This window comes from Humulus lupulus, chromosome 5 (assembly GCF_963169125.1).
Source record: "Humulus lupulus chromosome 5, drHumLupu1.1, whole genome shotgun sequence".
In the NCBI taxonomy this organism is placed as follows: domain Eukaryota; kingdom Viridiplantae; phylum Streptophyta; class Magnoliopsida; order Rosales; family Cannabaceae; genus Humulus; species Humulus lupulus.
The window spans coordinates 35269163-35341251 of NC_084797.1; the positions used below are offsets into that span (position 1 = coordinate 35269163).

At 40.1% G+C, this 72089-nt stretch overlaps 1 protein-coding gene across 1 annotated transcript; it reads left to right on the forward strand.

Moving 5' to 3' along the window:
• Positions 1-8947: 8947 nt before the first annotated feature.
• On the forward strand, positions 8948-30183 carry LOC133834744 (uncharacterized). The gene is made up of 6 exons (XM_062264453.1): positions 8948-8963; positions 9880-9951; positions 10064-10256; positions 10645-10740; positions 12394-12659; positions 29965-30183. The coding sequence occupies exons 2-6, from the start codon at positions 9932-9934 to the stop codon at positions 29996-29998; spliced, it is 609 nt and encodes a 202-aa protein (XP_062120437.1). The 5' UTR covers positions 8948-8963; positions 9880-9931; the 3' UTR covers positions 29999-30183.
• Positions 30184-72089: the final 41906 nt, after the last annotated feature.

Genomic DNA, 72089 nt, shown 5'->3' on the forward strand with positions numbered 1-72089 from the left:
TAAGTTCATCGACCTTAGGGTCGGTCCAGTGTTAATGCCTTAGAGCCATTCAACACTGATATCGATTAGATCTAATCTTCATTCGGCCCTGCGTTCAGGACACTCATGCCATTTCTGACTCTTAGGCCAGTGTCTCTGACTAGTCAGTACATATACAAGTAAACAATATTCGCTAGCATTTAATATGCAATCCATGTCCACATTTATCAATCAACATGCCTCAATAACAATCACGCATGTCATATATACACAGGGTGCAGTCTTCTTACCTTAGGTTCGAGCGAGAAATATAATAAGGACGACCCCTGAGAACGATCGATCTTCTAGTTCCTTAGCGGTTACCTAATCATAACCAATGATAACCTCCATTAATGAGAATCCACATAAATAGGGTCTTAACCTAAGCACTACTCTCAGGACCTCGAAACATGCCCACACAGTGAGTAGATTCGATCCCGGACCTTAAGGATTGAAACCCCAAGTCAAAAACCCTTAAAAACACTCAAAACGGGACTTAGAAGGAACAGGGTAGCGCTACATCGCTCAACCCCTAGCACCCCAGCGCTATCCTCAGAACCACCAACATGCCAAAAAGCCTCCTGAGGAGCGCTGTAGCGCCCTAGGGTGGGCGCTATAGCGCTACCTCTAGACCAAAACCTCCCTGAACCGACCTTCTTCAACTCCTTCGATTCCAACCTGATTCCCAAGCTTCCAAAGCCCATTATTAATGCCAAATGAACCCAAAAACCATCCTAACACATCCCAAACATCACAAGCATAGGAACCCTAGCCAAAACTCCCAACAAAACCAAGAATTCACCCTAAAAATCTCAGGTGCAAAACAAAGCCAAAACAAGGCAAACCAGAGAAATCTATGGTTAGAAACTTACCCAAAGCTCAGCTTATGATGCTCTTCAATGATAGAACACACTCCCAAACTCCCAAGGCTTGCTTCCCAAGCTTGAATCCTCAAAATTGGTTCAAAAATCACAAGGAAAGGTGAAGAAAAGAAGGTACGGGAGAACTCTTAAACATGCTCTGTTTTTCACTATCTTCTTTCAGCCAACACCAAGTATATCTATCCTAGGGGTGAAATGTCCATTTTACCCCTAGGTCAATTAATAGTTTCCAAAGGCTCCCAAGGGCATATCTGGTACTTTCCTCCTATCTCGTTAATCATAATTAACGCTCTCCGATTCCCGCTATTCTCGATAATCTCAAACACCAATAATTCACATCCTGTTACCCTTTAATACCCGGTAACGCTCTAATCATTAAAATCACCCCAAGACTCAACCCAAGCCTCGGCACTTAAACCTGTTGTGACTAAACCGCTAATCAGTATTCTAAGATCGTCTCATGCCGCATAGCTCGAACAAACCCACATCTTAATGTGGACTCAACACATATCATTGACATGCATACAATTATACAATTATACGCTCAACGAGCCAAATTACCATCACACCCCTATAATTAAAATGTGGACCCACATGCATGCATTAAACATCATATTATAATATAATTCACATATACATGCATAATATTATTTAATGGCATAATTAAACAAGTATGGCCCTCTCGGCCTACTAATCCCGCCATTAAACATCATCGGAGAATTCGGGACATTACAATTATTATTTTGTATTTTCAAATTTCTTGTTTGGCTTTAGATCTGCTTTCGTGGTCTTTGCTTTAGTTTTAATGAAGGGGTTGGTTTTGTAGCTTTTTTGGGCTTTGAATTGGAGTTCGAAGCATGGTTTTTTACTGAAGAGAGAGGAAATTTTGTTTAGAGAGATGAAGAGGTCCAGAGACAACGTTTACATGGGCTCTCAACTCAAACAGCCTATGGTGTCTTCGTGTGGTGAACCGTAAGTTCAATATCCTTTACTCCTATCCTACTGTTGTTTTTGTTTTGGGTAAGATTTTTGTTCAAGTGTGAAAGTGTATGGTTTATGAGGCATCATTTTGAGTTTTTATTTATTTAATTTTTTACCTTGATGCTACTACTGATTGAACATGATTTGATTATTATTTTATCACATTGCAAAATATATCATTTTTGTATTCAAGCAGGGGACAAAATTTATCATCAAGAAGAAAGAAACAGAGGACAAACTACTTGTAATTATTGTGTTCCACCAACACAAAAATGGAACACAAAACATGTTTCTGATACTCACTTACTGTCTCTCTATTTTTTTTTCCCTAATCGATGGGTCCCTGGTTTTATTTGGTAATTGTTGAATTTGGATATTTATGAATATTATATCAAAAAATTCTGGGAGCATGTGATCAACTTGTATATTTATGAATATTATATCCAAAAATTATGGGAGCATACTTGTATATTTATGAATATTTATGATAGAAATATTGGTTTGACAATCTAATATGATATAAATATATCATTTTTGTATTCAAGCAGAAGACAAAACTTTTGATTTTGAATTTTCAGCAGGAAGAAAGAAACAGGGGACAAAGTACTTGTAATTATTGTGTTCCACCAACATAAAACGTGTTTCTGATATCAGGTTTTGAGGGGGCTAGTGGTGCTGGTAAGGCTAGAGATTCAGTATATGTTTGCAATTGGAATGTGCAGACTCATATATCCTAAGAAATGTTTTTGAATAATGCATGTTTTTGAATATAACATGCACACATAACACAAATTCATATAGTAATGAATATATGATCGTTATATATATATATATATATATATATATATACTTGGAATGGTAAAGTAAAACCTAAACCGATAATGGTATAAGATAAAGATAAGATATTGTATTCAACAGTCGATTATGAATAGAAAGAAAAAGTGCCCCACTGAAGCATTTGACTGAAAGATTCTTAATTGAAAGAAGAAGTCTCAATGTATTCCTTAACATTCCTGAAAAGAGAAAAATAATTCAAGAGATGGGTGTTTAGTCTTCTTAATTGTTGAACATAAATAGTGAACCTCTGAGATAATGAATTTTTATTTTACCTTCTCTACAGGTTTAATAGCAGATTGTAGTTACTATTGTGTTATTTTAGGATTCATAAATAGATGAGATAATTTTTATCATGACTGTAAATGCTAATGGTTGTGTCCTATGATAATAGTTGTATATTTCTCAACGGTTGCATTGCTTGACTAAATTACAAATACTGTTAAAGTGTTAATAACCAATTGTTAAAGCGTACCAAAATCTATTAAATCATACTAAATTCTGTTAAATACAAAATAGTGTTTGATAGTCATTTATATAATAGGTAAGATATGTATATCACAAGACAATTATCACTTTCCTTAGCCTTATTATAGAGAAACAAGAAAGAACACTTACCAATTAAATATATTTAGACTATATACTAAGAAGCACTTGAAACCCCCTTCTCTTCTTTTTTTTCTTGTGCGTGTTATATATGGATATGGGGAGAGATCAAGTTTTGTAAATAGAAGTATCCCTATTAATTTCGTGGGCTAAGATAATAATAATAATAATAATAATAATAATTTTGAAGAATACTTTCTAATCTAAATGATATTCTTTTTAATTCTTCCTAAAATATAATAAATATATATATATCAAACAAATATGCACATCACACCTATGATACACTTATATCATTGAGCATAACTTGAGTATTTTACTTCAAAATAACTTAGAATATATTAGTGATAATAATACAATTATAAGAAAAATACTCAAATATTTAGCTTTTACAATATAAAAAGCATTATATATAATAATGCACAATTGAAATAACATAATATCATGCAATCATGTAATTATTGGCTCTCGTGACTATTTTAAAAATTTAGGATGTGAGAAATTATGTATTAAATATTATCATAATAATTATATTTTATAATAATTGAATTTATATATTATAAACTATCATTATTATTAAATAATATTTATATAAATTCAAATATAATAAAATATCTGTTGACTGCCTTTTTCGCTGTCAACTTAATAACAGAACTAAAAAAAATAAAAAAGATAAACATCAAGGTTTTTACGTGGTTCATGTTATAAAACAACCCTAGTCCACGAGTCTTTATTATTAGAGTTCTTGAAGCTTGCTATCTCAAGCTTCAATTGATGTTTTCTCAAGTTGCGTATACATTGCTCTGAGTACAAAAATTGTCAACCATTTTAGAATGGCACCCTAGCCCTATTTATAGAGGTTAAGGGTCATTAATACCATTAATTACCGTAGAAATATTAGAATTATTTTTATTCATTTATTTGTTAGGATCCAATATTATTGTAAAGTTTATTTTTTATTTATTCTTTCCTTGTATAGTTATTCTCAGCTTTATTGTCCTAGATTATAGGATATTTTGTTCACAAGAGAATAAGGAAACGAGCTTCTTTCCTTTTGTATATAACAATAGGTTTGTAATTATTTTAAAATACAATTAATAAGAATTATTCAGAAATTCTTACATGGTATTAAAGCCAAGTTCTAAACCCTAAATTTTATCTACCTTTCCTCACAAAAATAATCCAGGCGCCATGTCTGACCTCAAAAAAAATCTCTCAGTCGATTTCTCACCCTCTAATGGTTCGTCCAATTCAAATCCTCCTTCTCAGTCGACTGTCACAAACCTTCCTCCCACCAATTCTCCTCAAGTCCTTGATGGCTCTCCTCTCCCAATCACCTGCCATAAACTTAGCAGCCATAATTATCTTCAATGGTCACAGTTGTAGCGCACCAAATTTTTTTTTTTATTTATTTAAATATTGTGTCTTACTTTATTTAATTGTTAAGTGTTGAGAATTTTTTTATTTGTTTAAATTAATTGTTAGAATTGTTTGGTAGATTTTTTTGTGAATTTAATTGTTAATTGTTTATTTATTTTAATATGTGAATAATTGAGTTTTGGTTGAATGTACCAAGGTGCATGGTAAATAGTGATGCACTTGAGCAATTGTGTGTATGCATGTGCATGGTTGCATGGCGAGCATGCAATATTTTTCCATGCAATTTGTATTTTCCTTTTATTTTATTTTATGGTTTAAAAAAATATATATTATAAATAGGAATTAAGAAAATAATAAATAGGGTAAGCTTTTGTGTTTACACAAAAGAAAATTGAGAAACAAGTGTAGAAAAAAAGAGTTGCATTTTTCTCATTTCCCATAACCCTAGACCCAGCCTTAGTAAAACGAGCATAACTTAGGCTGTGGATATTATATTTAGACATAATTGGTGTTATGGTTTCATGCCCTAATTAAAACTAAATTTCTTTGTAATCTCATTTTATTATCAATAAAAGAATAGAAATCATTTTTTGACTTGGTCAATCACTTTGCTCACATGTTTTATTTTCATGATTATTTGTTTAATATAAACTTCTATTAAATCCTGAGCATATAGCTAATTATATTTATAGTGATGCAATCACAATGGAATATAAATATGATTATATGTTCAAAATAAGTTAGTCCTAAGATTAGTCAGTGCACGAGATTTACACTGACTTGCCAATCTATGATATAATCTACTTACACATTGTAGTGTTATGTTCTTTCCAGAACATTAGCAAAGTAGATAACATCGGATGTATTTGTTACATCGGACATGACCGATATTGACAGTTGATAAGACAAGTAAACATACTATTATTATATATTCTATTCATATCATATAGTTGACCATAGGTCAATTCAATCTTAATTCTGAGTGGTTAGTATTCTAATTGGTTGTATTATTTGACTTGTTCGTTACCAGCTTACCCTACAGACTAGCTCATACTTACATCTTGGGAACTCGGTAGTATAATCGAGTGGGAGTATTAATCATAGATATGAATATCTATAGCTTCTGATGAAGAAGTGAAACGATGGTTTCCTTTTAGTTTGGTTCAAGGTGTTAAATGATAGAGATCTCATTTCAGTAATTAAATTAGTTTACTGAAATATCATTTACAAGGAACTAAGTGTTTTAAGGATAAAATACAATGAAGGGTAAAACGGTATTTTAGTCCCGTATCATTGTAGACCGTCTATAGAGGATTGAGTGACAATTATGGTTGTAACAATGGATAAGCAATAGCGTATCTATATTTGTTATAGAGCGTTCTATGAATTCAAGAGTGCAATTCCAAGTTTTTAGTGGAGTCACGAGGAATTAATAGGTTAGTAAATTTATTTGTTAGATTTATGATAACTTATTGGAGCTTGATTTCATAGGCCCATGGTCCCACTGTACATTGGATAAAATCATCTAGATAGTCTCAATTAATTCATTTAATTATCAATTAGAATTATCAAAGTTGACCAGGTCAATTTTGGATAGTTTCACAGAGTTATGTAATTTTGAGAAGAAAAGAGAAATTAGGGCAGATTTATTAATTAAGATAATTTGGTATCTAAATTAATAAATAAGTTTAAATCAAGGTTCAAATTATAAATAATTAATTTGATAAAGGATTTAAATAATTAAATCAATAGAAAATAATACAAGCATTGATTTTAAGTCAAATGAGCTTATAATCAAATGAGAAATTTCACGGGCCTAAATTCCATGATAATTTCGACCTAGGGCTGTTAATTGACTATTATTTTATTGATTTTTTAATTAAATTAAATGACATAATTGAGTCTATAAAATGAATGTTAAGAGAGAGTTGAAATCAGAAGTTCAGAAGTCAAAAACACAAGTTTTTGATAGTTTTTAGATTCTCTCTAAACACAATTCTTTTTCTAAGCCTCTTAGTTCTTTTCTCTTCTTCTCTTTGTATCTATCTCATGTGTTGAGAATTGTTCACTCTAGTCTAGGTGGTTCCAAGGATACTTTGGAAGGCTGTGAAGAAAATTGAAGAACAATTCAGTTTCTTGGTAATACTCTGCGACAGAAAGGATTCAAGGGTTAAAGAAATTGAAGGAATGATTCATTCATTCCGCTGCGTATACTGTAAGTATTCTTATTATTATTTCTCTTTGAATTCAATTTTAGAAACATGTTCTAGGTTATCTCATATTAATTTGTTTAATATTAGATCTACATGAAAATAAATAAAGATCATGTATAAGTTTTCCCAGCAATTAGTACCTTTAGAAAGCTAATGAAATTTCCTAGAAATTTTGGGAAATAATTTTTTCCCTAAAACGCAACAAAAAGGGGTCAAAATCAAGTCCCAAGTCATGGGACCCTAGAGTTACGAGAATAACACAAATTCCCTTATTGGTCATGGACAGCCAGAGAGAGAGAGAGAGAGAGAGAAAGACAAGGGTAAGGAATATCTGATTTCCTAATTACTCTATTTATTTTCTAGATAAGTCAAGGGTTTTATTGTATTGATTTGGGAGAGGGAAATTAGGAAAGAATAAGAGAGAGATTGGGTAATTGATTCTAGGTTTTTATTTGGCTAAAAAAGAAGGGAACCAAGTGAGCTCTTGTCTCACTTGTGATTGGGGCTATCATGCAAAGAGAGAGAGAAAGAGAGAGGGAGAAGCGTGAGACTAGAGAGAGAAAGGGAAGAAGAAAGGAAGAAGGGAGAAGAGAAAGAAGGAGAATAAGAAGAAAGAGATTTTGGGTATAGGTATTTTTTTTAGTACCTTGAATCCTCTAAGTTATTCTCTCATCTCCTTAAATTCTAAGAACATTTTTCCTTTCTTTTTTTTTTTGTGGGTTTTGAAATTCATAGGGTATCCAAGAGGGTTGGTCATAGTTTTTGTGTTATTGATTCTACAATCAAGAGAGGTATTGGAATCGCTAACCATTGTCCTTGATCTATCATTGTTTTGATGTGCTGATCATTTTTGTGGTTTTGTAACATTGTTGATTGATTTATTTGTTGGAGTTGTTTACTATTGTGATGAGAGTTCTTAGATATTCTTTTTTATCTTTGCGTTATTTATTTATTTCTATGATAACATGTTTGGGGTGCATTTTATGTGAGGTGAAAGAAAAAGAAATTAGAAAGGTTGATGCATGAGGGTTTCGGCCAAGCATGTGTGGTGATTTTATTATTATTTTCTATGTTGCTATATTTATATCATGTATTTGTTGGATAAATTGGATAAAGGCACGTTGGAACATTGTGGCTTTAAAAAAAGAGGTGATAAGTGTGGATAGTTTGCTTTGTTATTGGTACTATTTCTCTTATTGAATTGAACAAAGAAGTATGATGAGGCGATTTCTAACTTTTGGTTGTTGGACTCTATGTGTATTTCGGCAATATCATGCCTTAGGCCTAGGTTTATTTGCTTTATTTTTGCATAAAAGAAATCTTGAAATAATGTTATAATAAGAGCATGTTAGAGTTTCTTGTATTTTTTTTTACTTGCCCATAAATATAAGCATGCACTACAAGAATTGTATTATTTAATTACATTAGATAATAACATGTTGTAAAAAATGTTACTAAATTAAATTAAAAAAATGGAATTTACTTATTTGGTACCCTATGTTTTTACAAAGTATTATTTTGATACCCTCTGTTTTCAATAATGCTCATATGGTATCCTGTATTTTAAAATCATACATATTTGGTACCCTAAACTCAGATTTGATAGATAAAATTTTGTCAATATAATCAAACTGTCATCAGTTATATGTAATTAAATTTAAATTTGTAACTTACATAATTAACAGCAGTTTGATTAAATTGGTAAAATTTTATTAATTAAATTTGAGTTTAGGGTACCAAATATGTACGATTTTAAAATACAGGGTATCATATAAGCATTATTGAAAACAGAAGGTACCAAAATGATACTTTGCAAAAATACAGGGTACCAAACTTAAAAAAATAAACATTTTATTAATTATTTAGTAAAAGGCTTGATATTAAAAGAAAAGAGTAAAAATATATAGATTATCTCTTCCATTTCTCTCTATCCTCAATTTTTGACTCTCTCTCTCATTTCTCCTCATCCCTGATTGTCCCTTCCATTTCTCCAATCACCCTCATAGATTTCTAGCAACCATTCCCGCGATCTCAAGCTCTCATCTACAAGGTACTTCTGCATCTTCATTTTTCAATCTTCATCCATCTTTTCCTCTGATTATAAACATAATCCTCACTCTAGGTTTTTACTTCAATTTTGTTTTTGGTTTTTTCATCATTGATTTAATTATGCATCAATTATTTTCTCTTTGTTTAGATCTGGTGTGTTTTTGGACAAGAAGAAATATTTATATATAGGCTAAACTCATATATATATATAGAGAGAGAGAGAGAAAAAAATAATGAATGTTAGGCCAGATATATCTGTAAGTTTTTTAGTTTTACTCTTGTGATGGTCTTGCTTGTTGTTTTGCAGTATATATTACTAAGCTTTAAATAATGCATTAAAGGTGGTTGATAGAATGTTTCAGTGAGATATATGAGTAATTGCTTATAAATGAGTAAATGAGATTCTTGGCCCTAAATCCTTTCTTAACTTGGCTATGTATGCTTCTTAATTTGGCCCTGAATTGTGAGATATGTGCACTTGTTTTGTTAAAAATGATGTTTAAATACATGGTCTGTTTACGATTTCCCTATGTCATGTTTGGTCTGTAGTGTGGTTTCTGAAAACAATGGAACCATATGTCGTTATAATTTATGAAATTCATATATATTAGCATCATGAAAGAGGACTTTATGAAGTACTTCATAATAAATATTATGCACTAATATTCCAACTGTTAATGTACAGGTCTTTTTACCTGGTATCTTGTAATGAATACTTGGTTGATTTACATTTGTGATGTAATATCTGTCACTTTTTTTGCTGCTTATTTAAAATTCCCTAGAAAGGTTTAAAGGGTCGTTGTTATTAATTAACTTGAAACTTTCCATCAGATCTTTATATGCAATTCATCTTAACTTTTGGGGATTATTTTTGTATCAAATTAAGTGTGTTTCCAACTGTTTCATCGATTTATCAGATACGAGAATGAACTCATTATTGCTGCTAAGAAAGGAGAACTTGCTCTTGTGATGTCGGAGTATGGTTTCAAGTAAGTTCTTAGGTATTATAATGTACTGTTTCCTTTTGTGAAGTCTTGATCTTGGGTGTTGTCTCTTGATCTTCAAGAATCAGAGTATAGCTAAATCTGTTCTCTTTGGCAGAAAAGTTCTCTCACTAGATGAGTATGCATCGTATTTCAAGGACATTGATCCTGTATCTCTGTACAAGATCTGGACAAAAGAATATCAGAATGACCACTTGATCGAATCAGCACCAAGATACAATGTTTTATATGACAGGGTTAAGGCAGCATTTGTTGTCAGTGATCCTGTAGATTGGGGCCTGGACATTCAGGTCATTTCATTTTATTCATGAGAATCAATGTGGAATTACAGTGATTTCATTAAAAAAATTATATTTCTAAAACCTGTCGAACTGAACTATAAATAATGATGTTGTCATATACGTAAACATAATTATTAAGTAAAGAGATAAAAACATATCCTTATTTTCACAAAAAAAATTTGACTGCTACTCCTGACCTAAGGCTGCATTCACGTTTGTCACGAAAACTATGGCATTCTTGTTGACTCTAATTGAACAACATTAATCAACGAGGAGGAAACAACTCCTTTAGTTCCAACCTTTAGATTCATTATTAAGCATTATTATCTTTGACGTTTCAAAAATTAAGTATGATCCTTTGCATTTCTTTAAAACTCTACTGGATGTATTGATATAGGTGCTCTGTGATATTTTAACATCTGAAGGGCTTCCTGGAGGAGATAATGGGCATCAGCCTCCTTTATATTTTGCCGCAGCTGATCTTGAATATCAGGTTGGTTATTAATGTAGTTTTAATTGGTCCATGTAAGGAAGAATCCAAATGGTTTATGATTGTGAGAGCTTTCTTCATCTATTGAATTTTCCGTTGTACATGATTTTAATATTTATAAAATAAAATACAGGCTGCATTTCCTTCTGAGCGGCTTGGAATGGGTGCTTTCAGAATTTCCCTAGAAAGTGTCTTTAACAAGTCTTGCTTAGCATACCCATTTCAGAAGTATAGAAATACTTAGTGACTTTACATGACTGAACCATAGATATCGGATGTAATCAAGCCAGTCACACTCGCATTCATTTTGACAAAACCAATCACATTCATTTTGACAAAATCAAGTTGTTGAAATACCACTTATAATCCATTCATCTGAAAACTAAAGTAATAGACAAGGTTTTAAAACTGAACTAAAAAAATTCTAACTGGGATGCTTAAATTGTACCGCATTCTGCCACATGGTACATGAGACAAAAATAATTTACCTTGTGGTGTAACCTATTTTTCAACACTCACGTAGCTTTGCCGTGCAGAATTCACCATGATACCTTGGAATATGTATCTTTTGGGAAACCAAATCCATTTGTATTCAAGAATGCTGAAGCCATGTTGAGACAGCTTCAGTCATCTAATCATGATGTTCATCTCTTATATAATGGGGACTCTGGATCACCACCCTTCAAAACCCTTTACATGATCAAAAGAAACCTTGAACTTCTAAGTTTTGTTATGAAAGATTTTGAATTTAACTTATTTGCATATTAATATCTCAATCTAACCATGAAAGAAAGACGTCAAAAAATTCCTAAATTGAAAATTTTTCTTTGGAATTTTATAATTGATTTGTCTACGGTCCTAAATTGATTTTATAATTGATATATCTATGGTTATATTGTATATCATTATGCTAGACACTTAGAAAATACCTTAAATTATGTGCTTTTGCCAAGAGACTTTAATAGCTATTGTAAAATATAGTATATTTTGAAACTAAAGAATTTGTCGTAAAAAAACACTCCATTAGAATTTGTATTTTGCAAAAAAAAAATTATATTTTGAACTCTCTTTACATTTACAAAATATTATTATCACTTGAACTTTTTAAAATAATTTCTCTGTCACACACACTTGTATTTGAAATTAATAAAAAAAATATTTAATATTTAATGATATAAAAGAAAAATATATAAGTTGATGTATAATATATTGTAAGGATTATTGTCAAAAAAGAAACAATAATAATAATAATAATATAAAAAGTTGTTATTTGAGAACTTATGGCAAAGGAGTTACTAAAACAAAGTTGGCAATTGCATATGAGAAAGATGATCATATAATTCAAATGAAAAATGATTATAAAGAGTTGAAGGAAAGAGTGGCATTTGGCATTTATGGAGTGATTCGCGAATCCCAAGGTAAATTTATTCATTCTTATTTACATTTACTTTGCATGCACCTTATTTGTTGTATCTAACATTTTGTTTGTGATGGTTATAGTCTCAATTTGGTTTGAGCGGAGAGCAATCCAATGCACATAGTCCTACTTTAGTAACATTATCATTTGTTTATAAATTTTTAAGTTAATTAATTTCTTCTAAACTCTCATAATATTTTGGTCACTTGGAATTTTTTTTGGTTGGATGATGATTATAGAGTGGGAGTGTTGGAACTCAAGGCCAAAGATGCAAGCTTTTGGATGGGAATTGTTCTAGGAATATTGTTGCTTATGGGTATTTTATTTTAAATGATTCAAAAGATTTAGTTATTGATGACCCTATTGGACCATTTGTCATGAAGGTTGGTGTTGATTTTGCAAGAGAGCCTGATGCATTTTTGTGGAGGCCAACTTCAGGGATAACTTGTATTGAAGAAAGTGTTGGAAGTGTTATTGCTTGGCCAGCCGACAAAGTCATAATGAGGTAAAGATTGATCTTACATTCTATAATGAGTCGTGCCATATTGTTTTTGGAACTGTTCTGGGAATATCTGAGATTTAATTGTAGGTTTCAAAATTTAGAATTTATCGAAAAATAGCTGTTATGCTACCAATTTTTTTTAAATAGCAACCCCTTGTTATGCTTGTTGGTTAAGAAGATAACATGTGAGTTTTGTTTTCTTATTGCATTTTTTTTCTCTATGTTATCTAGGTGATGAAGATAGCGACATGAGATTTGGATGCTTGCAATTAATATAGAGATAGTATTGGACAAATGTTATAATTTTTCTTTTATTAGACTATTAGACATACTCTTTCTAAGCATGGACTTTTATTATGGTATTTTGCACTTCAAAATTTTTATTTGGGACACATGTATTGGATATTTTGGTTGATACAAAAAAAAAATACATTGGACTTTACCAAATTCTAATTACATTATTGGGACAAATAATAGATTACTTCTCAATAAAATGTAATTAAAGATAATTAGATTACATCTTGAAAATGTAATTAAAGACAATAAAATTACATTTTGAAAATATAATTAAAGATAATTAGATTACATCTTGAAAATGTAATTAAAGATAATAAGATTACATCTTGAAAATGTAATTAAAGATAATTAAATTACATCTTGAAAATGTAATTAAATGAAAAAAATATACTTAACATTATCATAACATCTAGATAATGTTACTATTGACAATATATAACACCAAAACAATGTTATAATAGTCTATTTAATAACATGAAAAAAAAAATGCAATCAAATGGCAAGGCTTTTAATAACATGTGCAGACTTAACACTTGCTAAAGTGTTATAAACTGCATTTGATAACACTTTTTGAGAGTTATCATAAATGTTTTCTTGTAGTGATGGTTGTTGGAGGTATAATATTGCATGAGAGTAGCATGATTTAATTGTGATGATAGGGATTTTCATAGAATAACAATATGATAATAGTTACATGCTAGGGTTTGTGATTTAATTGTATAGATTTAAACATGTATAGTTATTGTGTAAATTTTGTGAAACATGATGAAAAAGATAGATTCTTGATTTGTTAAACTTGCTGATTTTGATGTTTAAAAGATTTAGAATATGATGAAAATAATGATTTTGCATGCTTAAATGATTTTGCAAGTGCTATGATGTTTTTATGAAATTATGGGGAATTTTAACATGCATTAAAAATGGTGTTTTTACTCAAATAAATACCTTCAGATTTTTTTTTTATATTTTAGAGAAATTATGAGATTTTAATTTCAAGATGGTGATTTTTTAAGAGTTTATTTTGTTGTTGGAATTTTTGGTAAAAATATTGGAAAGTCTTTTAATTGAAAGAAAGTTTGTGTGTTTGTGAAATAATATAACACATAAACTATGTAAATATTAAAAATGGTATTTTTAATCTAACCATGAGTGTTCATTTTAGTAGATATGATTTTCTTCATTTTAATTAAGAAAAATGTTGAGGTAAATTCACTTGTGATTTTTAAATAAATTAAATGGTGGCTGAAAGTTTAGTTTAATAAATTAAAATTAATTATTTGATTATCACATATGAATTTATACTACATAAATTTAGTCTTAAAATAATACAAACAAAATATATTTTTCTCACACCTAAAAATTATATTTTCTCACATCAATTTTTGTAATTTTATTAGTTTAGATAAAATTGTGATTTTCTAAGGAAACATGATAATTATAAGTATTTTAAATAATGTCAAGCCTTAATTATTTCTATGTAATTTAAAATAATAAATGGATTTATTATTATTTTTTTATGAAAAGGAATATATATTGAGAATAAACCAAACAAATACAAACACACCAGACAAAACTCAATTACAAAGCCTTACAACTGAAGATTTATTATTTTATTATTTTTTTTAATGGCTAAATAAATTATATTTATGAAATAAAAATAATGTTCTAGAGGCTTAATCAACTTAGTGATTTTAAAGAGATAAATAATGGTAAAGAAAGTATGTTGCTAAATTCTTGTTTGAAAATGATAGAAATAAGCGCGTAGGAATTATTGTTTTTAACAAATTTCTCACGTATGCATGTCGCATGCAAATGCACTTTTACGTTAAAAAATATGTCTAATATTCAACCATATGTTTTTTACTTAAAAACCATGCATGTAAAATATGTATAATTTACATTATTTTTTTGGTGATTTTATGTGTAAATATGCATGTTTGGAAAATATGTGTAGTTTTCACCATGTGTGAGTGGGCACAAGAAAGCCTTATGTGATGCTAAAGAATGCTATTTGATTATGGTTATAGGATCATTGTGAAGTTTGTCAATTTTTGCTTTGTTTGGACATGAGATAAGGAAGTTAGATAGAACTCTATTTGTTTATGTTATCCAGATTTCCGGGTAGCGTTTAGATGGGTAGCCTTCGGGAAGCAGAATTATCAAAGTCTTCCCCGGAGGGTGACCAGGGCTCGCGGATGGACAGAAAGGCTTCGCTTCTCTCGTTTAGTGTCAAGCACACTCCTTCAAGCAACCGCGACCCGGAAGCTCGTCAGTTCTCCCGGACTCCCGAAGGGATATCCCTCGGGGAAGGTCCTTCCAGGAGAAGCTCTACAGGTTACCTTCGCGGATACGATTCCGTGCTTCGCACGGAATAAGACCAAGTGGTCGAGTCACGGAGGAGGCATAGTTGGAATGATACTCACCTGACACAGGATCCCGCCTGACACGCTTGACAGGTCAAGACCGCACACATCCCAGCACGCCTAAAGGTGCCTTTTCGCCTACTGTTCCGCTGACCGCCTGGAAAAGACGGCTGCCTTTTGGCAACTCCCATACTTTCATGTAATTATACCCACATAGAGCCTTGTAGCCATGCTACTAGAGTAATTGTATCCCCTATTTATGGCTGGTGTAATTAAGACTCAGGGAGACAGAGTAAAACCCTAATTAAAAACCCTAGCTATAAAGACCCCCTCATTTTACGATAGAGGGGACGGCCAACAAATTACATAGCAAGAACTCTGCTTAAATCTCTCTAGCTGGATCTTCTCCAAGAGAACCCGAGAGAAACACTGTGAGGTTCTTGTACACCAGCTGTTTAACTGTAATTCTCTACAAGTATAATAACATCGACTCGTGGACTAGGGCTCGTTAACGCCTGAACCACGTAAAAACCTGTTTGTTTATTTACATTTCTGCACTTCTACAGTTCTTATCTTTTTACTATTCTGTTCGTATTCATTTCCGAAAAACTCGGTAAACATTTTGGTGCTTTCATTGAGAGCTGTAGGGAGTTGTTAGTCAGCTCTTTTTCTGTGTACGTTTTTTGTATTCGCTCCGTACTGAAAAGATGGTGACTACGAGAAAATCCGCGGTTGACAAAAATGCTAGGGTCAACCCCGATACTATGATGGAAGATGCGGTACAAAATGAACCCTCGGACTACCAAGGTGAAGACCCGACATCCCGCCAGGATCGGGTCAGTACTGAAGATACGACATACTTAGAAAGCAAAGAAGAGTATGTCCGAGACGGTTACTACAAAGACGGCTACTACTACGAGAAGGATCCAGAACTGGTCCAAGTAGCCGAAGAACTGGTGGTCACTAAGGCCAAGCTTGCTGAGCAGGAGCGCGTCTCCGAAAAAATGCAACGCATGATGGAGCGCCTCCAAAGCAAGTTCGGAGATCTAGGCGACTCGGACGAGGACGCCTCTGTTTTAGGTGGTGCTGATGCCACCATGCCGGATCCAGCCGCTGCTGGACCATCCAAAGCCGCCCCTAACAAGGGCAAAGAAAAAGTTGGGGAGCCTGTGCGCACTAACGCCCCCGCACCTCCTAAAGGCATGAATCACCAGGCCGACTGCCCCCCCCCCCCCCCCGCGCGCAGAAGGTCTCTGGCGCTCCTAAGCCCAGACGTCCTTCAGCCCCAAGGGGGCACTCTGTGCCTAAAGGGCCCGGTGCTAAGGCACCCAGGCCTAGGGGAAGGAACAACCGCCCCAGTGATTCCGTTAACCAGGACGGTCGGGCTGCGGACACGCACTCCGAAGATAGCTGGTCCACAGTGGACCTAAGAAGAAGGTTGGAGGCCAAGTATGAAAAGGCCAAAGGAGAAAAGGCCCGGCCTCGCGGAGATGACCTACGAAATCATCTCAACGACAAGCTCCGGGGACGTGACCTCCCGGAGAGCGATACAAAGAGGCTCGAGGAACAGATCGCTGCCTTGACCAAGCTGGTCCGGAAGCAAAGTGGGGCCCTGTCAGACTCTGAGGAGGAAGACCCGGAACCATGTATTCGGAGGATCGCGGAAACACCCCTCCCGGAGAACTTCAAAATGCCTCATATAGAATTATATGAGGGGAGGACAGACCCGCGCACCCATCTAGCTAAATACAACAAGATGATGCAAGTGGCGCGCGTCAGTGAGGATGCCAAATGCATGTGCTTCTCACTCACCCTTACCAAGTCCGCAGAGGACTGGTGGAAAAGATTAGCTTCAGATCAATCCACAGTTGGAAGGAGCTACAGTCCGCATTCAGGAGGCAGTTCATTGCTGCCCGGGACCACGACATGGAGGTTGGTTCCTTAACCAACATCAAGCAGCTACCCAATGAGAACCTCAAAGCTTTCATTCAAAGAATGATGGAAGCTGCTGCTAAGACCAAGGTCAGCGATGATATGAAGCTGATCGCCCTTCAATCGGGGCTTACCGTCGGCTCCCTGCTGTGGGGGGAAATGCAAAGGAGACGGGCAGAAACTCTGTCCGAATTCATGTCAAAAGCTCAGGGAATCATTAACCATGAGGATGCCTACCAACAGGCCTTTGGAGTTCCCCCGGCTCTGACGCCTTCCGTGACTGCGCCGAGCTTTGCTTCGCAAGCTCCCGCACCAGCCCTCACGCTTCCAGGAGCCCAGTTCACTCCAAGCGTGTATGGGCCTTCCGCGTCTGCTCAGACGCCGAGTCAAACCCATTTCTCTGGGTACGGAGCTGTACAGACCGGATGTAGTATCGCTCCTGGCCCGTCGCAGCCGCAAGCAGAAGGCCCAGAACGAAATCTGAGCCAATCACGGAATAAACGAGGCGGAAGAAACTCCAACCGGGGAGACCAATCAAAGAAACCCCGGAAGGACTATGAGCCCAAGTTCACGGAGTACACCAGTTTGATAAACTCACGAGAGAATGTCTATCGGGCGACCTGTAATATGGTCAACTACAGGAAGCCCCCGAAAGTGTCTCACGGAGGGAGGCGTCCGCGAGACTCCAATAAGAGGTGTGAGTTCCACGGAGACGTGGGGCACACCACAAACGAATGCCTTCAGCTGAAGGATGAGATCGAGTCCCTGGCAAGAGCGGGACACCTTGGTCAATGGGTGAGGATACCCGTAATCTATCCCGGACAAGGAGTAGTTCACGGAGCTGCGTACTCTCCAGGACAGAGGGGGACCGCTAGCGCTCCTGAAGCCGGTCGCCCCCAAACTCCTGGGTCTCAGTTCCCAGCGCTTCCTGCTCCGACCTCTCCGGCACCCATTGCCTTGTTGGCTCCAAGACCCGGCAACCCATATCCGCCCGGCCTTGCTCCGCCACCCGTTGACAGACACGTAGCCACCATTTCCGGAGGACCGCACCTTGCCGGAAGCACCCGCAACTCCCAGAAAAGGTACTTGAGGGAGTTAGAACACACCGGAGAGATGTGCGCCTTGGTTCAGTCACCTGCTCAGCGTCCCCGAATGATGGATCTTCCCATCACCTTCACGGAAGATGACGCCCGACATGTGCACTTCCCCCACAACGATCCCCTCGTTGTGGAAGCTCAGATCGCCAATAAGAAGGTGTCACGGATCCTAGTCGATAATGGAAGCTCCGTAAACATCCTCTTCAAAGCTGCCTTCCACGCGATCGGATTAACTGAGACAGACCTGACCCCATGCCCCATCCAGCTTCAGGGGTTCAATGGGGATGCACTCATGCCATTAGGCAAAATTCAACTTCCAGTCACCCTCAGAGGAGAAAGCGACGCTTGTGCCTTCAAGCACTGCACATTCGTGGTGGTCGACTGCCCCACGGCGTATAATGCCATCCTAGGCCGACCGATCCTAATCGATTGTGGGGCCATAACCTCGATACGCCACTTATGCTTGAAGTTTCCATGCGACGACGGGCGTATTGGCACCCTCCGGGGAGACCAACGAAGTGCACGAAGCTGTTATAACGTCTCCGTCCGATCCGTCTACACGGTCCAGGAGACGGTTGCTGCCGCTCCTTTGGCGGAGGATTCACCAGAAACTGGGGGTGCCCAAGGAGCATGCGTTGACGAACTCGACCCTAGAGTGGGGGTTGAGAGAACGATAGAGCCGATGGAGGAAGTCGAAGAGGTGATCCTCAACTCGGAAGATCCCACCAAAGTCATTCAGGTGGGGAAAAACCTTCCATCGGCCATTCGAGAAAAGATCGTGGCCACTGTGAAGAATAATCAGGATATCCTGGCATGGTGCCACGCTGATATGACGGGGATTAATCCTAATGTTGCGTGCCACGCACTCAACATAGACCCATCTGCAACTCCGGTTCGCCAAAAGAGGAGGCCGTTAGACCCAGTGAGGGCCGAAGCAGTCAAAACTGAAGTGGACAAGCTGATGTCCATAGGCTTTCTCCAGGAGTCACACTATCCCGTGTGGTTGGCTAACCCGGTTCTGGTCCCGAAACCCAATGGGTCCTGGAGAATGTGTATTGACTTCACGGACCTAAACAAAGCCTGCCCAAAAGACTGTTTCCCTCTTCCGCGAATCGATCAGATGGTAGACGCTACTTCCGGGTATGAACTCTTATCCTTCATGGATGCATACTCTGGATACAACCAGATCAAGATGCATGTCGCGGACCAGGAACACACCAGCTTCCTCACGGACAAGGGTGTCTACTGTTACGTGGTCATGCCTTTCGGTTTGAAGAATGCTGGGGCGACATACCAGCGTCTAGTAAACAAGATGTTCAAGGACCAGCTGGGGAGGAACATGGAGGTGTACGTAGATGACATGTTCGTAAAATCCAAGACCTCCGGGGACCACAGTGACGACCTTGAGGAGGCTTTCGCCGTGATCCGAAAGTATGGAATGAAACTGAATCCGAAGAAATGTACTTTCGGGGTCTCGTCTGGGAAGTTCCTCGGTTTCATTGTCAGCTCCCGCGGAGTGGAGGCCAACCCTGAGAAAATTAAGGCGTTCATAGACATGCCTTCTCCCCGGAGGCATAAGGATGTCCAAAACGTTACCGGAAGGATAGCGGCTCTCAGCCGCTTCGTATCTAAGGCCACTGACAAATGTGTCCCCTTCTTCAATGTGTTGCGGGGAAACAAGAGGTTCGAGTGGACCCCCGAATGCGAAGCAGCCTTCCAACACCTCAAGGAACATCTAGCCCGAGCTCCCATTCTGTCCAAACCTGTCGAAGGAGAGGCGTTGTTCTTGTACTTAGCTGTGACAAAGCACGCCGTGAGTGCCACTCTCGTCCGGGAAGACGGCCGTATCCAGCTCCCTGTGTATTACGTGAGCAAGAGGTTACTGGACGCCGAGTCCAGATATCCAATGATCGAGAAACTCTCCCTCTGCTTGCTAATCGCTTCGAGGAAGCTAAGGCCCTATTTCCAGGTGCACACCATCAGAGTACTCACCAACCACCCTCTCCGACAAGTCTTGCAGAAGCCCGAGTCTTCTGGCAGATTACTTAAATGGGCCATGGAACTGAGCCAGTTTGACATCCACTACCAGCCACGTATTTCCATAAAAGGACAAGCTCTAGCGGACTTTATTGTGGAATGCTCGGGAATGAATGACCTCCCGGAAGATCCTGTCCCGGAACTTCCCACATGGAAGGTCTATGTAGACGGAGCCTCAAATGAAAAAGGAGCTGGAGCAGGGGTCATCCTAATATCTCCCCAAGGACATCAGCCCCAGAGTGCCATCCGTTTCACGTTCCCAGCATCCAACAACGAGGCAGAACACGAAGCCATGCTAGCTGGATTGCAACTGGCCAGAGAAGTCGGAGCCCAAAAAATCGAGGTATACAGCGACTCCCTACTTGTGGTAAACCAAATATCCGGGGAATACCAGACGAAAGGCGAAAAAATGGCTGCCTACGTGTCTCTCTGCCGCGGCCTCCTGCAGCATTTCAAAGGCTACCAAATCCGCCAGGTCCCCCGGGACCAGAACTCACTCGCGGACACGCTGGCCAAGCTTGCAACAGACCCGGAGATTGAACAATATGGCCTAGTGCCCATCGGGCACTTAGAAGCACCGAGTACCGAGACACAGAGGGTAAATGCCATCATCGACCATTCCCATTCCTGGATAGGACCCATTCTCAGATTTCTCACCACCGGAGAGCTCCCCACTGATAAAGCTGACGCAAGAAAGCTCCAGTATCAAGCTCCCCGATACGTGGTTATGGATGGAAAGCTTTACCGCAGGGGGTTGTCCATACCCTTCCTTAGGTGTGTTGCCGGAACCGAAATCAGCGCCATCATCCATGAGGTTCACGGAGGCTTCTGTGGCGACCATACCTCCGGGCTGAGCCTCTCCAAAAAGATCCTTCGACAAGGATACTTCTGGCCCACCATGAAGAAGGATTGTGTGGATTATGTCAGAAAATGTGAGCAGTGCCAGAGGTACGCCAAGGTTCCGCGAGCGCCGCCTACAGAAATTACCTTAATGACCAGCCCCTGGTCGTTCGCCGTTTGGGGCATTGACCTAGTAGGTTCCCTTCCAACTGGAAGGGGTGGAGTGAAGTATGCCATAGTTGCGGTAGACTACTTCACCAAATGGGCTGAAGCTGAACCTATGAACACGGTCACGTCTAAGAAAGCACTGAACTTTGTCATCAGGAATATAGTGTGTCGTTTTGGGCTTCCACGAAAAATTGTTTCCGACAACGGGAAGCAATTTGATAGTGAACATTTCACGGACTTCTGTGCTTCGCATGGAATCATCAAAAGCTTTTCCGCAGTCGCCAGACCTCAAGCTAATGGGCAAGTGGAAGCAGTAAACAAAATCTTAAAGACCACGTTGAAGAAAAAACTCCAAGCATGCAAGGCTCGCTGGCCAGAAGAGCTTCCGCGAGTACTTTGGGCCTATCCAACAGAGAGGACTTCGACGGGGCACACACCTTATTCCATGACCTTCAGTTGTGAGGCCGTCATCCCAGTAGAAACTATGATCCCCTCTCACAGGCAGGACACCTACGACCCTACCCGGAACCACGCCCTTCTCCAGGAGTCCCTGAACATGATCGAAGAACTCCGGGAGCAGTCACAGGTCCAACTCAAAATGTACCAAGGCAAGATAGCCCGACACTTCAACACAAGAGTCAAGAGCCGTACATTCGAAGTTGGGGACCTTGTCCTACGGAGAGTATTTCCTGCTACGCAGGATCCGGGAGTGGGAGTCCTCGGACCCAACTGGGAAGGCCCCTATGCAATCCAAGAAAAAGTGGGCCATGGGACGTATCACTTGAAAAGACTCGACGGATCTAAAGTCCCGCGCGCCTGGAACGCGGAGCACCTCCGCCGTTACTATCAGTAGGCCCCGGACTATCTAGTCGAAAGTCCTTGGTGGACGTAGCAAAAATGTAAAATATGGAGACAATCCTCCCAGCTGTAAAACACATGCCTCACAGGCTAATTTAATGAAACAAGGAGAGATTCACTCCGCTTTTATTGCATTTTTTACCCCTTTGTTCCAAGCTGCGTTTTAACAAGTGACCACGCGGTCCGGAGACGTCCGGACCCCACGCTCACTTGGGGGGGGGGGGGGTATACATGGCTAAGGCATAGCCATACGCCCCTTGAACAAAACATACAGAGAACACCACTTATGTGCTAGCATTGTGTTTGAAAATTTTAAATTGTTAAGCTTAGGTTGATTTGTGCCATGAACATATTTGCGTTACGTGTCATGTGTGCATTATGTGGTTATGTGAAAATTGCCATGAAAATATCTGCCATTATGCATCATGAAAATGATCTCCTGTGTAGCCTAGCGATGAACAGGACCGGGGGTTGGGGCGCACTCAGAGAGCTACGCCGAAACACCCCTAACTTCCTAACAAGCCCTTCGCAGGATATTCCGCGACCACTGTGAGCTTTGCTTCGCAAGCTCTAGCTCCGGGTCCTGCAAGGCGAAAGGTGGCAAGATCCGCGACCGCTGTAAGCTTTGCTTCGCAAGCTTCAGCTCCGGGTCTCATAAAGTAAAGCATAGAAAGATCCGCGATCGCTGTAAGCTTTGCTTCGCAAGCTCCAGCTCCGGGTCCTGCAAGGCGAAAGATGGCAAGATCCGCGATCGCTGTAAGCTTTGCTGCGCAGGCTTCAGCTCCGAATCTCAAAAAATAACGCATGGCGAGTCCCTCGACCACTACAAGCTTCGCTTCGCAAGCTTCAACCCTGGAAGCAGATATAATCGATCCCCCAATTACAGCAGGCCTTGCTTCGCAAAGCCCCTGCTCCAGAATCGCACATGGTAGGTGTGACGATTTCCCCGACCGCAACGAACCTTGCCTCGCAAGGCTTCATGCCAAGTCCCTGAAGTCGGCCACCGTGGGTTCTGCGACGACAGTTAGTTTTGCTTCGTAAAGATCTAGCCCTAAGTCTAGCGACGCTCACCAAAAGAACTCCCGTTCCGGCACCATCTCGCGGAAACGTATTAAGTGTTTGCCTCGCAAGCTTTGTAAAGATCGCAATGGAGAGATGGAACGGGTCACCCTAGCCATCCTCGCGAATGGTATAACTACAAGTCCCGAGATTGGCTATTTACCTTAGGAAGGCTGAGTACGATGAAAGAGGGAGTCTGGCCATTGGAACCAAGAATCCTCCGCAACCTAGAAACTACGTGGGAAAAGACATAAGCCGTTGGAGCTTCAAGTTAGAAATGCATAGGTTCTGGCCGTTGGAACCAAAGCCTCGTGCGCCCCTACGGCAGTTTCTATCGTATAAAATTATCTACTCTAAGCGAAAAATTAAACAAGGAACTCAGCAGAAAAGGAGTGAGGAATTCTACAATTATTATAATGAAGGCCCTGCGGACCGGGCATCTGTAATGTTCCCGCAATAAAAAAAAAATACAAGGAGCTTCGCCCCAAAGGAAAATAAAGAAAGAAAAAAAAATTAAAGATATAGCGCTGGGGGTGGCAGCGGCATCCACGTCCGGGGCCTCGAGATCAGCGGTTTCAACCGGGGCTGGCGGAGTCGGCTCATTGGAAGGTGGAACTTCATCACTGGCAGGTCCAGAGGTCCCCGCCTCTGTGGGATCTTCTGCCTCAGGGGCTCTAGCAAGCTCGTCAATGTCATAAGTCTGGACGTACGCCTCTGGGCTTTGATCCCACACCTGTATCTTTTCCCTCATGGCGGCGGCGTCCCCTCCCAGGTAGCCTATTACCTCCGGGTTTATTTTCCAAAGTTGGTGCATGAGAACCACGTGGGATAGATTAATCGTTCTATTCAGCACCACCTCGGCATCTTCCTTCTCCTTCAAGCGCTTCGCCTCAGTGGTCGCCAGCTTTGCCTCCGCGACAGCCAGTTGAGCCCTCAGTTTTTCCAGCTCGGCCTTGGATGCATCCCGCTCTCCCTTAAGGGAATCAATCTCCTTGCGCTGTACCTTATTGTGATCCAGCAAGGATTGCTTCTCGGTCACATGTCCTCTGACGGTGAATTGCAAGGCTCCAATCTGTTTATCCTTCTCAGCAAGCCCCAACTCCTGCATAGACGCGAGATCCTTGCTCCTCTTATGATCTTGCTCCTCCTTGTGCAGCCTATTCTGAAGAGTGGCATATTCCTCTTGCCGCTTAAGGAGGAGATCATTTTTTGATTGCAAGCGGGCTTCCAAGGTATCTTTCTCCTCCCTGGCTTGGGATAGCTCTTCCCGGAGCTTGGAGTTTTCGGCCTTCAAGTCATCCGACCGCTGCTTGAACTCATTCTCTGCGCTGGCCCGGTACTCTCGGTATTTGGCAAGATATTTCTTGTCCGCCTCTTCTTCAGCCTTGCGCTGGGCCTGGTTAACCTCCTCCACAGCCTCCCCCTTTATGCTCTCGACCTGTTGGGTCAGTTTCTGCTTCTCCGCCTCCAAGGCCTGGCAAGCCACCTGGCTCTCCTCCAGCTGAACCAGAACTGCACCCACCTCCCGGAACGAGCGTTCCGCGATGAGAAAGGCCTGCGAGGAAAGACAACAGAATGAGTTAAGCAGAACCAAATGTACTAAGACAATTGATCCCAGAACACAACAACTGACAGCTTACCCCCGAAAGTTGCTGCTTTACGGCATGTGTCAGCAACAGCGGGTCCTTACTGCTACTGATGGCCCATTTCTCAGAATTGAGTTCGCACAAGCTCAGGGCCATGTCCTCCATCATCTCCGCTCCGAACGGCGCCAATGAACGTCCGAGCCTAGGCACCAGCCTCTTCTCCAAGGCTGGGCCATCCAAAACCGCTCCAGCCGGGTGAAGGGATCTCACCCCCTCGGCCAGCTCAGCTCTCTTCACGGCAGACAAGTTGTCTGCCCTTCCCTGAGTAACAACCTTCTCGGCCTCCAACCGCCTCTTCAAAAAATTATCAGCCCGTCTTACACCCTCCAGGAGGGCAGCGGGGAAACGGGTTGGTTTCTGAGGGAAGTGGAACTTCAGGCCAGGCCGAGGAAGGCTTGTTTGTTGAGAAAGTGGAAGAGAAGAAGAAGAAGGAGACCCCGAAAGGGTGGACTCCCTTTGGACTGAAGGAGGAAGTAGACGGGGTATTGGAGACGGTAGCGAAGACACTACCGCCCCGCTTTGTGGTTGTTGCTGATGTTGCTGTTGCTTTTGCTGCTGCTGTGGCGGTGTTGATTGTCTTTGTGGTTGTTGTTGATGTTGCTGTTGCTTTTGCTGTTGCTGTGGCGGTGTTGATTGTTTTTGTGGTTGTTGTTGTTGTTGCTGTTGCTTTTGCTGTTGGAGTTGTGTTTGCTGCTGGTTGGGGGTAATCTGGTGGGGACTGCACGTAGCCCGGAGGTCTCCATCACCTCCGGGAGGAGAGTGTCTAAGGCATTTCTTCTTGTCGCCCTCAGCCTCTCCTCCGGCGCGCTTGCTCACCCCGGCCCTCTTCGCGGGGAACACAAGACCTTCCCCATCGCTGCTACTGCTCGAGACCACCATGTTCTCGGAAGGCCCCTTGACATGAGGCTTCTCCACCACGGGCACGATTGACCTCTCCGCCACCGGAGACCCTTGCGCCTCGCCACTTGTCTTCTTGGGTGTGGCAGCTTTACCTCCCCTACCAGCTCCGGCCTTTCGTCTTTTCCCCTTGGACGGGTCTTGGCTGGTGGCGGCCTTCTTGATAAGAGAGGTAGCTCTCCCCAACATCTTTGCTTCAGGATGTTCTGCAAGAAATGTGCGAAGCAAGGTTAACCAACCAGGAAGCAATGTGAAAAAAAAAGATAAGCAGAAAACAAAACAAGCAACAACATAACAGCACAAACAAGTCCCCTAGTAGGGAACAAGAAACGAAAAAAGGGAAAAGTCTGAAAGGGACGACCATGCACGAGAAACGTGGATGGCCTTCCCCGAGCAAAACAAAACACCGCTTCCTGCTCCAGGAAGCTCCCGTACTCCTTGAAGTCCGGGAATGACATGCTGAGGGAAGAAGGGTCAACCATGATGACACCTTCTGGCAGACTACCGTCACTCAAACACCCGAGGAGCTCATCTACCCTATCGCAATATCTGTCAAAGGGTATCCTACGCGGATCTAGCCTAAGGAAGCGGGGATCGAACCCCGCCTGAGAAGTCCGGGAAACCTCAGACAGGCTGGGGGTGTGGATCAATCGAAAACTAGTCTTACCTCTCCCGGAGGTACCAGCTCCCGGAGTCCCTTCATTGGGGTAAGCTGGGACGTGGCGAGCCTCGATCTCTTCTTCCTCCGGCTGGGGGTCGGGGAACCTCTCCGCCCAACTAGGAGATAAATTATTCTCGTCCCGGGCCACTTGGCAGATCACCTTGGACAGCTCCAGGGCAATCTGCTCCCGGATGTCAGCTGACACCTGACTTTGCCCCCTGCCACTCACTGGCTCAATATTTTGGAAAGAGGCGAGTAGCCCATACTCCCTCAAAGATTCGGTGGTCACAAGTCCTTCCACCTTCAGCTCTTCCTCCGAGAGCCCCTCGTAGAATTTTGACCTCCTTATCATCTCCGCACAGCGAGGTGTCCGCGGGACGACTTCTGCAAAATCCAAATACGAGTATTAGAGATCCTCCCGAAAGGCAAACCAAACGTAAAGAAACAAAGTTAAAAAGGAGAGGAAGGAGCACTTACCAGGGACTTTGAAGTCCAAAGATAGGGCTGGCACCCTCTTCAATGGGAAGCCAGTCGTCAGGAACCAGTACTCCCGGAGATCTGGAACCCTCGCGGTATGACAGGTGGGACACATCACATCCGGGTACCTCTCCAGCCTGTAAAACCCCACCTTGTCTGGATGACCTCTCATGGGTTGAGACTTCAGCCCATAGAAGTATAGAACCTCCTCCGGGGTAGGGGCCTCCAGGTCCCGGGACTTGCAAAAGATGTACCACCTCGCTAGGAGCTTGTAGCCGGGGGGAATCAACTGGAAGGGGGCAATCCCCGCCTTCACACAGAAATTGGCAAAATAACTTCTTAGGGGAAAATGCGCCCCACACACTATGTGTGCCCAGCTCCAGGCACCAAAACCCTCGTGACTCTGACTAGCAGACTCACCCAGCACCGACAGACGGTGCCACATCAGGCCTGGGATGTTCTTCAGGCCTGCCTCTGAGGAGTACAGCTCCAGCATGCCGTAGTTCCTGAACAGGTTCGGCTTCTGGTCCATCTCCCAGATTGAACTGTTGATAGTCGGTGGGCTAGCCGCGACCAATTTAGTTTTTCCTTTCCCCTTTGCGCCAGCGACAGGGGAACCTTGCTCCTGGGCAGATTCAGCCTCTACCGCAGCAATGATTTGTTCCTTTGAGGTGTTCGTCAATGGCGCAAAGAAGAAACAAAGAAGAAAACACTCTAAGCAGTCAGCACCCTTGTCATACCCTAACGGTATCAAAGGCGTCGGGGAGACCCTCCCCGAAAACTGCTTGGAGAGGCTCCCACCGAGCTTGCCGAGGGGTTGGCACCATGCCACCCGAAGGACAGCAAGGAACCAAACTCAAACTCCGAGCCTAAGCCCGCCAAGAGAAGTGTTTTTCCAGAGGAAGACACCCTAAAGGCGCTCACGCTTATGCCCTAAAACAGCAAACCAGAACAGCACAAGCAAGACGAGGAACGACTTTCCAAACGCAAATCGTCAAAGCATGCAAAGAGATTACTTATTGACTCACATCAGTCACATGCCTATCAAAGCCCTATTCACGCATGCATAAATATGACACCGGCAGAGAACTCAACCCTAACAACTACCAACAATCTGAGGTTTAGAAGGAAAAAGCAAAGTAAAAATACGTACTGGTATCCGGGTATTTGAAGATTGAGGGAGTAACCGGGTCACTGCACCGCGCGAACACGAGAAGTAAAGGCTGCAAAGACAAGGCAACGATTCAGACTTAGAGCTTCGGCGAACAAACCTACGGTCAAGTTGAAAGAAAAGTTTCAGGATTCCTTACCAAAAGAAGTGGCGAATTCGCAGGAAAGGAAGCTTGAAAGCTTGAGAGTTCGAAGATTTGGGAATCTGAAAATCTGAAAGCTTGAGAATTTGAAAGCGTAAAGAGGAAGAAGGGTTCGTTCCCTCGTTTTTATAGCAGGAACGAAGTCGTTTCGAATTCCACAAATGGACGGTCCCGATCTTCCCATACCGCATGCATCAGATCCGACGGCTGGGGATAAAGGGCCGGTCCTATTTATGACTCCTCGGATGGGAATAAAGTATTTATTTCCCATCATTGTACCATCTCGGGCCCAGCGTACCATTAAATACCGTCAAATCACTACTCAGACGCCTGACGCACGCGAACTCAGCCAATCGCCTCACGCACACGTCTCGGTCGCAGAACCATTCCCTGCATGACGCGTGGCCCTCGCCATACTTGAGTTCAAACAGAAGAAATTTCCTTCTTTTTTCGTACTAACACTCAGACGGGAAAAAAGGAACCCTTCCAGGAACACAGGAGTTGACCCCTCGTCTAATCTAGGGATCAGAATACCCGGAGGACTGTACAAGCTCCCGGACCTCTCAAGTTCCGTGACCTTGGGGGGTAAATGTTATCCAGATTTCCGGGTAGCGTTTAGATGGGTAGCCTTCGGGAAGCAGAATTATCAAAGTCTTCCCCGGAGGGTGACCAGGGCTCGCGGATGGACAGAAAGGCTTCGCTTCTCTCGTTTAGTGTCAAGCACACTCCTTCAAGCAACCGTGACCCGGAAGCTCGTCAGTTCTCCCGGACTCCCGAAGGGATATCCCTCGGGGAAGGTCCTTCCAGGAGAAGCTCTACAGGTTACCTTCGCGGATACGATTCCGTGCTTCGCACGGAATAAGACCAAGTGGTCGAGTCACGGAGGAGGCATAGTTGGAATGATACTCACCTGACACAGGATCCCGCCTGACACGCCTGACAGGTCAAGACCGCACACATCCCAGCACGCCTAAAGGTGCCTTTTCGCCTACTGTTCCACTGACCGCCTGGAAAAGACGGCTGCCTTTTGGCAACTCCCATACTTTCATGTAATTATACCCACATAGAGCCTTGTAGCCATGCTACTAGAGTAATTGTATCCCCTATTTATGGCTGGTGTAATTAAGACTCAGGGAGACAGAGTAAAACCCTAATTAAAAACCCTAGCTATAAAGACCCCCTCATTTTACGATAGAGGGGACGGCCAACAAATTACATAGCAAGAACTCTGCTTAAATCTCTCTAGCTGGATCTTCTCCAAGAGAACCCGAGAGAAACACTGTGAGGTTGTGAGGTTCTTGTACACCAGCTGTTTAACTGTAATTCTCTACAAGTATAATAACATCGACTCGTGGACTAGGGCTCGTTAACGCCTGAACCACGTAAAAACCTGTTTGTTTATTTACATTTCTGCACTTCTACAGTTCTTATCTTTTTACTATTCTGTTCGTATTTGTTTCCGAAAAACTCGGTAAACAGTTTATGCTATGAACGGTAAGATTGGCTTGTATGAATATAAATGTTATATATGATGATGTACCATGTATGAAATGCTATTCCAATATGATATGATGATTGTAGAAATTCATGTAGTTTTCCTTGGCTTTGAGATGACTGGATTGCATGTATTTCTGTATGTTGTATGATATGTAATGGCTGTTAGCATGTTGAACGCGACACAACAAAGGGGTTACTAAGGATATGAAGGCGTAACCCGAGTTACTAAGGATATAAAGACGTAACTCATAGGGCAGACGCGCTGAGGTTATTCAAGGACCAGAGTTCCTATTTACCTCAAGGTGTGACATGGACAAGATAGGGGGTCATGTTCACAAATATATGATGATAGTGTTTATGATGATTATGTTTTGATGATGATGATAGTTATGATAATGATGTTTATAATGTATAACGATGTATGTATATGAATATGTTTTGTTGTGTTTACTTATGTTTTGTTTTCACTCCTTACTGGGCTTTTAGCTCACCTCCTTACTTTCCCTTCCGGGTAGCAAATAGAATTTCTCCTTGGAACGCGTGGTGATGTGGGGAGCTCCAACGTCAAGGTGTGTATGGCGTGGGAGTACCCTATGGGCGAGAAAATGATCAGCTTAACGCCAATTTCTAAAGAATAATGTTATGTTTATTTTTAACTTTTCAGAACTTATCAGTGAGACTTGAACTTTATTTATTTTTAAAACGTTGCACGAAACTATTATTTTTTTTATCTTTAAACTATTGGACCCAACTTGCATGTTTTAGCAAGGCCCCACTGGGATTTTTCAAATAATAAGTGGCTTTCTTCTATTAGCTTATGAGTATGCAAATCTTTTACACAGTATTAGATTAGGGCGTTGTACAACAGTCAATCCTCATGTATATCTCAAGTAGAGGGAAAGACGAATATCTCACTAGTGCAATTGTGGAACTTAAAGAAACTGATGCTTCCTATCGCCAATGGAAATTTAAGAATCATACGGTAATGTCCTGGTTAATCAACTCCATGCTTCCTGAAATTAGAGAAAATTTTCTCCTCTATCGTGTATAGCCCAAGAAATATGGGATGCAGCTCGTGCCACATATTCCAGTTCTGAAAAATACTTCAGAACTTTTTGAAACAAAAGCAAAACTCTTTGAGTTAAAGCAGGGAGACTCCACTGTCACACACTATTACAACACCATCACAAGGTACTGGCAAAACTTGATCTATTTGAAGTATATTTTTGGATGTGTCCCACCGACTCTAAATTGTACAAACACATTGTCGAGCAAAAGAGAACTTTCAAATTCTTATTGGGTTTGAACAAGGACCTCGATCATGTCAGGGGAAGAATCATGAGTGTCAAATCATTTCCTCATATTCGTGAGGTATTCTCTGAGGTCAGAAGGGAGGAAAGCAAACGAAAGTTAATGATTCCTGATGCAAATTCACAATCAGACAGATTAGCAATGCTCACTCATGCTTCCTCTTAGGATAACAGGCTTCAGAAGGGGGGCAGACCATGGTATGACCACTGTAAAAAGCCTGGACATTTCCGTGAAACTTGCTGGAAGATTCACGGCAAGTCTGCTGACTTGGAACCGAAACCCCGTGGTGATCAAGGACCAGCTAATATGGCTGCCACCTCTGAAGATTCATCCAACGAAGTTAGTCCTCTTTCACAAGATTAGCTTGCGGCCCTGCAGAAGTTTTTTGGGCAGATCTTAGTGGCACAACAATCAAAACCATCTTCCTCCAAAGCACATGCTAGTATGATGAGTACTCAAGGTGCCACCTCTCACGCTTTTGTTACAAATTACAACAACACTAGTCCTTTGATAGTGGATTCTGGGGCATCCAACCATATGTCGGGTGATTTAAAGGCTGTTCATACTTTCACACTGTGCATTAAACTCACTATAGTCAGAATTGTTTATGGATCACTCTCCAACGTGATGGGAACGGGATCTATTCACCTCACTAATAAACTTCACCTTTCATGTGTTCTTTTTGTTCCTAAACTAAATTGTAACCTACTTTCCATCAGTAAACTCACTAGAGATTTGAATTGTGTGACTAAACTATATCCCAATCTTTGTGAATTTCATGTTGTGGGCTCGGGGAAGGTGATTGACAGTGTTGAAATGTGTGGTGGTCTCTATATTCTCAATAACACTCCCACAAATAAACAAGTTCACAAGTGAAGTTATGTTTTCAATTATGTTTTCGATACTAGTTTCAATTCTGTTTCTATTTCCAATGAAAGTCTAGTTATGCTATGGCATTTTCGCCTTGGACATCCAAATTTTAATTATCTTTAATGCATGTTCCCTCATTTATTTATTAACAAAAAGTCCAAGTTTTTTCATCGTGAAATCTATCAACTTGCCAAACATACTCGAAGTATTTACTCCAGCCACTCTCATAAACCTTCCCAACCTTTTTCATTGATACATAGTGCATTTGGGGACCTTCAAGGGTAAAAAAAATGTTAATGGTTCCAGATGGTTTGTCTCTTTTATTGATGATCATTCTAGAACCACATGGACCTTCCTCATGAAAGAAAAAATTGAAACTGCATCTATTTTTAAAAAAATTCATTCCATAATTCAAAATCAATTCAAACAAAAAAAATTCAAGTTTTAAAAACAAATAATGGGAAGGAATATTTCAACTCCATCATTGGCCCATACTTGTTAGATCAAGAAATTTTCCATATTAGCTCCTGTGTTGACACCCCTCAATAGGGGTGTTCATATCCTCAAATAACCCGATGGCGTACGAATATCTGCTTTGAAAGGACCAAGATAGTCTTTATTTACGCTATTCTTCGCATCTCGAGAGAAGCAATCGATTAGTGAGCATCCCATCTCATAAGGAAAGCCTTAAGGCTTGGTTGCGGGGGAGAGGCTTTCAAACTTCAATCGTTTAAAGCTACGCTTTTAAACAACAGTAGGGTAATAAGTTACCTTTTATGAAAGGTAACAAGTAGCTCCACTGAACAATCTAGGGGACACTCTGACTACGAGGGCTTCCTCTCACTCTGATTCACCTCCCCTGGGGATTGTTAAGGGGTTGAAAACCCCCCTTTAATCCCTTTTTCAGGGTATGGAGCCACCGCCGTTCAAGTATAGCTGTTGAGGGACTATGACATCCAATGTTTTTAAGCCCATCCGATTCGATCCAATCATCCAATTGGATGTTGGATTTTTGGAACCGATCCGATCCAATCATCTTGAACCAACCGATCCGATCCGATCCAATGGATGATTGGATCGGTTCGGTTCCATCCATTGGATGCATACATTGGTTATTCGTTGGATCGGATCGGATCCATCCGATCTTTTAAAACCTTTATTTAGGCTGATTTTAAAAAATATATATTTCAATTATAAAAACACTAATTACTCATCCAAATAATAAAAATATTTAATTGTAATGATTTAGAAGTTTACAACACAAATCTAATATAAAATTAAAAACATAAGTCTTAATAATTTGTAGGAATCCAACATAAAATTAAAAACATAAGTCTTAATAATTTGTAGGAATCCAACATAAAATTACAATAATACATCATAATTAAATAAAAAAGTTTAGTACATCAAATATAATATATGTAAACAGTAAATGTAATAAAATATAATATATATTAACTTTAAAAAATATATATAATATATTTTTTATCTGAATATTAATTGGATGGTATTGGATCATTATTGGATTGAATCGGTCGGTTGGATCCATTGGATTTACATGTCATCCAAGAACCGACCGATCCAATATTGGATTTTTAAAAATGTCATCCGATCCAATCCAATCATGATTGGATATCCAATTTTTAGCGGTCGGTTGACATTGGATCAGTCGGTTTGTTATTGGATCGGATCATTTCTGCACAGCCCTACCCCTCAACAAAATGGAGGGGCTCAGAGAAAGAACAGGTAGCTTCTTGAAGTCTCACAATCTCTCATGTTTTCAAATCATGTGCCTAAACACTTTTGGGGGGAAGCCATATTGAGTGCCACTTATCTTATAAACCATATGCCTAGTCGTGTCTTAAGGTTCAAAACCCCATAAAATCTGCTACTTCAAGCATTCCCTCAACTCTCAACTTTCTCCTCAAATTTGTCACTCAAAATATTCGGATGTATTGCTTTTGTCCATATCTATGATCACAAACGAACAAAACTTGACCCCAAATCGCATAAATTCATCTTTCTTGGGTATTCTAGTACTCAAAAGGGGAATAAATGTTACTCTCTAGTTTTTAAAAGAGTCTACATACTCTAGATGTTACATTTTTTGAACGTCAATCATTCTTTCTCAAATCTAGTATTCAGGGAGACTTCCAAGGAATACCAACCTTGGGAAACACTTCAAGACACTCAGGTTGCTTCCATTCTGCCCATGTTTCCTCATCTACATCATCTAGTTCTCTATTACCCTCTCAAACATATGTGTATCAAGAAAACACAGCCAACCTTCCGTCCTCCACAACTCCAATAGCCAACCTTCCGTCCTCCTCACCTCCAATAGCCAACCACCCATCCTCAACAAATTCACCTCCAAACTCACCTTCTCAAGTGCCTCCTCATACACAACTTTAAAATGAAAACAAAGAACTTCGTGTTTACAGAATGAGAAAACGTGGAAATGTAGAGGCTGACATACAAAGCAAGGATTGTTCAAACACACATCCGAGCTCCCTCAACCTTGAAAATCATGAAGGTAAAGATTCTATGACTCGTGAGTTGACACCTACTATTAATGATGATTTGAATTTGCATATTGCTCATCGGAAAGATGTTAGAAAATGCACTAGTCACCCCATAGAAAAGTATGTTTCTTATGGGAAACCAACTCCTATGTACGAGTCTTTGTCTCTTCTCTTGATCCTGTTCAGATTCCCCTAAACATTCACGAGGCACTAAAAGATCCCAAATGGAAGGTTGTTGTGGATGAGGAAATCAATGCTCTTGAGAAAAATGAAACATGGGTTCTTGCTGAGTTGCCTCAAGGAAAGCAGGTAGTTCGATGTAAGTGGATTTTCATTGTTAAGTTCAACTCAGATAGGAGCATCAATAGATTCAAGGCACGGTCGGTTGCCAAGGGGTTCACTCAATCATATGGTGTTGACTATCATGAGACATTTGCTCATGTTGCCAAACTCATTACAATAAGAGTTTTATTATCAATTACTGTGAATTGTGATTGGCCTTTACATCAGTTGGATGTCAAAAATGCATTCTTGAATGGAGAATTAGAAGAAGAAGAAGTCTATATGGAAATTCCACCAGGTCTGAAGAAACACTCCAATGGTTGATTGGTATGCAAACTACGAAAATCTCTCTATGGCTTGAAATAGTCACCGCGGGCATGGTTCGATAGGTTTGCAATGTCAGTTGTAAAAATTGGATACACTCAATGTCAGGCTGAGCACACCTTATTTGTGAAGATCTCTTCAACAAGGATGCTAGCGATTCTCATTGTATACATGGGTGACATAATCCTAAATGGAGATGATTCAAGTGAAATTTTAAACCTCAAGAAATTTCTAGCATTTGAATTTGAGATCAAAGATCTAGGATCACCCAAATACTTTCTTAGGATGGAGGTAGCCCAATCAAAGAAAGGATCATCATATCTCAACAAAAGTATATCCTAGATCTTCTAGACGAAGCTGGAATGCTTGGGAGTAAGCCTGCAGATACTTCAATGAACTTCAACTTAAAACAAACCAAATTGGTGAATCAATTCAAGTAGAGAAGGGGAGTTATCAAAGATTAGTTGGAAAACTAACCTATCTCTCTCATATCAGACCTAGTATTTCTTTTCCTGTTAGTGTTGTAAGTCAACATATGCATATTCTGGCTGAGAAGCATTTGGAAGTTGTTCTTCGCATTCTAAGGTACCTCAAAATGATAGCAAGTCTTGGGTTGTACTTCAAAAAACACGAAAGCTGAGACTTGGAAGTTTACACAGATTCTAGTGGGCAGGATAATTAACAGATAGATGGTCAATAAGTGGTTACTATACCTATGTATGGGGAAATCTAGTCACTTGTCGCAGCAAAAAACAGTTAGTGGTTTCTCAGAGTAGTGTAGAATCATAATACCGTGCATTAGCCTTAGGTATATGTGAAGGAATGTGGATTAAAAGATTGTTGAATGAGTTAAAAATTAAGACTCTTGATTCTTTCAAAATGTTCAATGATAGTCAAGCCGCCATCAGGATTGCTAAGAATCAAATTCATCACAACACAACAAAGTACATTGAAATGGATAGGCACTTCATTTCTGAGAAGGTGAAATCAAAAATCATTAAACTCAACTACATTTCTGCAATGAAGCAGATTGTCGATATCCTAACAAAGGCTCTACCTAGAACAACCTTTGAAGAATTTAATTCCAAGCTGGGATTGTATAACATATACAACTCAGCTTGAGTGGGAGTGTAGAAATATTATAATTATTTTTTATTCATTTATTTGTTAGGATCTGATATTATTGTAATGTTTATTTTTTATATTTATTCATTCCTTGTATAATTATTCTCAGCTTTATTGTCCTAGTTTATAGAATATTTTGTTAATAAGGAAACGAGCTTCTTTCCTTCCGTCTTTAACAATAGGTTTGTAATTATTTTAAAATACAATTAATAAGAATTATTCATAAATTCTTACAATTACAAATATTCCCCAATTATTTTGGGAGTTAATTGTTATTCAACCCCTCTGAATGTTCTAATAACCTTTATTTATAGTGTAGGAACCGTCATTAAATCTAACAATTAGAATTAGAGCTTTTGAACACATCATTTGGAGCTAAAACATGTAACTATACGGACATGTCAGGCGATGCATTGCTTGCCAGGTGATGCATCACCTCTCTGCAGGCGATGCATCACCTGCAATGTCTCATCAAGTATTTCACACTTTAGGTTATGCATCTCCTACAGGGAGGCGATGCAACACCATGTTGGCAGGTCTAACACCTCCAAATGCTCCCAAAAATTTTGGGCATACTTAGATACTTCATCGTATCACTTTATACCCATAAAAGTCAATTATAGATGTCTACGACAAAATCTCATATTTTTACTTCAACTTAAGTGAAATTGTTAAGTGTTTAGCACCAAATTGTGTAAGCAACTTAACCATTATATTTAACCAATCTCAACACTATGAGATTTTGGTGAATTGATCACTCTCAACACTCTCTCTCTCTCTCTCTCTCTAACTCATAATGATTACTAGATTTCTCCAAGATCTTCATCAAGAAAGCTTGACTTGTTTGATGACCAAGGTTTTTAACCCAAAATTGGTCATGATGACGTGGTATATGAAGAGGACATGTTGTAGTAAAAAGCATCGAAACTCGCAAGAGTTGGTCGAGATGAATGGGTTGCTCAAGTGTGCTCCATCAATATGAAGAAAACTATTTGCCTTGCAAAGATTAAAACTACACAAAGAATGTTGGTCGAACATAGTAGCTTGCTCGAAGGCACAACAACCTCATAAAGTTGCTCAAAAGGAGACCTGCTCGAAAGACATGACAAAGTAGCATCATTGATCTGAATTTCATGAGATACTTATATAGCCGATATTTAAATGTATCTTTTGTGTATTCTTTATATTATTTTAAATATGTATTCAGTTGTATCAATCTCACACTACACTTGTAGGGCCTAGAACACTTTTGTGCGTCCCATATCCCATTAAGAGACTCTATAAATAAAGATCTCTTGTAACGTCCTACTAATCCAGGACTGTTACATTGTGTATTTTAAATAGTGCTTAACTCGCTAAACGAGTCATTTAGACTTTAAAACATGTAATTAAAACTAACTCAAGGATTAGGTATTAAAAATTTAGATCAAATAGTAACCACTCTATTAAAAAGGTTTTAGTTCATACTTGGGATCCCAAAAGAGTTTTTAAACTGATATCAATACAACACAAATACAAAAAGCTAGCCTAGGCAGAAAAATCAGGGGTCAACCCTAGTTATAGCAAGTAATCTCGACCACGATGATTGAGCAGGCTGCATGTAACGCCCTGGATAGCCAAGACTGTTACACTGTGTGCTTATAAAGGTGAAAGACTTGCTAATCAAGTCGTTTAATTTGAAACGTGTCACCGAAACTACAGTTGAACTAGGGTTAAAAGATTTTGGCCTCAAAAGCTTCATTTCTTATAAACAAGCATTTTCTTTACATGGGATCCCAAAAGTAGTAAAGTTAAAAGACAGTCTACAAAATTGAAGGACTATAATACAATTATTAGCCACTCTAAGGAAAAATAGACAATTAAGCTTTTCTTGTCCTGTATCACTCCTCGGCCGTGGCGGCCAAATAGCTGACTATGTACATTCAGCCCCGCAGCTCTCCATCTGAGGATTGGTCCAACTTGCCTTTGCCTTTACCTGCATCACATAACACCCGTGAGCCAAGGCCCAGCAAGAAAACACAATAGCAAAGCATAATCATTAAGCAAACAACCAGATAACTCATATAGTATAAACCTACACTCAACAGTTCAGACATTCATGTTATTCAAGTATTCAGCATACCAAGTACATCATCTCATATCATTAATCAATTCACATATGATAACTAGGGCTAAGCCCTTAGGTCGCACCCTCTATTTATTCCACTGACTCCGGCCCGCTTAAACCGAGCTCAGTGAATATTAAGCTGTCCTCAGCTACCAGTGTCTGAGTCGCGCCCTGTGCGCAAGTATTGTTTACGGCACCCTTAGGTCGTTTATCACATGTCCCATGGCATAATACCATCTATGGCATTATACAGATATAGGGAGCTCTTAGTCCCATCACAAACACACAACCGGGTGCAGTTTTCTTACCTTTAGATTCGCTAGCTTTGTTCAATTTGATCCTCAAGCACGATCCCGTCTGAGCCCTAGCGTACACCTAGTCACAGCCATAAATCAGAATCATCACCAAATCTCAAATCCAAAACCTAGCCTCGGGACCAATCCCGAGCCCTCGGGGAGCCCTAATTCCACCAAACGGGGCGGTGGAATCAAACCCCGAGCCCCCGGGCAAAAACCCTAAGAAATAACCCAAAACCCCCTTTTTGGGAACAGGGTAGCACTACAGCGCCCTAAGGAGAGCGCTATAGTGCTACAAACAGAGCCAAAAGGCTCTGGAACTTTAGGGCCTAGTGCTGTAGCACCCAGTGACTAGTGTTGTAGCGCTAGTCACAACACAGCCCAACCCAGCACAACTTTTTCTCCTTTGAACTTTTCCGAGCTAAACCTTCTCAACACTCAACCAAACCTCAACCAAACTTCAAAGCAAGCCTCCCGACATCCTCAACTCATCCCATAAGTCCCAACCACACAAAACTCAATCACATGCACCCCAAATCAAGGAAATCACCATAGCTGAACCTAAAGCTCAAAAATTCAATAAGAACAACAACTAAAACCACATAATTCAAGTGACCAAGATCAGAGCTTCTTACCTTAAATAGAGAAGTTCAACCTTAGGCTATCCTCCACTCTTCCTTAGCTTTCACCCCTCAAAGCTTCAGCCTCAATTTCTCTAGAATTCCCACATAATTCAGCTTAGAAAACCAATTCAACACCAATACCAAGAACTGAATGTTAACCTCAAAATCTTACCTTAATTGATGAGCAACCTCAGCTAGTTTTTCCCCAACCTGATCAAGACCCCAAGTACACAATCTCAGCCTAAAGCTCCTTTGGATTTTAGCCCCAAATTTCCAGAAGAAATTGATGAAGAAGTCCCAAACTGTTCTTGGAAATTGCCCTGTTTTTTCCCTTCTTTCCTTTTCCTTCTCTTCTTTCTTCCCTTCAAACTTCCAACGCTTTCTACACAATCCACTAAGGCATAAAGCCAAAACAACACTTAGCTCTTATCCCTTGTAAGCCAAATGACCACAATACCCTCCCATTAAAATTTAAGCCCTTAATCCTTCCAAGGGCATTCTGGTCATTTATTCCTAATTCCCGCTAATTCCTCGTGTGTCTCTAATATTTACCGCTTACTTCCCGAAACCTAACTAATCACCAATAATATTCCTCAATATCAAAATAGACTCTAATATATTCTCTAAATTCTCATAAATACCCCCAGGCTTGTCCTGAGCCGGGTATAAATCCCCGCCGTGACATTTTCGCTAAATTGCTCACTAGGATCGTCTTGAGTCACAGATTACAAATATATCCACATTACATAATAATGTGGTCTCGACAATTTATCACAAATATATACAGTTACGCCCTCAACGAGCCAAAATTGCGATTATGCCCTTCTAATCTAATCAGGGCCTACATGCATACTAATACACATAGTTATGCATCACAGATATTCAAATAATCATATAACATGCTTTTAAATCATTAAATCACATATAATCCAATTATGCCCTCCCAGCGCACTAATCAAGGCCCTTAAGCCTTATTAGCAAATTTGGGTCGTTACAACTATCCCTTCCTAATGAGAATTTCATCCTCAAAATTTACCTGAACAACTCGGGATACTAATCTCGCATCGCTGTCTCAAGCTCCCAGGTCGCCTCCTCGACCCTACTATTTTTCCATAACACCTTAACAAGAGGAATCGTCTTATTCCGTAGTACCTTGTCCTTCTGATCCAAGATCTGAACCGGTTGCTCCTCATAGGCTAGATCTGTCTGCAATTCCAAGTCTTCATACCTTAACACATGAGTCGCATCCGAGACATACTTCCGGAGCATAGAAATATGGAATACGTCATGGACTCCTGACAACGATGGTGGTAAGGCTAACCTGTAAGCCACCTGACCAATCCTTTCTAGGATCTCAAAAGGTCCAATGAACCTAGGGCTCAGCTTGCCCTTCTTTCCAAACCTCCTTACCCCTCACAAAGGTGAAACTCGGAGAAACATGTGGTCCCCAATCTGGAACTCCACGTCTCTACGCTTAGGATCAGCATAGCTTTTCTGTCTGCTCTGTGAGGCGAGCATCCTAGCTCGGATCTTCTCTATAGCTTCACTTGTCCTCTGAACCATATCTGGCCCCAAATACTTTCTCTCACCGATCTCATCACAATGAATGGGTGATCTACATTTCCTTCCATATAACATCTCATAGGGAGCCACTCTGATCGTTGATTGGTAACTATTGTTATAAAAAAAATTCAATCAACGGGAGATACTTACTCCATGATCCCTCAAAGTCAATCACACATGCTCTAAGCATATCTTCCAATACCTGAATCGTCCTCTCAGACTGTCCATCAGTCTGAGGATGAAAGGCTGTGCTGAACTTCAACTGTGTTCCCATAGCCTTCTGCAAACCACCCCGAAACTTGGAGGTAAAGATAGGATCCCGGTCTGACACTATAGATTTAGGAACCCCATGGAGACGTACGATCTCCCTCACGTACAACTCAGCATACTGATCCATAGTATATGTAATGCCCTACTACCTTAGAGTCGTTACCAAGTGAGTTTAAATCGTGCAATTAACTCGCTAAACGAGATTCTTAGAACAAAAGTGTGACCAAGCTAAAATCAAAGTCATAATCTTTGAGAATAACCTCATTTCATTGAAAATTATAAAAGTTTAACATTTGGGATCCCAAAATACAGTTTAGAAATATTTACAACTCAAAATATAATCACAGTCGACTAAACGACAAAATCCAGTTTTTCTACATTCATCTCCCTAAAATGCCCCCGACCGAGGCAGACAGGCTGACCAAACATGTACACGCCGCTTCACGCTCGCCATACTCATGATTGGTTGACTTTCTCCTTTCCCTAACCTGCACCACAGAGCACCCATGAGCCGAAGCCCAGCAAAAAAATTCACAAACAGATAACATATGCATAACAAACACTTATAAGCTAAACAGGCCATCAACTGGCTAAACACGTATGGCCATGCCGTCCCAGGCGCTTTACCATGCCCTGGATTCGCGGTCCGTACTGTGAGGATATCTCAGGTATCCTTTAGGATCTATCCTAGCAACTCGCACTCCGCGTGCTAAACGCTGCCTCCGGCCCTGGCCCCTTGCTGCACTCAACCTTGCACTCCACGTGCCTATCGTCGTTCTTGGCCTTGCACTCCACGTTCCTATCGCCATTCCTGGCCCATTGCCGTTCTCGACCTTTGCCTTTATCGATCTTCACCGTTCACGGCTCATGTCGTACAGTCATCACACTCACATATGATAAAGCCAATCAATAAGCTAAACACACATAAGCTCAAACAAAGGGTCAAACCCCACATCACAGTCATATAGGGTCGAGCCCAACAACTTATGTTCTATGGGAAACAGTAGTTTTCTTACCTGTGTCCCGAGCTTCTTACAGACCAAAGTCACGAGCACGGTCCTCTAACCCGAGCCTCTCCGAAAACCCAGTCATAACACATTTAAAACATTCTTTAATACTAACCAATCCAAAACCATTTCCCGGAACCAATCCCGTACTCTTGGGACCTCCAATTTCCCAAAACAAAGTAACGGAAACATCCCCTGAGCCCCCTGGGCAAAAGCCCTAAAATGGAAAATTTCCGCTGCCCAAAAATAGCCTAGCGCCGCAGCACTACCCATTGAGGGCCGCGGCGCCCAGAAGGGCTCCTGATGCCTGATGCTGCTTTGCGCCGCGGCACCAAAGAATAGGTCCGTGACGCCCCTACGCGAACCCAGAATTCTAGGTTTTCCCCTGCATTTTCCTCGAGCCATAACACTCCTAATTCAACCCCAATGCATACCTAAACCCCAAAATCAATCCAAAACCTCAAATAAACCATCTAACAACCTATAAACACCAACAACAACCACAAACACATGATCACACCCATAATTCACACTTTGGTTTCAAATTTCAGAAGTTTAAACCAGTAAACCAGAAACTTAAACCGAAGCTTATAAAACTTAAACCATGCTTCAAAATTCTTAACCCACACCAGAAACAAACCTCAAAATTGCATAGATTTCTTACCTCAAGTGGAGAATTCGACCTTAGGCTTCCTTTGATTCCAGCTTCAAGCTAAATCCTCTGGTTTCTCAAACTGAATTCTCCAACAAACTAGCCATAAACCATCTTTCAATTTTCAACCTAAATTCCACAAGAACTTGCAAAAACACAGAGATTTCAGAGATGAAACTTACCTCTGACTAATCTTGATTTATGTTTAGCTTCAATTGCCTCAAACCACCTTGATTCTTCTCCTAAGTCTCAAAATTCCCAGCTCCCTTCCTTTCTTCCTTCCTGCTTTTTAGTTTTCCATTCTCTTTCAGCCAAAACTTAACTTGCCTAAGTATAAAACATGAATAGCATTTCCCTCAGCTGAAGTTATCTAAATCCCTGCCAAAAGACCATTTTGCCCTTCCATCTAATTCTCCTTCTAACTAAACCTCAAGGGCATCCTGGACATTTCACATTCCTTACAAATCTACCATTTTCCTCACCTAGAATAGTTATACCTAATGGTTACAAATGGTCACTCAAGTTACCAAAATGTCACCAACCATTACTTACAAATTCCCAAAATACCCCTAGGCCCTTCCCGAGCCGGGTATTAAATCTCGTTGTGACTTTTAAACTAATTAGCTCCCTTGAACCGTCTCGGCACATGCATCACAATTATATCACCATTATACCATAAATTTCACATATATTACATTTATGCCCTCAGCGGGCTAAAATTACCAATTTACCTCTAACAATCAAACGGGGCCCACAAGCATATTTATTCCACCTAAACATGCTTTCTAATCACATAATCATTCAAATTCACATAGATTATCACAGTATAACAATTATTGCCCTCAAGGCACACTAATCAAGGCTCCAAGCCTTATTAGCAAATTTGGGTCGCTACAGTATATGTCGACTTCACTGGAAGAAAATGGGCTGACTGGGTGGATTGTCCACTATCACCCACACCGAGTCATGAAGCCCTACATTTCTGGGTAAACCTCCCACAAAATCCATCGTAATATCCTCCCATTTCCACTCGGGAATACCCAAAGGCTGAAGCAACCCTGCTGGTCGCTGATGTTCAGCTTTCACCTGCTACAGGTTAAACATCTGGCTACGTACTCTACCACATCCTTCTTCATCCCGGGCCACCAATATAACGTCTGTAGATCCTGGTACATCTTCGTGGTACCCGGATGAAGTGAGTATGCAGTCGTATGAGACTCATCCAAAATCTCTCGTCTGATCCCCTCATCATTCGTAACACAAATCTGCCCCTGATACCTAAGCAAACCAACCTCAGAGATAGAATAGTCCTTAGCTACTCCCGCTAAGACATTCTCCCTAACCTCCTGTAACTGAGCATATACCAATTGCCTTTCTCTAACCCGCTCTAGCAGGGTCGACTGCAGAGTAATATTGTCCAACCGGCCTACCACCAATTCTATCCCCGTTCTGACCATCTCATCAGCTAACTCTCTCGAGATCTGGGTGGAACTATATAATTGACCTGGGCCTCTCTGGCTCAATGCATCCGCCACTACATTGGCTTTCCCCGTATGGTAAAGAATATCATAATCATAGTCTTTCACCAACTCTAGCCAACACCTCTGTCTCATGTTCAGGTCCTTCTGTGTAAAGAAATACTTCAGACTCTTGTGGTCAGTGTATACCTCGCACTTCTCCCCATACAGATAATGTCGCCAAATCTTCAGTGCAAATACCACAGCTGCTAGCTCTAAATCATGGGTAGGATATCGTTGCTCATACTCCTTTAGTTGCCGTGATGCATAAGCTATGACCTTCTCATTCTGCATCAACACACAGCCTAAACCCAACCTCGATGCATCGCAGTAGACAACAAACTTCCCTTCCCCCGAAGGAAGACTCAACACAGGCGCAGTAATAAGTCGTCGCTTCAACTCTTGGAAACTGTCCTCACACTTGTCTGACCAGATAAACTTTAAATTCTTCCGTGTCAATTCTGTCATCGGTGCCGCTATCTTCGAGAAGCCTTCCAGAAACCGTCTGTAGTAACCCGCTAGACCAAGAAAACTCCGCACCTCCGAGGCATTCCTTGGCCTCGGCCAATCCCTAACTGCCTCTACCTTAGATGGATCCACCTTAATCCCATCTGTACCCACGATATGTCCAAGGAATGTCACTTCTGGTAACCAAAATTGACATTTCTTAAACTTGGCGTACAACTGATGCTCCCTCAATCTCTGTAGAACCTGTCGAAGATGAATCTCATGCTCCGTCTCTGAACTTGAGTACACTAAAATGTCGTCGATGAAAACAATGACGAACTGATCCAGAAAATCCTTGAACACTTTATTCATTAGGTCCATAAAGGCCGCTGGGGCATTGGTCAAACCAAACGACATGACCAGAAACTCATAGTGTCCGTACCTCATTTGGAAGGTCGTCTTCGATATGTCCTCATCTTTGATCCTCAGCTGGTGATAACCAAATCGAAGATCAATCTTCGAGAACACCGTCTTACCCTGCAGCTGATCGAACAAGTCATCAATCCTTAGTAGAGGGTACTTATTCTTGATAGTCAACTTGTTCAATTCCCTGTAGTCTATACACATTCTCAAAGTCCCATCCTTCTTCTTCATAAACAAAACAGGCACACCCCATGGCGAGTAACTAGGCCTGATGAACCCTTAATCCAAAAGCTCTTGCAACTGTATCTTCAATTCTTTTAGTTCTGCCGGTGTCATCCTATATGGTGCCCTCGACACTGACTCTATCCCTGGCGCCAACTCAATGACAAACTGAATCTCTCTACGCAGCGGCAACCCCGACAAGTCCTCAGGAAACACATCCAAGAACTCGCAAACCAGTCTGGTCTCTTCCGGTTCTGCTAGCAAAACCCTGGTGGTATCCACCACACTAGCCAGAAAACCTATTCACCCTCCTTGTAACAGATCTCTGGCTCTCAGTGCCGATATCCTGGGTACACGGGGTCCATGCACCGCTCCCACAAAAACAAAGGGATCCTCGCCCTCTGGCTCAAAGGTCACCATCTTCTTCCTGCAGTTGATAGTAGCTCCATATCTAACCAGTCAATCCATACCTAAAATCATATCAAAGTCCTCCATACTCAACTCAATCAAGTCTACTGGCAATTCTCTATCATAAACTATCACTGGCAGTGCTCTAATCCACCTCCTAGAAACTACCAGTTCCCCTGTAGGCAAAATAGTCCCAAACCCTGAAGTACAATACTCACTAGGTCTACACAGTCTATCAATCACCTTATTAGAAACAAATGAATGTGTAGCACCAGAGTCAATCAATACAATAAAAGGAGTGTCAGTGCTAGAAAGCTAACCTGTCACTACCGAGGGACTGGCCTCGGCCTCTGCCTGCATCAAGGTGAACACTCGTGCTGGAGTCAAGTTGTCCACCTTCCCCGCATCTCCCTTCTTCACTGTCGGGCAATCTTTCTTAAGGTGTCCCACCACCCCACACACGTAACAGGCCTTAGCCAGGCACTCGCCCGGATGGCGTCTTTTGCACCTCGTGCACTCAGGATGAGTCCTCCATGTATCACCGCCTCCCTGACGACCACCCTGAGTTCCCCGACCTCTCCTATCAAGACCAGGAGCGGTCGAAGCATCAGGGGTCTTCCTCTTTAAATCACTGGGGCCTCCGCCCTTACCAGAACCAGAATATGGAGGCACCGCCCTATGGCCCTCCCGTCTCGATGCACTCTCTCTCCATATCTTATTTTCTACTTCCTCAGCAGTAAGAGCCTTCTCTACAGCCTAGGCATAAGTTGTCCTTCCAGGAACTATTGTAATCCTCACATCTCGGTCTATCATAGCATTAAGCCCTCTAATGAATCTGTCTTGCCTAGCTGCATCAGTAGGCACAAGGTCGGGTGCGAACTTCACAAGCCTGCCAAACTTAAGGGCATATTCTGTAACTGTCATGCTACCCTGAACAAGCCCCACGAACTCATTGACCTTCGCTGCCCTGATGGCAACATTATAGTACTTCTGACTTAATAGGTCCTTGAATCCTTCCCAAGTCAGAGTAGTAACATCTCTTGTCTGTGATGCCACCTCCCACCAGATTCGGGCATCCTCTCTTAGCATATATGTGGCACAGGCCACTCTGTCATGTCCCTCTACCCTCATAAAGTCCAGAATGGTAGTACTCATGGTCATCCACTATTCAGCTTTCAGTGGATCAGGTCCTCCCTCAAAGATTGGCGGCTGCTGTTTCCTGAATCGCTAATACAACGGCTCCCATCTGTTCCCAACCTCTACTGGATGTACAACTGGTACCACTGCAGGTGGCACAATGGGGGCAGCACTCCCTGATGGAGCCTGCTGACGCAGAATTTGGATCTGCTCATCCTGGCTCTGTAGTTGTGCTTGCATGTCAGCCATGAGTTGCTGCTAGTTCTCAAGGACTAGCGGAGGGGTCTAGCCCTGGTCGTCATCTCTAGTCTCAAACCTGATGCCGGCTAGTCACGTAGATATTCCTAGACGCATAATTATCCAAGTTAATCTACAATCAACGACTTGGCAGTCAGACTATGATAACAGGGTAATAATCCTTTCATGATCCACCATTAGAACTCCAAACATTTACAAATGATCAAAATATAATAGTTTATCCAAATATTCATCCATATATTCATTCACATGCACAGCAGTGCTGATAAGCATGCCTCAATACCATCATGCAATAGTCAAGGGCCAATCCCTATCAGTATCTTGCTCCCTATTAATCAAGCAGATATCAACAATCATATTTGATTCAGATCATTTAAACATATAGTCATGTATACACAATTACGAAACCCTGAGTCGAGCTTGTCTCTCGCAGCGAATGTACATGTCCAGCAAGTCTTTAGGAACCCTTAAACCTAGAACACTCTGATACCAATTTGTAACGCCCTGGATAGCCAAGACCGTTACACTGTGTGTTTATAAAGGTGCAAGACTTGCTAATCAAGTCGTTTAATTTGAAACGTGTCACCAAAACTACAATTGAACTAGGGTTGAAAGAATTTGGCCTCAAAAGCTTCATTTCTTATAAACAAGCATTTTCTTTACATGGGATCCCAAAAGTAGTAAAGTTAAAAGACAGTCAACAAAATTGTAGGAGTATAATACAGTTATTAGCCACTCTAAGGCAAAACAGACAATTAAGCTTTTCTCGTCCTGTATCACTCCTCGGCCATGGCGGCCGAACAGCTGACTATGTACATTCAGCCCCGTTGCTCTCCATCTCAGGATTTTTCCAACTTGCCTTTGCCTTTACCTGCACCACGTAGCACCCGTGAGCCAAGGCCCAGCAAGAAAACACAATAGCAGAGCATAATCATTAAGCAAACAACCAGATAACTCATACAATATAAACATATACTCAATAGTTCAGACATTCATGTTGTTCAAGTATTCACCATACCAAGTACATCATCTCATATCATTAATCAATTCACATATGATAACTAGGGTTAACGCCCTTAGGCTGCACCCCCAATTTATCCCACTGACTCCGGCCCGCTTAAACCGAGCTCAGTGAATATTAAGATGTCCTCAGCTACCAGTGGTTGAGCCGCGCCCTGTGCGCAAGTATTGTTTACGGCACCCTTAGGCCATTTATCACATGTCCCATGGCATAATACCATCTATGACATTATACAGATATAGGGAGCTCTTAGTCTTATCACAAACACACAACCACGTGCAGTTTTCTTACCTTTAGATTCGCTAGCTTTGTTCAATTTGATCCTCAAGCATGATCCCGTCTGAGCCCTAGCATACACCTAGTCACAGCCATAAATCAGAATCATCACCAAACCTCAAATCCAAAACCTAGCCTCGGGACCAATCCCGAGCCCTCGAGGAGCCCTAATTTCACCAAACGGGGCGGTGGAATCAAACCCCAAACCCCCAGGCAAAAACCCTAAGAAATAACCCAAAAAATCCTTTCTGGGAACAGGGTAGCGCTACAGTGCCCTAAGGAGAGCGCTATAGCGCTACAAACAGAGCCAAAAGGCTCTGGAACTTCAGGGCCTAGCACTGTAGCACCCAGTGACCAGCGCTGTAGCAACCTAAACTAGTTTTTCCCCAACCTGATCAAGACCCCAAGTACACAATCTAAGCCTAAATCTCCTTTGGATTTTAGCCCCAAATTTCCAGAAGAAATTGATGAAGAAGTCCCAAACCGTTCTTGGAAATTGCCCTGTTTTTTCCCTTCTTTCCTTTTCCTTCTCTTCTTTCTTTTCTTTCTTCCCTTCAGAATTCCAACAGTTTCTACACAATCTACTAAGGCATAAAGCCAAAACAGCACTGTGCTCTTATCCCTTGTAAGCCAAATGACTACAATACCCTCCCATTAAAATTTAAGCCCTTAATCCTTCCAAGGGCATTCTGGTCATTTATTCCAAATTCCCGCTAATTCCTCGAGTGTCTCTAATATTTACCGCTTACTTCCTGACACCTAACTAATCACCAATAATATTCCTCAATATCAAAATAGACTCTAATATATTCTCTAAATTTTCAGAAATACCCCCAGGCTCGTCCCGAGCCGGGTATAAATCCCCGCCGTGACTTTTCCGCTGAATCGCTCACTAGGATCGTCTCGAGTCATAGATTACAAATATATCCACATAATAATGTGGTCTCGACAATTTATCACAAATATATACAGTTACGCCCTCAACGGACCAAAATTATAATTATGCCCTTCTAACCTAATTAGGGGCTACATGCATGCTAATACATATAGTCATGCATCACAGATATTCAAATAATCATATAACATGCTTTTAAATCATTAAATCACATATAATCCAATTATGCCCTCCCGGCTCACTAATCAAGGCTCTTAAGCCTTATTAGCAAATTTGGGTCGTTACACTGCATATGTACACTCCACCCCTGAAGCTCTCCAACTCATGGCTGGTCCAATTTTCCTTTGCCCTTACCTGTACCACGTAGCACCCATGAGCCAAAACTCAGCAAGAAAACGTAAACAGATTCATAAAAAGTTATTCAACAGACCACTGATCGTAAATAGCATGCTTAGCAGTTATAACTAATACTTAGGCATACGCTCAATCCATTTAAGTTGCCATAAAGCCACACAAATACCCATCACATTATTCCCTTTGGGAAATGGCTATAGAGCCGGTCAAGCGTGTACCACACTCCATGTTCCGAGCGACTATAGAGTTGTGCTAGCGTATATCATGCTTCAAGGCTGGCCCAGCCATAACGACCTACGTTCAACATGTTGTTGCTGACCACAGCTTATAAGTCGAGCTTCTATACTGGCCCCGCCATTATGGCCTGCATTCCGCATGCTAATGTCGTCCACAACTTATAAGCAGAGCTTCTATGTTGGCCCTGCCATTTCGGCCTACGTTCAGCACGTTATTGTCGTCCTCGACTTATAAGTCAAACTTCTATGTTGGCCCTGCCATTTTGGCCTGCGTTCAACATGCTATTGTTGTCCTCGAGTTATAAGCCAAGCTTCTATGTTTGCCCTTCCATTTCAGCCTGGGTTCAGCACACTATTGCCATCCTCAACTTATAAGTTGAGCCTCTATGTTGTCCCTGCCATTTTGGCTTGCATTTAGCATGCTATTGTCATCCTTGACTTATAAGATGAGCTTCCATACCAGATACAAATAGATAAACATCTACCACTTTATACATATATGCATAATGCACTCAATCATACTTAATGAAACATATCAGGCATGGTTATTATTGTACCCTAATTTTAGCACGAGTTCATTCACTTAGCTCGGGTATAGTTGGCAGATAAATACGTGGAAAAATGACCAAGCAGGATATCTGATTGTTATCCATGTGGACAGCTCAAGATTCATAATGGTCAGACCTAGTGTTAGGCGTCCTGAATTTACCACGAACTAAGAATAAGATAGTTGTCAAAGCTCAAGCTCGAGGTCAGATAGCTGTCAGAGCACAATGTTGTGCGCGATATGCAGCTCGTGGAGATTCAGATATAACGCATATTAAAGGATCCCCAAGGATTCAAGATTTTTTTTATACGCTTATTCATGACCAGACTATCATATTTATTATCCGAGATAGCAGGAACATATTTATTTTGTATCAAATCATATCCCAGGATAAATGGGAATGATTTGTGTTAAATATAGACATTATGTAATTACGGGATTGACTCATGCAGTTACCCAAACCTGTTCATGGAATTTCCCTATAAATACTGGGAATATTGAACAGGAAAGGGGAGGACCATTTATTCTGTAATACCGAAACTCTGCCAAAATAGAGAGAGAAACAACAATAATATTGACTCGTGGACTAGGTGGATTTTAACCACTGAACCATGTAAAAGTTCTGTGTTTTTGAGTGAGTTCTTGTTATTTTCATTACGGATTACCATCAAGCACTAATCTGCCCTTATTATTTCTTAATACACTGTTGGCGAAAAACCGCGTCAACAGTTTGGTGCTTTCATTGGGAGCAAATTAGTGCTTCACCAAAATCCCAGTCGATTTCCATCATGGTGCTCACACGCTCAATGCATGATAATGAGATAGAATAGCCCGATGGGCAGGAGGCCCATCATACCGCTGTTCTGAACGAATGTGGCCCTGAGATTCAGCAACGTCTAGGAAAACAACTGGTGGGTCAAGGCGACACTGGGAGTTCGGCGTCATTACTGCCAAACCCAAACCCAGGCTATCTAGCTGCCATCGAGATGGAGAACATGAAATTGAGGAGCCATCTCGCTAGGGAAAACAAGAAAATTGAGGAGGTTTTGGCTCAGTTACCCCCTCTTGCAATCGATGTTATTGTTGGAAAGAGGCAAAGTGGGTCTCATAAGTTCCATAGGAATAATCGATCCAAACCGAGTCGATCAGTCAGAACTGCCACTCCAAGTTTTGTACCTGTGGGGTGAGATCACCAAAATGCTCGACCCAACAACCATCACAGAGGTCATCAGCATGTCAGTAGGTCGGTTAGGACTGCAACCCCAAGTTACCCGCAACCCAATTTACGCGATCGTCTGAACTCGCAGAGAAGGTATCCAACTCGGGATGAAGATATTAGCTATACACGACAAGAGGGAGGTCCATCCATAGTACGCGATAATGGGAATGCCCCAAAAAACCAAGCTCGAGCTTGGAGGGACAATAACCCATCAAACACATACGATAGGATGGGAGATGTTGAACAGCCCCCAGGTAACCTAGGGACTAGGGACCAAACCCTCGAAAGACTAGCTTTGATGGAAGAGCAGATGAAGAGGCTTTTGTCTAGGAAAGAAAAGGATGATTGGGACTCAGATGAGGAGCTTGAACCTTTCGCTCCAAATATTGCGGCGGCCACATATCCGGTAGGCTTTAGAATGCCACACCTATCCAAATTTGATGGAGACGGGGATCCGTCAGATCACCTCAGAATGTTTAACACCATGATGGTGGCTCACAATGTCGGGCTCGATCTAAGGTGTATTTTGTTCCATGCAAATCTGGTCGGGCCAGCGAGGCAGTGGTTTAAATAATACAAGAGATATTCCATAAGTTCATGGAAGAAGTTTTCTTTTGATTTCAAAAAAGCATTCCGAGCTTCACAGGCAGCTTGGGTTTCGACTGACTCATTGGCCAAAATAAAGCAGCAACCTGGCGAGACGTTGAAGGCATATCTGAGTAGATTTGTCAATGTTGTTGCATGAGCTAGGGATGCTGATGACAGCTCCAAACTCATTGCAATGAGGACAGGAATCCTCGTCGGGGGTGACCTATGGCAGGAAATCCAAAGAAAAGGAGTTAAAAGCATGGATGAATTCTTAGCTCGGGCTTAAGAGTGGATAAATCTTGAAGAGGCACGAGCTTCTGTTGCAGGAACTAGCCAGACCCCTACCCAACCCATTGGAGTGGTAATGGATGCGGCAGCGACAGCCCAAACTGCTACCCAAAATAACCAAGGGGGGAATAACAAAAGAAAAGGGAATGGTGAACCCGACCAGAGTGAGACAAAAAAAAAGCCCACAGAGAAGTTCAAGTCTACACAACAACACAAGTGGTTTATCCATTTCTGGAATAACACCAAGATCCGGATAGAACTTCTTTAGCCAGACTATTTCCTCAGCTGCTTCTAGCGCGGCTATGTACTCAGCCTCCATGGTGGAATCTGAGATTGCAGACTGCTTTACGCTTCTCCAAATCACAGCTCCACCCCCAAGAGTAAACACCATTCCAGAAGTAGACTTCTTATCATCGACATTAGTCTGAAAATCTGAATCGGTCTAGCCTACATAGTTCAGAACACCACCCTTCTAGACTAACATATAATCCCTAGTCCATCTCAAATACTTCAGGATATGCTTTTTAGCTATCCAATGTTCCGGTCCTGGGTTTGACTGATACCTGCTCACTACTCCCACTGCATAGCAGATATTTGTTCTAGTACACAACATGGCATACATCAGACTTTCAACTACAGAAGCGTAAGGAACTTTTCTCATCTTCCTCTTCAGGAGTCTGGGGAGACTGCTTCTTTGAAAGATGAATTCCATGGCGGGACGGTAAACGCCCTTTCTTGGAATTTGTCATTGAGAAACATTCAAGCACTTTATCTATGTAAGCTGCTTGAGATAGAGCTAAAAGTTTGTTCTTTATATCCCTGATGATCTGGATACCTAGAACATAACTTGCTTGTAACAATCCAAACTCCAGAGACCGTTACGGTGTGCCTTGTAAACAGTGCTAAACTCGCTAATCGAGTCATTTGGCCAAAATCGTGAACTAAGTATGATTAGCGGTTTAAGGATTAAAAACTTTGGTTAAGATGTAACGTTTCACTAGAACGTTTAATATATACATTGAGATCCCGAAAATATAATTTCAGAGTCTATTACAGAAAATATTTACAACAGGCCGTTCTAAGCGGTAAAACAGGGTTCGACCCTAGTTCCACTTTAAACCTCGGCCGTGGCGGACGAGCAGCTGCATATGTACACATCATCACCTAAGCTCTTCAACTCAAGGATGGTCCAGCTTCCTCTTGCCTTTACCTGCACCACGTAGCACCTGTGAGCCAAAGCCCAGCAAGAAAACACAATAAAGCATAATATAATATCAACAATGATCATAATAACCATTCAGGACTATCAGTCCAAGCAAATAGGTGACAATAGCCAAAAGTCACAATAATGAGCATAGCTCCCTCTAGCCATGTGACGATAGGGTCACCAGGGCTTAGCTGATAAGTGATTCCTTCATAGGTTTGATCAGGACAGGTGCATGGTGAATGGTCACTAACATAACCTTCCTCCCGACTCTAGAGTCGTGCTATGGACAGCGTCCCCTAGCCATGTGACAAACAGTCACCGGGGTCATATACCTTGGTTATAAACATCTGGTCATAGACCAGGCAAGCGCTTATAAGTTCTTCGACCTTAGGGTCGGTCCCGCGTTAATGCCATGGAGCTATTCAATGCGTGATCATCGAACTTAGGGTCGGTCTAGCATTAATGCCATGGAGCCATTCAATGCATGATTCTCGACTTTAGGGTCGGTCCCTGACTAGTCAGTGCCATACACAAGTAAGTCATGCCACCAATTATATATCACATGTCCAATGCTCGTAAATAAGGTGCTCAGCATGCCTACTAAACAGATACTAATACAATTAGGACCATGCACAACCACAGAGGCACAAGCTCTGAACAATATCATACCCAGTATACAAAGCATGTCCTAATCACAAGTTTCTCATGCATCATATGCAATATATCCAGCAATCCAACATGCACCAATAACAGCCACGCATGTCACGTTTAATAGTCAACCAACATGCATCAAGAATAGCCATGCATGTCACACTTAATAGTCAACCGACATGCATCAAGAATAGCCATGCATGTCATACTCAATAATCAACCAACATGCATCAATAATAGCCATGCATTCACATATATACAGGGTGCAGTTTCTTACCTCAAAGTCAAGCTAGAACGATTAAAAGAACGACCCTTAAGAACGATCAACTTTTAGTCCTTTAACGGTCACCTAGCCATAACCAAATATAAGGTATCATCAATAAAAATGATCAACATAAGTTCCCAAATCAATATCTAGCCTCCGGAACATCAATCCCCACTTAACTGGGTACTAGGTTCAACCTCGAGGCCTATGGCTTGAATCCCCAAGCTAAAAAACATGTTTTTGGTCAAAATGGCCTTAAGGGCCGCGGCCCGCCCTAGCTGCGCCGCGGCGCGCCTCCTAGACAGAGACCACCCTCCCTGCCAGACGCCTTGAGCCGCGGCGCACCACAGCCATGCTGCGGCTCAATACCCAATTTTGCCCAGAAAACTCAGCATGCACACCAGACTTTCCCCTGCGTTTTCCCTTGAAACCAACCCTTCAAACTTGTCCCAAACCTCAACCTAACACCCAATTCAACCACCAAACATCCTCTACAACTCACCCTCATCAAAACCCAAAGTAAACATCACCCAAACTTCCATTAATTCAAACTTTCTACAAGAGATTCACAAGTTAAAAACTAAAACTCAAAACAGAGTATGAATCAGAAACTTATGGCTGAACTCACCTCAAACATGGTTTTGAACCTCCTTCAATGGCTGAACCAAATTCCTAAGCTTCCACCTTTGATTTCCTAGCTTAACTCCTCAACATGGGCTCTCAAAACTCAAAGAAAAGGGTGAAGGAGAACTTGTACGGGAAGAAAGGGAGAAAGATAAAGATAGGCTCTGTTTTATTTTCATTCCACAGCCTTCTAAAATTCCCAAGGCTGATATAAATCCTTAAGGTCAAAAGACCATAATGCCCTTCAGCCAAATAAACCCCTCTACAAGCTTCTGAGGGTAAAACCGTCATTTCCCGCCTATCTCGTTAATTATAATTAACGCTCTCCAATTCCCGCTATACTCAATATTCCCAAATACCAATAAATCATATCCCATTACCCTTTAATTCCCGGTAATGCTCTAATCATTAAATTCACCCCGAGACTCACCTCGAGCCCCGAACTTAAACCCGTTATGACTAGACCGATCACTTACATCTCATGATCGTCTCATGTCGAAAAGCTCGAACCAATCCACCTTATAATGTGGCTATATTAATTAATCACAATCATGCACCCAAAATACACAATTACGCCCACAGTGGCCAAATTACCAAAATACCCTTATAATAGTAAATACTCCCATATGCATGCATCAACCCTCATATAATAATATAATTCACGTAAACATGCATATAATCATTAAATACTATAATAAATCAATTATGGCCCTCCCGGCCTCCTAATCAAGGTCCTAAACCTCATTAGGAAATTTGGGGCATTACATTGCTTCACCCAAATCCTTCATCTGGAATTGAGTGCTTAGCCAATTCTTCACATCTAATAATTTCTTAACATTGTTTCCAATGAGTAAGATATCATCCACATAAAGAACCAGGAATACCACTATTTGATTTGCCTTCAGTTGGTAAACACAGGGCTCATCAATATTTTGTTCAAAGCCACATGTTTTGATTATTTCATCAAACCTAAGATTCCAGGAACGAGAAGCTTGATTAAGTCCATAGATGGACTATTCAACTTGCAAACTTTTCCTTCTTGTCCAACTATTTTAAATCCTTCTGGCTGATCCATATAAATGACTTCGTCAAGCTTTTCATTAAGAAAATTTGTCTTGACGTCCATTTGCTAGATCTCATAGTCGAGAGAAGCTACTATGGATAGGAGGATGCAAATGGATTTGAGCATGGCTACCGGACTAAAAGTTTCCTCATAGTCCACGCCTTCTCTTTGGGTATAACCCTTTGCCACTAATCGAGCTTTATAAGTCTCGATATTTCCATCAGCACCTCATTTCTTCTTGTAGATCCACTTGCACCCAATGGCCCTAAAGTCACTAAGTGCTTCCACAAGATCCCAGATGGAATTTGAGTAAATGGACTCCATTTCCTGTTTCATGGCTTCAAGCCATAGTTCCTTTTCAGGGCTAGCCATTGCCTGTTTGAAAGACAATGGATCATCATCACTAGTGTCACCAACAACCATATTAGTTTCACCATCCAAACCATAACGAACTGGGTTCCTAGAAACCCTCCCACTACGACGAGGCTCTATGACAGTTTTCTTAGGAATAGTGGTACTTTCTTCATTTAAATTGACTTGCGTCGGTTGGACATGGAGAGTGGGAATTTCATCATCAACTTGTGTTGATGACGATGAAACATTAGTTGGAGTCAATTCTTTAACCATCTCCTTTAAAACTACTTTGCTGCGAGGTTTGAAGTTTTGGACATGGTCATTTTCCAGAAAAGTAGCATTCGTAGATATAAACACTTTATTTTATGAATGACTATAGAAAAGTCCACCCCGAGTACCTTTAGGATAGCCAACCAAACATGAAAACTTCATTTCGCGGTTCTAGCTTTCCCTTCTTTTTCCTCAGGATGGGTGGGACACCCCCAGATTCTATAATGGCGTAAACTAGGTTCATGACCATTCCAGTGTTCTAAAGGTGTTTTGGGGATTGATTTAGACGGCACGACATTGAGAATGTCATTCGCGGTTTCAATTGCATGTCCCCAGAACGAAGTTGGTAGAGTTGAGTAACTAAGCATGCATCTAACATTTCCAATAAAGTTCTATTTCAACGTTCCGCTACACCATTTTGTTGCGGAGTACCTGGGGCAGTAAGTTGTGATAAAATCCCAAGTTTAGTTAAATGATCTTGGAACTGCATATCCAAATATTCTCCACCCCTATCAGATCGCAAGATCTTTAATGTTTTACCTAATTGGTTTTAAGCCATTGCTAGGAATTCTTGAAACTTTGAAAATGTTTCTGATTTCCTACGCATTAGGTAAAGACATGAGTATCTAGAGTAATTATCAATGAAAGTGACGAAATACTCAAAACCACCCGTGGCTTGTACATTCAAAGGTCCACAAACATCTGAATGCACAAGACCAAGTGGTTCTTTGGCCCTATCACCCTTTGTAGAGAATGGACGCTTGGTTAGTTTGCCTTCTAGACAAGATTCACAGACAGGTAATTCACCTAAGGTGAGTTCCCTCAAAGGTCCGTCCTTTGTAAGTCTTTGAATCCTATCATAGCCAATGTGACCTAGTCTTAAGTGCCATAAATACTTCATATTATCGTTATCGGTCTTTTGACGTTTATTGGTCCTAGGTTTAGCTACTTTCAATAAATCATTATTAAGAGCGAGGGGTTCGTTAGGTCGCAGAATATAAAGCCTGTTTTCCAAACATGCAATACACAATTGTGATCCATTGAAAGAAATAGATATATTAGATGTAATGCCCTGGCTACCCCAGAACAGTTACGGTGAACCGGAAATTTGACCCGCTACCCGAGTCCTTTGGTTAAAACGTGATCTAGACGTCATTAACAGGTTAAGGCGCAAAACCAGTAAAAAGGAAAGGGCACTTTTCATTAAGTAAATAAACTGCTCAATAGCCTTTTAAAATGTTTACAAGTAGTTCAAGTTACAAAAGAGTTGCTATAGTCCCATATATACAATCTCCGCCGGCCTAAGCGGCAAAAATAGGGAAAACCCCTAGTCCCTCTGAGAACTCCTTGACCGTGGCAGTCAAGCGGCCCTGTATGTACATCACATCGCCCAAACTCTCCACTCAAGGCTGGCCAAGCTTTTCCTTCCCTTTACCTACACCACATAGCACCCATGAGCCGAGGCCCAGCAAGAAAACATAACAAAGCATGATATAATATCATCAACGATCATAATAACCATTCAGGACTATCAGTCCAACAAATAGGTGACAATAGCCAAAAGTCACAATAATGAGCACCGCTCCTTCTAGCCGTGTGACGTTAGGGCCACCAGAGCTTAACTAAATAGTGATTCATTTATAAATTCGTTTAGGACAGGTGCAAGGTGATTAGTCACCAACATAACCTTCCTCACGACTCTGGAGTCGAAACTATGGACAACGTCCCTTAGCCATGTGACAAACAGTCACCGGGGTCATATACCTTGGCTATATTCATCTGGTTGTAAGCCAGGCAAGCGCTTATAAGTTTCTCAACCCTAGGGTCGGTCTGGCATTAATGCTATAGAGCCATTCAATGCATGAATCTCGACTTTAGAGTCGGTCCCTGACTAGTCAGTGTCCCAAACAGGTAAACAGCGTTCAATAGCATTTAATATGCAATCCATGCCCACATATATCAACCAACATGCCTTAATATCAAACCATGCATGTCATATACCTATACAGGGTGCAACTGTATTCATACACTGTTTTCTTACCTCTGGTTCGAGTGAGTATTATAATATGAACGACCTCTGAGAACGATCAATCTTTAAATTCCTTGACGGTCACCTGGTCATAACCAAAATATAGGATTCATCAATAAAAATGATAACCGGGGTTTCCCAAACCAAATCCCAGCCCCCGAGACCTCAAGTACTACCCAACCGGGTACTAGGTCCAACCCCGAGGCCTATGGTTTGAATCCCTAAGCTAAAAACCACTTTTTAGCAAAATTGGCCTCATGGGCCACGGCCCCAAAAAGTCGTGCCGCGGCACGCCCCCAAACCTATCTGCCAGACGCGCGTGGGCCGCGGCACACAAAAGCTGTGCCGCGGCACCCAGCCCAGAAAAACTAGAACGGCCACACACGAACCAGATTTTCAACCCTGCATTTCCCTTCACAAACCAGACCTTCTAACCCTCTCTAAACCCCTTCCAAACATCCAATTCAACCCCTAAACCTTACCCATACACCTCCTCACCAAAACCCAATCAACTAACACCAAAAACCTCCTTTGATTCTCACTTCCCACATCAAAACTCATGATTCAAAAGCTAGAACAAAAACAGAGCTTAACTTGAATTCAATGGTCAAAGCTTACCTTAGAACCTGTTTTGAACTTCCTACACAAGCAGAACCAAGTCTCCAACCCAGCCCTAAGTTCCTCTAGCTTGAACCTCCACCAAGAATTCAAAACTCTCAAAGAAGGCAATGGAGAAGATGGAGCAAGGAGGATGTACGGGAATGGAAGAGGCAAACTCTATTTTTTACTCTGTTTGTTCTACAGCTTTCTAAGCCCCTTAAGTTACATATATCCTTCCAAAAAGACCAAAATACCCTTGTATCATTCTAAGCCTTTTAAACCAACTCAAGGGCGAAATTGGTACATTCCGCTAAACCCGTTAATTATAATTAACGCTTCCCAATTCCCGCTAATCTCAATATCCTCAAACACCAATATTTCATAACCCGTTACCCTAAAATCCCCGGTAACGCTATAACCTTTAATATCACCCCGAGACTCACCCCGAGCCCCGAGCTCCAACCTGTTATGACCAAACCGATAAATCATGTTTAACGATCGTCTCATGTCGGAATACTCGAACCAACCCACATTATAATGTGGTCTCACAATATATCATTAACATACAACAAATATTCAATTATACCCTCAACGGGCCAAATTACCATAATGCCCCTGTAAACAAATGCGGACTCACAAGCATGCATTTAACAGCATATGATAATATAATTCTCATAAACATGCACAAACACATTTAATGGCATAATTAAATAGTTATGGCCCTCTCGGCCTACTAATCCAGCCATTAACCATAATAGGGAATCCGGGGCATTACATTAGAACTTGTGAAAGTCATAACAAATCGTTATAATTGTAACATGGAAACTGAAATTAAATTTCTACTAAAATCTGAAATAAAAAATACATCATTTAAAATTAAGTATTTATTTCTGAACCTCAGACGAGCTCTTCCTCTAGCTTGGACCGCAACGAACGCTTTGTTCCCAAGTCTAAGCTTTAAGCCGCCTTCTTCCACTTCCTCCCTCGATTCAAGAAGCTGTAAAGAGTTGCAAACATGGTTGGTAGATCCAGAATCAATAATCCAAATAGATTTATCATTCTCTAAAACACATGTTTCCAAGATAAATGAACTATAATCATTACCTTTGTTTTTCGCTGCTAGAAACTTAGGGCAATCTCGTTTCCAATGCCCCTTCTCTTTGTAGTGAAAGCACTTATCTTTACCTTTCTTGTTTTTCTTGTTCTTCCCCTTAGGCGTCTGTGCATATGGTTGTGCACTCGTCTTTGCAGGTTTTGTAGGCTTGGGGTTGTTGTTTTGTCCGTTCTTCCTCTTGTTTCCAGCTTTCAAAGACGAAGCTTGGTTAGCTTCAGCCTTAGCTGGATCAGCAGCAACAACAATAGTCTTATTTTCTCCTCCTTTACTAGGTCCACCCATGATGGGCTCAAAAATCTGAAGCTCGTTCATGAGATGCGTCGGACCATAGTTGAGTTGATTACGAACGTGCAAACACAGTGCCATCCGAGGATTCACAGTGTCATCACGTATGTGCAGAGACGGTGATATCCAAGCATTTACGATGCCATCACGAGCATTGACGGTACCATCACGAACGTGCGAACACAATGCTTGTTCTGGGGATTCCTAAATCATGACAAGCTTGGAGTTATCACCAATCAACACAATGTTGATGTTTTGCTTCCATTTAAGGAAGTTTTCTCCAGTGAGTTTCTCCATCGAAAGTTGAGAAAGGATGGGAGTAGACACAGCCATAATTACACTACAAATTACCAATAAAATAGAAATCAATCACATTTGCTCAATAAAACTTCTATTCACACAAATTTCAAGAAATAGCACAACATATACCACAAATATGTAAGATATGAGAAAAAAATACAAAAAACAATCATATCTCTATTTCTTTAGGTTTTTAACTAATCTATGATATCCTTGTCCCGATTGGCGAGAGTAAAAAATACCACTAGTTAAAATAGAGTTGTAAACTCATTTAATAATGGACACCACTATTAACAACCTACTATTCGATCAAAATAAGAAAAAAAAATCTCTTATTTTATGAGCTACACCCACGGTTTCGATAATCATAGATTTAGTCCTAGTAGTCACCGTAGGGGTGAGTCTAGAGGAATTTGACCTATAATTTTCTATCTTTCGAGATCTAACCTTGTCAAAATAACTAATGAGCACCTTCCGTAGGGGTACGAATCAAAGCGTCTTGAGGCCCCATTAAGCTATTGATTATGTTAAACCAACGGTGGAAATCGAATAAAATTCTTTAAATAAGCTCATTATTAAATTAAAAAATAGTATTTTTATTATTTATTTTTAGAAAATTAATGACTATGGTTTTCCCAAAAAAAAAATTAAACAGATTAAAATTTTTAAAACCAAAGTCCTATAATTTCCTATTAATTCTAAAGTGTCACATTGAAACAAATCCAATTAATTTAGAATTAATTTGTTGCTAATCAATATTTAGGATTAACTAATATAATGAACCTATACAATTAAGTCCAACTCAGGTAAATGGGCCTTAACAATTGAGCTTGTATGGAGGAGGGCTGGGTCCAGTATTTCGTTCCCACTACAAAGGCCCCCCCTATCTTCCATACAAGGTCCAAAAGACAGGAATTTGAACATTTGTTTTATTAATTGTTATTAATTGATTAGGCCCACTATAGTCATACATGGCAAATGGGTCTTCACAAGTGGAATCACCCACAAGAGAGGAATTTAAATTTTACATTTTCTAATAGGCCCAAATAAAACCTATCATTTTATGAATATTTTATTTGGCAAAAACCATATATCTAACAAACATATGGGCCACTATATGCATCTAAATCCAATTGCAAAAATACCACATATAGTGCAAACAGACATGTTATAATTGGATGTGCCTAATCATGTTACTATATAAGCAATTCTATGAATTTATGGAAAAATACCACAATTTATTTCATTTGCAAAAATACCACAATTAATTATCTAGAATTTATCAAAAAAATTCAAATGCATTAAATTTTTTCAAAAATAAGTCAATTTAAATGAAATTTATCAACAATTAACAATAGTTAATTTAAATTTCATTTATTAACAATCAACTTTGTTTAGGTTAATTTGAAAAATATATTAATTTAATGTAAATAGGATTTATCAACAATTAACTAAGTTAATTTAAATCCCATTTATTAAAAAAAAATTTATTAATTGGCTGAAAAAAAATGATATTTTTCAAAATTTAACCAAATTTAAATTTTAAAATCAATATCTTAACTATTTTTCAAAAATATCATGTGTTGTTACAACTATAACTAATATTTTAAAAATTTTAAAAATATATATATTAATAGTTATAACAACTCTAAAATATATTTCAAACAATTAAACAAATTCAAATATCTATAAAAATATCTAAACTAACAATATTCAAATTTCGAATAATTTAAATATTAAAAACTATAGAATAAAAAGATATTTATATTTTCAAATAAAGAATTAATAAAAATGTCAAGAATTTAAAAGAAAATATCTTAAATATCTGATATCTTAATTCTAATATTTTAATATATTAAAATTTTTAAAATTAAGTTGTTAGTCTATTTTTAAATTTGAATTTGAATCATTATAGAAAATATCTAATTATTTAAATCTCAACTAACAAAAATATCTTATTTTTTATAAAATAATTTTAAATGATAAAACAAAAATGATATTTTTGGTTTTGATTATAAATGATTTATTTTCACAATTTTTTTATTTTTCTTTAATTTAAAAAAAAAACAGACGGTACTGTTCATCGAGTGCGTGCGCGCGCATGTGCAACCAAGCCAAAAAATTTCCAAAATTTTTTTTGAGCAATTTTTCAAAACAAAACTATTTTCTAATTAATTTTTAACATGTTTTACACAAAATAAAACATATATAAAAATTAATAGAATAGAAAAAACAACAAAATAACCTAAAAATTGCTAATAATCACATAAAATCAATATGCTTCATAAAAACATGAAAATCCATCTAATTATTCAAACATATCAAATAATCCAATTTTAAACATGTTCATGCATGAAAATAAAGATAACCAAAGGCTCTGAGGCCAGTTGTTAGGAAACTTATACAGGGTCTTTATTTATTTTCATGTAGATCTAATATTAAACAAATTAATATGAGATAACCTAGAACATGTTTCTAAAATTGAATTCAAAGAGAAACAAAGATAAGAATACTTACAGTAAATGCAGCGGAATGAAAGAGTCATTCCTTCAGTTTCTCTAACTCTTGTATCCTTTATGTCGCAGAGTATTATCAAGAAACTGAATCGTTCTTCTAATTTGTTCACAGTCTTCCAATGTATCATTAGAATTACCTAGACTAGTGTGGGAAATTCTCAACACATGAGATAGATACAGAGAGAAGAAGAAAAAATAACAAAGAGGCTTAGAAAATGGCTTGTGTTTAGAGGAAATCTAAAACTATCAGAAAACCAATGATTAAACTTATGTTTTCAACTTTCTCTAAGCACTCATTTTATAGACTCAATTATGTCATTTAATTTAATTAAAAAAATCAATAAAATAATATCCAATTTGAAGCCCTAGGTCAAAATTATCATGAGCTTTAGGCCCGTGAAATTTCTCATTTGATTATAAGCCCATTGGATTTAAAATCAAGGCATGTATTATTTTCTATTGATTTAATTAATTAAATAATTATTTAAATCCTTTATCAAATTAATTATGTATAATTTGAACCCTGGTTTAAGCTTATTTATTAATTTAGATACAAATTTATCTTAATTAATAAATCTGCCATAATTTCTCTTTTCTTCTCAAAAATACATAACTCTGTGAAACTATCCAAAATTGACATAGTCAACTTTGATAATTATAATTGATAATTAAATCAATTAATTGAGACTATCTAGATGATTTTATCCAAGGTACAATGGGGACCATGGGCCTATGAAATCAAGCTCCAATAAGTTATCATAAATCTAACAAATAAATTTACTAACTTATTAATTCCTCGTGACTCCGCTAAAGACTCGAAATTGCACTCTTGAATTCATAGAACGCTCTATAACAAATATAGATACACTATTAATTATCCATTGTTACAACCATAATTGTCACTCAATCCTCTATAGATGGTCTACAATGAAATAGGACTAAAACACCATTTTACTCCTCATTGTATTTTTTCCTTTAAACATTTAATTCCTTGTAAATGATATTTCAGTAAACTAATTTAATTGCTGAAATGAGATCTCTATCATTTAACACCTTGAACCAAACTAAAAGGAAACCATCGTTTCACTTCTTCATTATAGAAGCTATAGATGTTCATATCTATGATTAACACTCCTACTCAATTATACTACCGAGTTCCCAAGATGTAAGTATGGGCTAGTCCATAGGGTAAACTGGTAACGAACAAGTCAAAGAACTCAAATAATGCAATCAGTTAGAATACTAACCACTCATAATTGAGATTGAATTGAACTATGGTCAACTATATGATATGACTAGAATAGATAATAATGGTATGTTTACTTATCTTATCAACTGTCAATATCGGTCCAGTCCGATGTAACAAATACATCCGATCTTATCTACTTTGCTAATGTTCTGGAAAGAACATAACACTATAATGGGTAAGTAGATCATATCAGAGATTGGCAAGTCAGTGTAAATCATGTGCACTGACTAATCTTAGGATTAACTTATTTTGAACATATAATCATATTTATATTCTACTGTGATTACGTCACTATAAATACGATTAGCTATATGCTCAAGATTTTTAATAAAAGTTTATATTAAACAAATAATCATGAAAATAAAACATGTGAGCAAAGTAATTGACCAAGTCAAAAAATGATTTCTATTCTTTTATTGATAATAAAATGAGATTACAAAAAAATTGGGTTTTAATTATGGCATAAAACCCCAACTGTGCTGATCACGTGGACCACTTAAGCCACCAATCAAATTTTAAAAATGCAGTCATAGACAACCCGACTCCTCAAGCTCAGGTTACGACTAAGAAAAAGGAAACTAAAGTGAGCTTTCATGGTGCATTAAAGGCTAACATTCCAAAGAGGATGTTTAATCAAGGGGGGAAGGAAATTCAAAACTCACTCAAGGTGGCCTCGAAAATGCATGGAAAATGATTTACATGAAACAATGGAAACATAAGCTTCTTTACCTGTACTAGCAATGGTTGGGAGTGAAGTTGAAGTAACATCAGAATTAGTGATCCCTGATACACAAGGCCACCGAGCATGATGGATTGTTTATCTTGGAAAGTCCAAGGACTTGGGAATGCATGGACGTTCCAAATTTTTCATTCCCATGTACGAGAGTTCGGTCCTGACATAGTTTTTTTATCGAGAATGCTACTTTCACACTTGACACTAGAATTAATTCGGCGAGGCTTGGTTTATATGGTAAATTAGTTGTCGGCATAGTAGGAAGAAATGGAGGGTTATGCTTATTTTGGACAGATAGGGTTGAGGTAGATTTGGTGGAATACTCTCGCCATTATATAGATATGTTCTAGACGTCATATGAATCTATGGGACTCTATGGGGAACCTGACAGTAGCCTTCGTCACCATTTATAGAAAATACTTAAATGTTTGGGTGATGGGTTTTGTGGTCCTTGGATAGCAAGTGAAGACCTTAATGAGATTTTGTTTGATCATGAGAAAAGCAATGGACCACCTCATGGTAGGTACCTCATGAATAATTTTCAGCAAGCTCTTAGTCATACAAGTCTATGTGATATGGGGTTTGAGGGAGCACGTTACACATGGTGCAACCGCCATGTTAATGGAACATTTACTCAAGAAAGATTGGACCGAATGATATGTAACAATGAGTGGTTCGCCCTATTCCTTAAGTCCTATGTATCGCAACTCAAGCTGTGAGGATCTGATCACAAACAAATATTGACCAGAATACTTCAGGAGACCGATAGAAGAGAGTATCTAAAAGCAAGGTCAAGGTTTCATTTTGAGATGGCATGGGCAAATGAAGAAGAATACAAAGAAATTGTGAGACAGACGTGGGAAGATCATAAAATGCTAATGTGGAGGAATTGAGAGGGAGAATTCATGGGGTGTCTAATAGCCTCAAAGATTGGAACTTATCTTCTTTAGGAGGACTCTGATGGCTATGAAAAAGAAGAAAGAGCAGTTGGCTAAACTGGATAAAGAGTTAGATTTCAGCTATTGGGATAACTACAAGAAGGTAGAGAAGAAGCTTGATGTGCTGATGTACAAGGATGAAAAATATTGAGCCTTTATATCAAAGAACTCTTGGCTTAAATTGGGTGACAAGAATTCAACATTCTTCCACCAATGTGCCTTGCAACAAAGAAAGAAAAGTCTTATTGAATGAGTCATGGATGGGGACAATAACTGGGTGTCCGAACCCAATGCAATAGATATAATTTTTTAGGACTATTTTGGTCAGCTAATTACATCACACCAACCACCACAGGATGTATTGGAGTAGCAGCTGAATGTTGTTCCAAGCCGTGTCACTAATTCTATGAATAGATAGCTTGTACGTGGATTCGCAGATGTAGATTTCAAGGGATCCTTATTTCAGATGCACCCTCAGAAGAGCCTAGGGAATGATGGAATGGAAGCGGGTTTTTATCAGAAATTTTGGGATATTGTGGGTGAAGATGTCTGCAAAGCCTGCCTCAGTTTCATTAATGGTTCAGGTATTGTTGAATGTATTAATGAAACCATTATCACCTTGATTCCTAAGGTTAAAAAACCAATTCATAATACTGATTATCGGCCTATTAGCTTATGTAATGTTTTGTATAAGATTATTGCAAAGATGCTAACCAATAGGTTGAGGGAAGTCCTGGGCAATATCATATCTGAATACCAAATGCTTTCATTCCTAGAAGATTGATTACAGATAATGCAATGGTGGGATTCGAGTGTCTTAATTCTATCAAACGACACAAAAAAGGCAAAACAAGCTACTGTGCTTTCAAGGCAAACATGGCAAAAGCATATGACAGAGTTGATTGGAAATTTCTGTGGGGTATTATGGAAAAGTTAGGCTTTGACAATACATGGATTTCTTTGATCAAAAAGTGCATATCCTCTGTCAAGTATTCAATCAATGTCAATGGTGTTGTTATTGGCAATATCACTCCTACATGTGGCCTTAGAGAAGGTGATCCATTGTCACCATTCCTTTTCCTCTTATGTGCATAAGGCTTATCATCCTTGTTGAATCATACTCTCAGTTGTGATCAGATTAAGGGGTTGAAAGTGCGATCAAGGAGGACCTGCAGTATCTCATTTATTATTTGTTGATGATAGCTTCTTTTTTCTGGAGGCGTCCATGGACAACTGTACTTGCTTCAAAGAGATGCTAGCTCACTATGAGAATGCCTTAGGACAGCAGGTAAACTTAAATAAATCTATAGTATATTTTTCACCCCAGATGAGTCCCCAAATGTGTGATGTTCTAGCACATAAACTTGGAGTCCCTCTAGTTCTTTGCCATGAAAAGTATCTGGGACTTCCTTGTTTTGTTGGCAAGAGTAAAAATGGTCTCTTTCAATCTATAAGAGGTAGAGTATGAAATAAAATTTTTGGCTGGAAGTCAATTCTTTTCAGCACGAGGCAGGGAGGTCCTATTGAAATTAATAATCTAGGCTATTCCAACATATACTATGAATTTATTTAGATTACCTGCTTCCTTACTGCATGAGCTTCATAGATTGTGCGTATGATTTTGGTGGGGAGGTGATGATAAAAAAAGGAAAATGCACTGGTGTAGTTGGGAACAATTATTTTGGCACAAATCAGATATGGGCTTAGGATTTTGAAACTTTTTTTTTTAATCAAGCCTCCTTGCAAAGCAAGCAGCTCGTATTTATACCTCGCCTAATTCTCTTGCAGGCAAGGTCATGAAAGGATTCTATTTCCCTAAATCATCCTTCATCCACGCAAAGTTCAACCAATGAGATTCATACCAGTGGCGTAGTGTGATGTGGGGAGAGAGCTTTATCTATAATGATCCAAATGGATTATTAATAATTGGGAGTCAGTTCATATTGAAAATGATTGTTGGATTCCTAAGAAGGATGTTGGGAAATCTCTCTCTTTCAAAAGGACAAACAGCTTAGTACATGTGAGTTCATTAAAAAAAATCTTCAAGGGAGTGGAATGTTGAGCTTATCATGTAATCCTCTGAACCTGAAGAACCATGAGCTGTGCTCTATATCCCAATACCTATAATGTTGGGGTCGGATCACCTTACTTGGCATCACAATGAATTAGGTCTGTACTCCGTCGAGAGTGGCTATTAGTGTGTTGCGCGCGATATGGGGGCCCATCTAAGTGGTGGAAGTTCTTGTGGTCTCTTTCCATCCCACCGAAAGTGAAAATTTTTGTCATGAGTTGTCACATAACTTCCTCCCTGCCAATGTCAATTTAGCCAAGCATGGGGTACCCACATATCATGTTTGCTCTCTATGCAAACCACATTACATGCTATATGGGGATGCCCATCTCTGAATAGCATTAGAGAGGATTGGCTCACAAGTAACGTGGGTAAGTTTAGGTGTGGGCATGATTTCTACGTGATGATGCTTGAATGTATGGAGAGGTTGACCAAAGAAGAAATGGAAAAATTGATTATGCTATGTTGGAGAATATGGTATCACTGAAACAAGATTATTCACGACCAAGTATGGAAACAAGATGAGCCTGTTTTGGGGTGGTCTTTAGACTATTTGATTCAGTACCAAGAAGCCCAAGCTGAGATAGTAATCGAAGCCACTAAGGAGGACCACACAGGACATAGTATACCGTCTGAGATCCAACTGAAGGATGACAAAGTGCTGGTGTTTGTTGATGCAGATGTGGATGCAACACATATGAAGATTGGTGTTAGGCCGGTAGTTTATGACAACATAGACAACATTGTAGCATTTATGGCCTCTGTAATGACCCAAATTTCCCAATAAGGCTTATGACCTTGATTAGAAGGTCGGGAGGGCCATAATTGATTTATTGTGCCATTAAATGATTATATGCATCATTATGTGGATTGTATTATTATATGATGAAAAATGCATGAATGTGGGTCCACTTTCATTATAAGGGCGTTTTGGTAATTTGGCCTGTTGAGGGCATATTTGTATATTTTCATGCATGTTGGTTATTTATAGATAAGACCACATTATATGTGAATTTTTTCGAGCTTTTCATCATGAGACGATCTCATAATGCAAGTTAGCAGTTTGGTCATAACGGGGTTAATTTCCAAGGTCAGGGTGAGTCTCGGGGTAATTTGATGATTAGTTCATTACCAGGAATTAAAGGGTAATGGGATATGGTTTATTATTATTTGGGAATATTGGGAATAACAAGAATTAGAGGACATTAATTATGATTAGCGAGATTAGATAGGAAAGGACTATTTTGCCCTTGGGGGCTGTTTAGAAAAGAAGATAGGCTTGGGGGCATTTTGGTCATTTGACCAAGGGATATGTTTAAATTAGGATGGCTGTAGAAGAATTAAGCCAAAAACAGAGACCCTTTTTTCTCTTCCACGATCATCCTTCTCCTTCCCTTTGAATTTTTGAAGTTTAATTTGAGGATTCAAGCTAGGAGATCAAAGCTTGAGGATCTAGGTTTATGTTCAACCATTAAAAGGGGTTTAATTATGAGTTTAAGGTAAGGTTTTAGTTCAAGTTTTCTGGTTTATGCTATTTCCAGCTGGTTGTTAGTTGATACTTTGGACTAAATAGGTGGGAATTTGATGAGGTTTTAAATGATTCAAAGCTTAGGTTTTGTGGTTAAACTAGTGGATATGATGTGTGGATGCTTGGTTTTGATTTTGGGTTTGTTTAATGGAGGTTTGGTGAAGGTTTTTGGCTAGTTTTAATGGAGGAAATGGCAAGGGAAGCTGGGTTCATGGGGTCAAGTCGCGACTCAATAGGCCAAGTCATGACTTGGACCCAAGTCAGAGGCTCCCTGGGCTTAGTGGCGGAGGCGCGCCACGACTCAGCTTGGGTCAAGTCACGGCCTGCCCCTGTTTCTCAAAGTAGTGCTCTCTGTTTTGAGGGCAAGTTGCGACCTGCCCTTCCTATTTGGACTAAGAAGGGGTTTTCAAGGGTTTAAGGCTCAGGATTTCAATTCTTGAAGCTCGGGATCAAATTTACTAACCGTGTTAGTAAGATTCGAGGTCCCGGGAGCAAGGTTTAGACCATGAACCTTTTATGAATTATTTTATTGATGAAATCCCATATTTAGTTATGACTAGGTAACTGCTAAGGAACTCAAAGGATTGATTGTTCTCAAAGGTCGTTCTTTTATTATTTCTCGCTCGAACTAGAGGTAAGAAAACTGCACCCAGTATGTGATGCATATGATGCATGAGATACATGTGATTAGGGAATGACATGAATATTGAATATGAGACTGATCAGAGCTTGAGTCTCTGTAAATGTGCATGATCATAATTATGCTAGTGATTGTTGAGTAAGCATGTTGAATGCCCTACATTTAGATATTTGACATATGATATATGCCTGGTTGCATTGCTTACTTGTGAGTGGAACTGACCTATATGTCAAGAATCGGCAAGGGTGTCAGTATTGACTGTGAAGCTGTGACTCATTAGTCAAGTTTGGCAGTAGTACTGAGCACTGGTCGTATGGAATTGACCTATGAGTCAAGAGCGACATAAGCATAATGAACGCAAAGCCGAACAGATTAGATCTAATCGACATAAGCATTATCAACATAAGTATGAAATGCTTGACCGATCTTAAGTTCGATGAAATCAAAAAGCGCTTGTCTAGTCTAAAGGATAGTTACTTAGAGCCAGGGCCAAAAGGCTCAGGTGACTACAACGTTACATGGCTATGGGTGTTGAGCCCAAGTTGGTGACTCCATAGTCACTCATCTGATTAGGGTGCAAAGACCAAGTTTGTGACTCCATAGTCACTCATCTGATTAGGGTGCAAAGCCCAAGTTTGTGACTCCATAGTCACTCATCTAATTAGGGTGCAAAGCCCAAGCTTGTGACTCCATAGTCACTCATCCCAAAGTGCGACTCACTCATCTGATTTGGGCTATAAGCCCCAGTATGATTACCAAAATCATAAAGCAATATTCTCTCATCTGATAAGGTACGGACCCCAGTGCGTGACTTAATTGTCACTTATTTTAGATGGACACACTGGCCATCTATTTTCATTATGACTTGATAGTCATCTATACAAAGGGCATGGCCCACAACCATTATTTGGACTTATTAGCATGCATGAATATAGCTATTATTGCTAGGCATGCCTATTATGATTTAGTGACATGTTATTACTTGTTCATGAGCATATTGAGTTTTCTTGTCGAGCTTCGGCTCACGAGTGCTATGTGGTGCAGGTAGAGGCAAAAGAAAGCTGGA

Excerpts from the sequence above, each read along its gene's own strand:
- LOC133834744 (XM_062264453.1), top strand. The coding sequence starts at position 9,932 with ATGTCGGAGTATGGTTTCAA. Across the intron at positions 10,257-10,644 it reads ATTGGGGCCTGGACATTCAG|GTGCTCTGTGATATTTTAAC; the intron begins GTCATTTCATTT and ends GTATTGATATAG. Across the intron at positions 10,741-12,393 it reads CAGCTGATCTTGAATATCAG|AGTGGGAGTGTTGGAACTCA; the intron begins GTTGGTTATTAA and ends TGATGATTATAG.